Source organism: Phocoena sinus, chromosome 13 (genome assembly GCF_008692025.1).
Source record: "Phocoena sinus isolate mPhoSin1 chromosome 13, mPhoSin1.pri, whole genome shotgun sequence".
NCBI lineage: Eukaryota > Metazoa > Chordata > Mammalia > Artiodactyla > Phocoenidae > Phocoena > Phocoena sinus.
The window spans coordinates 77,443,271-77,514,978 of record NC_045775.1 but is presented as its reverse complement, the minus strand read 5'-3'; the positions used below and the strand labels follow the sequence as shown (position 1 = coordinate 77,514,978).

Genomic DNA, 71,708 nt, shown 5'->3' with positions numbered 1-71,708 from the left:
TAGGTGGAACAGAAGTGGGCTTCTTTCTACCCATTCACGCCATGCAGAAAGTTGAGTGATACAGAGCGTGTGGCTCCCTTCTCCCGCGCCTGGTACTGCCAACCTGAGTTCCAACTCTCCGGTTCTTGATTCCAGCGTAAACCAGGGTGTTTACACTCCTTGCCACTAGATGGCAGTATTCGGTCAAGAGGACTGGCTACCGTGGCTTATTGCTGTCAGCCCCAGTTCGGATTTTGGTTGATGCGGGGAAGGGGGTCAAGGGGAGGGGTCCTGGGAATGGCAATAGGGTTTTCCATTTTTTTTACTTTAATTCATAAAATTGTATATGACATATATATCCATGCGCCTAAAGGATTGAAAAATCAAGCAAATACTAGAATATTGGTGTCCATGGTAGACTGGAAATTACTGCCTGATGTTTTCCTAGAAAATTGGCAAAACTAGAATTTTTCCATGAGAATTACTTTTTCTTACTGTGTCTCCCCTACCTCCTGGCCAGGTACCCGGTGTACAGATTGGTGATGTTATACTTAAATTATTTTCATGATCTCCAGCTGGGACCACCTTCTATCACTTTTGAGTGTCCCGCCCACGCACCACCCAGTGAGGAGAAAAAATTTTCTAAATGCGGAGGATACTGTGATTTTCTGCTCACATCCTCCTTCAGGGAGAAAAAGCTTCTTCCCCAGCGACTGGACTTTCTGTGGCAGGTGATATTGGGCACGTCTGGGGCATTCCCTGACAGCAAGACAACACAGGTGTGCCCAGCTGTGCACTTGAAAACCACCACATAAGCCTCATGATCCTAATCTTCCATGATAATGAGTCATTGATAATATCTAAAGCTAAAAAAGGAATGAGAGGGGGACCTTCAAGGTGGCGGAAGAGTAAGACGCAGAGATCACCTTCCTCCCCACAAATACATCTACATGTGGAACAGCTCCTACAGAACACCTACTGAATGTTGGCAGAAGACCTCAGACTTCCCAAAAGGCAAGAAATTCCCCGCGTACATGGCCATGTGGCTGACAGGGTCCTGGTGCTCCGGCTGGGTGTCATGACTGAGCCTCTGAGCTGGGAGAGCCAAGTTCAGGACATTGGTCCATTGGAGACCTCCCGGCCCCATGTAGTATCAATCGGCAAGAGCTCTACCAGAGATCTCCATCTCAGTGCTAAGACCCAGCTCCACTCCACAACCAGCAAGCTCCAGTGCTGGACACCCCATGCCAAACAACTAGTAAGACAGGAACACAGCCCCACCCGTTAGCAGAGAGGCTGCCTAAAATCATAATAAGTTCACAGACACCCAAAAACACACCACTGGACATGGTCCTGCCCACCAGAAAGACAAGATCCAGCCTCATCCACCAAAACACAGGCACAAGTCCCCTCCACCAGGAAGCCTACACAACCCACTGAATCAACCTTAGCCACTGGGGGCAGACACCAAAAACAACGGGAACTACGAACCTGCAGCCTGCGTAAAGGAGACCCCAAACACAAAATGAGACGACAAAGAAATACACAGCAGATGAAGGAACAAGCAAAAACCCACCAGACCAAATAAATACAGAGGAGATAGTCAGTCTACCTGAAAAAGAATTCAGAGTAATGATAGTAAAGATGATCCAAAATCTTGGAATTAGAACGGAGAAAATACAATAAACGTTTAACAAGGACCTAGAAGAACTAAAGAGCAAACAAACAATGATGAACAACACAATAAATGAAATTTAAAATTCTCTAGAAGGAATCAATAGCAGGATAACTGAGACAGAAGAACGGATAAGTGACCGGGAAGATAAAATAGTGGAAATAACTACTGCAGAGCAGAATAAAGAAAAAAGAATGAAAAGAACTGAGGACAGTCTCAGAGACCTCTGGGACAACATTAAACATACCAACATTCTAATTATAGGGGTCCCAGAAGAAGAAGAGAAAAAGAAAGGGACTGAGAAAATATTTGAAGAGACTATAGTTGAAAACTTCCCTAATATGGGAAAGGAAATAGTTAATCAAGTCCACGAAGCACAGAGAGTCCCATACAGGATAAATCCAAGGAGAAACATGCCAAGACACATATGAATCAAACTATTAAAAATTAAAATCAAAGAAAAAATATTAAAAGCAACAAGGGTAAAGCAACAAATAACATACAAGGGAATCCCCATAAGGTTAACAACTGATCTCTCAGCAGAAACTCTGCAAGCCAGAAGGGAGTGGCAGGACATATTTAAAGTGATGAAAGGGAAAAGCCTGCAACCAAGATTACTCTCCCCAGCAAGGATCTCATTCAGATTTGATGGAGAAATCAAAAGCTTTACAGACAAGCAAAAGCTAAGAGAATTCAGCACCACCAAACCAGCTTTACAACAAATGCTAAAGGAATTTCTCTAGGAAGGAAACATAAGAGAAGGGGAAGACCTACAATAACAAAGCCAAAACAATTAAGAAAATGGTAATAGGAACATACGTATCGATAATTACCTTAAATGTAAATGGATTAAATGCTCCCACCAAAAGACATAGACTGGCTGAATGGATACAAAAACAAGACCTGTACATATGCTGTCTACAGGAGACCCACTTCAGACCTAGGGACACATACAGACTGAAAGCGAGGGAATGGAAAAATATGTTCCATGCAAACAGAAATCAAAAGAAAGCTGGAGTAGCAATTCTCATATCAGACAAAATAGACTTAAAATAAAGACTATTACAAGACACAAAGAAGGACACTACATAACGATCGAGGAATCAATCCAAGAAGAAGATATAACAACTGTAAATATTTATGCACCCAACATAGGAGCACCTCAATACATAAGGCAAATGCTAACAGCCATAAAAGGGGAAATTGACAGTAACACAATCATAATAGGGGACTTTAACACCCCACTTTCACCAGTGGACAGATCATCCAAAATGAAAATAAATAAGGAAACACAAGCTTTAAATGATACATTATACGAGATGGACTTAATTGATATTTATAGGACATTCCATCCAAAAACAACAGAATACACTTTCTTCTCATGTGCTCATGGAACACTCTCCAGGATACATCATATCTTGGGTCACAAATCAAGTCTTGGTAAATTTAAGAAAATTGAAATCGTATCAAGTATCTTTTCTGACCACAATGCTATGAGACTAGATATCAATTACAGGACAAAGTCTATAAAAAATACAAACAAATGGAGGCTAAACAATATACTAAAAAATAACCAAGTGATCACTGAAGATAACAAAGAGGAAATCAAAAACTACCTAGAGACAATTGACAATGAAAACAAAATGACCCAAAACCTATACAATGCAGCAAAAGCAGTTCTAAGATGGAAGTTTATAGCAATACAAGCCCACCTCAAGAAACAAGAAAAATCTCACATAAACAACAAACTTACACCTAACGCAATTAAAGAAAGAAGAACAAAAAAAACCCCAAAGTTGGCAAAAGGATAGAAATCATAAAGATCAGATGAGAAATAAATGAAAAAGAAATGAAGGAAACGATAGCAAAAATCTATAAAACTAAAATCTGGTCCTTTGAGAAGATAAACAAAATTGATAAACCATTAGCCAGACTCATCAAGAAAAAAAGGGAGAAGACTCAAATCAATAGAATTAGAAATGTAAAAGAAGTAACAACTGACACTGCAGAAATACAAAGTATCATGAGAGATTATTACAAGCAACTATGCCAATAACATGGACAACCTGGAAGAAATGGACAAATTCTTAGAAAAGCACAACCTTCTGAGACTGAACCACAAAGAAATAGAAAATATAAATAGACAAATCACAAGCACTGAAATTGAAACTGTGATTAAAAATCAAACAAACAAAAGCCAAGGACCAGATGGCTTCACAGGCAAATTCTATCAAACATTTAGAGAAGAGCTAACACCTATCCTTCTCAAACTCTTCCAAAATATAGCAGAGGGAGGAACACTCCCAAACTCATTCTACGAGGCCACCATCACCCTGATACCGAAACCACACAACAATGTCACAAAAAAAGAAAACAACAGGCCAATATCACTGATGAACATAGATGCAAAAATCCTCAACAAAATACTAGCAGACAGAATCCAACAGCACATTAAAAGGATCATACACCATGATCAAGTGGGATTTATCCAGGGAATGCAAGGATTCTTCAATACATGCAAATCAATCAATGTGATATACCATATTAAAAAATTGAAGGAGAAAAACCATATGATCATCTCAGCAGATGCAAAAAAAGTTTTTGACAAAATTCAACACCCATTTATGTTAAAAATCCTCCAGAAAGTAGGCATAGAGGGAACTTACCTCAACATAATAAAGACCATATATGGCAAACCCACAGCCAACATCTTTCTCAATGGTGAAAAACTGAAACCATTTCCACTAAGATCAGGAACAAGACAAGGTTGCCCACTCTCACCACTATTATTCAACATAGTTTTGGAAGTTTTAGCCACAACAATCGGAGAAGAAAAAGAAATAAAAGGAATCCAAATAGGGAAAGAAGAAGTAAAGCTGTCATTGTTTGCAGATGACATGATACTATACATAGAGAATCCTAAAGATGCTACCAGAAAACTACTAGAGTTAATCAGTGAATTTGGTGAAGTAGCAGGATACAAAATTAATGCACAGAAATCTCCTGCATTCCTATACACTAATGATGAAAAATCTGAAAGAGAAATTAAGGAAACACTCCCATTTACCACTGCAACAAAAAGAATAAAATACCTAGGAATAAACCTGCCTAAGAGACAAAAAACCTGTATGCAGAAAACTATAAGACACTGATGAAAGAAATTCAAGATGATACAAACAGATGGAGAGATATACCATGTTCTTGGATTGGAAGAATCAACACTGTGAAAATGACTATATACCCAAAGCACTCTACAGATTCAGTGAAAACCCTATCAAACTGCCAATAGCGTTTTTCTCAGAACTAGAACAAAAAATTGCAAAATTTGTATGGAAACACAAAAGACCTCGAATAGCCAAAACAATCTTTTTTTTTTTTTTTTTTTTTTTTTTGCGGTATGCAGGCCTCTCACTGTTGTGGCCTCTCCTGTTGAGGAGCACAGGCTCCGGATGCGCAGGCTCAGTGGCCATGGCTCACGGGCCCAGCCGCTCTGCCGCATGTGGGATCTTCCCAGACCGGGGCATGGACCCGTGTCCCCTGCATCGGCAGGCGGACTCTCAACCACTGCGCCACCAGCAAAGCCCAGCCAAAACAATCTTGAGAAAGAAAAACGGAGCTGGAAGAATCAGGCTCCTCGACTTCAGACTGTACTACAGAGCTACAGTAATCAAGACAATATGGTACTGGCACAAAAACAGAAACATAGATCAATGGAACAGGATAGAAAGCCCGAGATAAACCCATGCACATATGGTCACCTTATCTTTGATAAAGGAGGCAAGAATATATAATGGAGAAAAGACAGCCTCTTCAATAAGTAGTGCTGGGAAAGCTGGACAGCTACATGTAAAAGAATGAAATTAGAACACTCCCTAACACCATACACAAAAATAAACTCAAAATGGATTAAAGACCTAAATGTAAGACTGAACACTATAAAACTCTTAGAGGAAAACATAGGCAGAACACTCTATGACATAAATCACAGCAAGATCCTTTTTGACCCACCTCCTAGATAAATGGAAATAAAAACAAAAATAAACAAATGGAACCTAATGAAACTTAAAAACTTTTGCACAGCAAAGGAAACCATAAACAAGATGAAAAGACAACCCTCAGAATGGGATAAAATATGTGCAAATGAAGCAACTGACAAAGGATTAATCTCCAAAATTTATAAGCAGCTCATGCAGCTCAATAACAAAAAAACAAACAACCCAATCCAAAAATGGGCAGACCTAAATAGACATTTCTCCAAACAAGATATACAGACTGCCAACAAACACATGAAAGAATGCTCAACATCATTAATCATTCGAGAAATGCAAATCAAAACTACAATGAGATATCATCTCACACCAGTCAGAATGGCCATCATCAAAAAGTCTAGAAACAATAAATGCTGGAGAGGGTGTGGAGAAAAGGGGACACTCTTGCAGTGCTAGTGGGAATGTGAATTGGTACAGCCACTATGGAGAACAGTATGGAGGTTCCTTAAAAAACTACAAATAGAACTACCATATGACCCAGCCATCCCGCTACTGGGCACATACCCTGAGAAAACCATAATTCAAAAAGGGTCATGTACCAAAATGTTCATTGCAGCTCTATTTACAATAGCCTGGGCATGGAAGCAACCTAAGTGTCCATCACTGGATGAATGGATAAAGAAGATGTGGCACATATATGCAATGGAATATTACTCAGCCATAAAAAGAAATGAAATTGAGCTATTTGTAATGAGGTGGATAGACCTAGAGTCTGTCATACAGAGTGAAGTAAGTCAGAAAGAGAAAGACAAATACCGTATGCTAACACATATATATGGAATTTAAGGGAAAAAAATGTCATGAAGAACCTAGGGATAAGACGGGAATAAAGACACAGACCTACTAGAGAATGGACTTGAGGATATGGGGAGGGGGAAGGGTAAGCTGTGACAAAGCGAGAGAAAGGCATGGACATATATACACTACCAAATGTAAGGTAGATAGCTAGTGGGAAGCAGCCGCATAGCACAGGGAGATCAGCTCAGTGCTTTGTGACCACCTGGAGGGGTGGGATAGGGAGGGTGGGAGGGAGGGAGTCACAAGAGGGAAGAGATATGGGAACATATGTATACGTATAGATGATTCACTTTGTTATAGAGCAGAAACTAACACACCATTGTGGAAAATTATACTCCAATAAAGATGTAAAAAAAAAAAAAAAACCTAGGGAAGGTTGTAAGATAGAGTGGTACAAACAGTAAGAGAGGCATAGTGACTAGAGTTCAGAGTGAGGAGGAAATACTTCCAGCTAGGAGGAGGGGAAAGGGAAGGGGCAAGGATGACTGTCTTCTCCCTACATCTCCCACCTGTGTGGATGGCGTTAACATCATCATGGTAACCCAAACTGGGGCTTCCAGGAGCATCTTCAACTCCTCCCATTCCCTCTCACCCACCTTTAATGGATCCCCAAATGTTCTCAGTTACAATCACAGAATAGCTCTCTAATTCATACACTCTCACCTCCTCCCAAGTTCAGCTCCTCTCCTCTCCTGCCAGAATTTTTGCAGGAGTTTCCTAACCAATTTCTCCACCTCCAGCTCTCTCTCCATCCAGCCCATCTTTCACGCTACCTAGAGAGTAATATTCCAAAATCACAAATCTGATTAGCATTCCTCTGTTTAAGAACTTTGGTTGACTTCCCATCACCTAGCATAGCAATATCTAAAGTTTTGTCACTAGCATATCAGCTTCCCTACTTTACTGCTGTCACATCTCCTTATGTCCTGTGCCCAGATTTTTTTTTTTTTTTTTTTTTGCCTGTGTCTCTTGGCCCCTTCCCCCCACTTCACCACTCGGCTCTGTGTTTTGGGGGTTGGAGTCTACAAATAATATTTTCTGAACTCCTTTGCCAGCTGCCTTTCTGTTAGGACGTAGGGTATGGCAATCACCCAACCAGAGGGCAACTGGAAATCAGCAGGAGGAGACACTTCCTTCTGCAGCAGTTACTTGAAGTTTTCGTGGTGGCTGCTGTGACAGCAGGAGTGCAGTGGCTCTAGATTCCAGCAGCCTGGTCAAGGTGGATCCAGAACAGAAGGTACCAGCAACCTCCAACCTTGTAGAACCAGGTGTAGACCCCTGGGTTCCAGCCCGGAGGCATCAGCAGCTTCGAATTCCCTTTTGCTCTTCCAGCTCTTCCATCACCTTGGTAACCAATCTCCCATATTCAATTCCTACATTTGAAATACCTAGGGTAATATCTGTTCTCCACCCTGGACTCCTGTACTGTTAGTTATGTACTATTTTTCTCTAAATGACTCCTTAAAAAAAACAACCTGACCTTATCCAAGGCAATAATATTCATGAGGTCATAAGTTGATGTATATTTTTCTAATACATGTTCGACTAAGTGCAAAACTATTAATATGTAAATTGTCCATCTATATCCCATCTAAAATCATCTCTTGTACTGATATATATCCCATTTGGGGAAACTATAGGCTAGGGAATACAGTCCAGCCTCCCCATCACCATCTGGTTGTGGCCTCCCTCTCCAGCTCCCATCTCCGGTTCCCCTACACAGACTCTTCCATCCTCCTCTCTATCCTTCCTCCCCAAATGACATGTCTTTCTTCAACAACAGTATATTTTTTTGTTCTCTGTTCATGAAACTATCCTGATTCTTTCCCTGACCAGAAAATCCCTTCTTGGGACTTCTCTGCTGACGTAGTGGTTAAGACGCCGTGCTCCCAATACAGGGGGCCTGGGTTTGATCCCATGAATTATCTGATGTCTGTGGCCTCGGTGGGATCTGAGGCTGGGGAAAGTCTACCCTGGAGGAGGGAACAGAATGATGCATGCAATCACCATGAAGCACCAGGTGAGTGCTTACAGAGCGGCCCAAATTGGATATTCCAGTAAATCCAATACAGGAAGAACAGCAGATACTAGCTTTAAAGAATTAGAATTCAATAAAATATGCTTTGCATGACACCTCTACTGGACAAGGGCTCAGCAGCCACTTCAGGACCTTTCATTTCTTCGAGATCAGTCTTCACGCACATGGACTGTCCAGTTATTTGACCTAGAGTAACAGGACATTTCTAAACCAACAGTAACCCAACCATCAATGACTCAAGAGGTCAAGAGCACCTGGACTATGGTCTTGTCAACATTTTCTAGACCCGTGCTCCATGGAGAGTGTAATGTTAAGCTCTGCTTTAGAAGAATTTTTATCAGAATAACCAAGATATACCTTTAAAAATTATAATGTGGAAAAAACAAAAGTCAAAACCATAAGCTTTGGGCTTCCCTGGTGGCGCAGTGGTTGAGAGTCCGCCCGCCGATGCAGGGGACACGGGTTCGTGCCCCGGTCCGGGAAGATCCCACGTGCCGCGGAGCGGTGGGGCCCGTGAGCCATGGTCCCTGAGCCTGCGCGTCCGGAGCCTGTGCTCCGCAACGGGAGAGGCCACAACAGTGAGAGGCCCGCGTACCGCAAAAAAAAAAAAAAAGCTCATAAGATTTGTGTTCAGCAGACGGGGTTCAAGCTCCTATTTGGCAACTTCCTATTTGGGTAGCCAGGTAGCCATTACTAACCTCTTCTTACCTTACTTTTCTCTCCTGAAAAATGGGGATAATAATGCTTACCTTAGAGTATTGCTTTGAGAATTCAGGAAGAATTTTCAGAGAAAGCACCTACTTAGTAGCCAATTAATGGAAGCCGCATTTTATCACTCTTAATGTAATAGAATTCATGGAATCAAATAGAGGTGACGATTGGGGATGTCAATCTAGAGGAACAGAACCCCCAGGAGGGCTATATGGAGAGGGACTGTGGAGCTGAGCCTTGAGGGGTGTCAGTGGAGTGACCATTCTGGCTCTAAAGGGCTGATGATTCTCGACTCTAAGGCAGAGAGAATGCAGGGCTGCAGGGTCGGGGTGGCTAGTTGGCCAAGGGTTGCTGGAGAGAGATTTCACTTTGAAGTGCCAGGCTGACTTTGAAGCCAACTGGAAGCCTCCAACCCTCAGAGGGCAAGGGACATAAGGACACAGGGACACAGGACAAGCAAACATGATTAGCTTTTACAGCCAACACAGGAGACTTATGAACCAGCCTTGCAGATAAGTTTTGAGTTCTTCCTTGATTATATCAGCCCTCAAGTTAGTGCCACTCCCTGCCACGTAATCCACAGGATTTTCTACTCTACCGTGTCACAGGAAAGGAGAACTCACTGGGGGGCCCAAAGGAAATCACAGGAAAGTCTCACTTTACACAATAGGGATATTCTTAAAAGTTATGCTGTAAAGGGAAATTCTGTTGAATACATTTTCCAGTATAGTCTGTGTAAGTGTGATTCCCTTTACAGGGCAAACCACAACCGACAATTCTTGTTTGGCATATTTGTCTTTTTGCCCCACTGTGGCTTCTTCAAGGAGGCAGACCTCTAAAAGGCCAAGGACATTGAGTGGTTTCGAGGCAGATCCCATTCTAGGTACTGGACAGTTTTTATAGGGGGGATTCTTGAAGGAATTTACAATGATTGAAGAGACAGGATAAGCATATGAAAAGCAAGGCTTAAGAATGTCTTTTAAAAGTTTTCGTCAAAGGATGTACATCCTGAAATTCCAACGAAAAGATTTTTTTAAATATTTATTTATTTATTTGGTTGCACCAGGTCTTAGTTGCAGCAAGTGGGCTCCTTAGTTACAGCTCACAGGCTCCTTAGTTGCAGCATGTGGGCTCCTTAGTTGTGGCACGTGAACTCTTAGTTGCAGCATACATGTGGGATCTAGTTCCCTGTCCAGGGATTGAACCCAGGATCCCTGCATTGGGAGCGTGGAGTCTTATCCACTGTGCCACTAGGGAAGTCCCCCCACCGAAAAGATTTGAAACAGCGAATGATAAAAACACAGGACTTGCAGGACTGATGACACGGCCCACGAAGCTGATACAAATCCTTCCCTCAGGACGCATCAAATGTGCAGCTTGAACCATACCGCCTTTTCCGATGTACAACTGAGGTGTCAGGAAAGAAAGAAAAACCCCCAGATGCCAGGAGCACCGTAGGAATTGTAAGTCAGAGAAGTAAGCAGTGAGCTGAGGCTGGGGCACCTGGAGACATTACCACTGGCCCAGGGAGATGGGAAGGAAGCTAGTCCCCAAGTCAGGAGATAAACATAAAGGTTGGCGCTGGGCTGGAGATACCTCTGGACACCTGGCACAAGCAGACGCAAAGTGCTCTGATCCCCTCTGACTTCACTTTCCTGAAGGACTTGGGTTGACACGGCTTTCACAAGGCAGAGAATGTCAGGACCATTTAATAGATAAGGAAGTGGAGGCCCAGTGAGGTTGAATGATTTGTCCAGGGTCACACGTCTGTTAGCCAGAAGAGCTGGACCCAAACTCAAGTCCTTCCCCTCTTGCAGCCCTGCCTCTAGTGAAGTACATGGCATCTCCCGAAACACCCAGGAAGTGGGGAAACTGACACTGCAGACATCCTGGGATCAGATCCAAGTGCAGAGGTGCCTGGCCTCAAATAAATGGCAGTCATATCCTGGCTACCAAGAGGCTGTCACCCCTCCCACGCCTCCACGTTGCTCATCTGAGTAGGGAAAGTGAGGAGAGGGGATGTCTGGTGGGGCTTGGAGGGGGGCTGGAGTCTGCGAGTGGACAAAAATCAGAAGCTGGGCCCATGAAGTGGGATTCTTTCTTTCTTGAAAGCCACTTGAACTTTGTCATTGCAATTAGGCTTATCTCTTCTTGTGTTTACTTAGCTTGTGGGTGGGAAATGTCATTACCCTTTTTTAATTTTATGGAAAAATACAAGTGGTAAATTTTGAAATGGCCACTAATTTCTGTGACTTCAAGACTCTCTCTCTCTCTCTCTCTCTCTCTCTCTCTCACACACACACACACACACACACACACCACACACCACACACAATCTAGCCAAGAGGAGGCTGTCCCTTTGCCATGGGAGCTGTCACGTCTCCAATGGCTGTGCTAGCCCCTTGACCAGCCTCTGAGCTGGTCATACCAGGCACTGCCTGGATGGAGAGGCAGGAAGGGCAGGGCAGGCAGAAGGGTCTGCAGGGAGTCAGTTCACAGGCACTGCTCTTCCTCGGACACCAGAAAAGGGTCCAGGGTTCCTGAGAGGCCTCTGGGATTGGTGCCATCCTGCCCTATGGAGAACCTTTTATGATGCTCTGTCCCCCTAGCCACCTTAGAGCCCAATGAGCAGTACTGTGGGTTGTGTCATTTGACATCCATGGTCAAGGGGAGAGGGTCTGGATGTGGAATTCATATACCAGGCATCCCTGTACCCGAGGAGAGGTGTTGGGCAGGCAGTGGCTGCCTGAGAGAGCGTGCTGTGTCCAGGGCACTGCTAGTAGATCCTCCCAGATAGAGCACTTGATAGCGGAGAGGGATTGGGGGGTGTCTCAGGTATAACTTGAATTTAGCCCAGGGGTCAACCAGCGCACAGTCATTAGGCAGACACACGTCAGCTATTAGCCAGTGCGTTACCCTACGTAACCCAGATGCCAGCAGGGATTAGACGGTACTCTGGGATTTGGACAAAATTAGTTTGAATTCCTCTAAAGCCCAACCTAGGATTTAGGGGGATCCCTGGGGAAAATGCACCCCATGGCCACTCGGCTTCCTGGCACAGTTTTCAGTGTGCTGTCTTGGCTGCATTACATCAACCCAGAAATGAAACTCAGCCCATCATTTTCCTCTTGCGCATCTATTGATTCATGGGTTATGCTTTACTGAAGCATGGAAGTAGCTGGGGAGAGAACTGAAGAAAGGTGGATGGGGATTCACTTGGCAGTTTCAAATTCAACACCAGCCTTCCTAGAAGCCTGCCTGCCTCCCTGCCACTGGGGATGCCTTAGTGACTCGGTCACCCCACACCCTCTTGCTGGCCCCTCTCCTTTCTGCCTGCTGCACTGTTCTGTCTCCTCCCCCATCATCCAGGAGGGAGAAAGATGCAACTGATGTGTCTCTCTCAGTCTCCTGCCCAGAACAGCCCCACTGCCTCATCAACTCAGCCTCACTGAACACAGACCCCGGGCTCCCTCACCCTCTCTCCCTTATCCTGTCATGTTGTCTCTCTCTCTCACACACACACACACACACACACACACACACACACTAATCTCCTGGCTGCCCAGCCCTGCCCAATCTGACTACTCTGTATCTCTCGTTTTTGTTTAATGAGAAACACCGTGGCCTCATTATCTGCTGACCGTTTTTATTTGCTGACTCATCATTAATTGGACATCTACTACGTGCCAGTATTGGGAATACCAAGGAAGAAGTACAGTGGAAAAAAAGGCAGAGAGAAATAATCCCAGTAGGAATGACAATATAGGTACTTGCAAAGTGTTCTCTGAGCCCAGAGGATTCATAGAGGAGGCTACCAGGGGGAGAAGGACAGAAGGGCAGGGGGAGCCCCGTGAAAGCCAACATAGAGGTATGAGCACCCCGACAGGTTCAGGGGGTCCAACAGGTCCTACCTTCTTCCTTCCCCCATCTTGTCCCTGCCCAATTAAATGCATCTCAATCTCCACACACCTGGTGTAAAGGTACCCTTTCACACTTCCAAAAGGAGATTTTTTTTTTTTGGCTGTGTTGGGTCTTCCTTGCTGCACACGGGCTTTCTCTAGTTGCAGCGAGCAGGCTTCTCATTGCAGTGGCTTCCCTTGTATCGGAACACAGGCTCTAGACACGCAGACTTCAGTAGTTGTGGCTCGCAGGCTCAGTAGTTGTGGCTCACGGGCCCTAGAGCGCAGGTTCAGTAGTTGTGGCGCCCGGGTTTAGTTGCTCTGCGGCATATGGGATCTTCCCGGACCAGGGCTCGAACCCGTGTCCCCTGCATTGGCAGGTGGATTCTTAACCACTGCATCACCAGGAAAGTCGCCAAAAGGAGATTGATTTGGACTGTGGAGGAGCCTGTGAGGAATTCCCAGAATACAAAGCAGCTCTAGGGACTGATGACAACTTGGTAAAAATTAACTTAGTGTGATGATAAAAATGAGAAGAGATCACAAGGTAACTAAGGTGAGGTTTTGAGATTAAAGGGATTCTTTGGTATTTTTCTGAGCGTCTAAATCTAGATCCACACGTACACATACACATCTCCACGTATATACGTATACATACATATACACACACACACACACACATATATGCGTGTGTAGGTACGTATGCATACACATACGCGCACACACACATTTCATGGGATAGCAGCACCTTAAAGTCTGCAGAGCCATAGGGCTTTGCACCTGATTGGCACTCATCAAGGTTTGCTGAATTGGAGCAAATCACTGCTGTGCACAAACTAGTTTTTTTTAAGCGTTGACCATTGCTCTCAGGAGTTAATGTTTGAACCTGGCCATAAAGGAGTCGACAGCGGCTGACCTATGGCCTACATTTGAAGGGGAAGGAGCCCCCTATAAACCAGCCCACGCTGGCAGCCCTGCCAGCAGAGCTGTTGACTCAGCTCTGAAGGGATCTTCGCCGCCACCATGAACTTCTCCGGCAAGTACCAAATGCAGAGCCAGGAAAACTTCGAGACCTTCATGAAGGCAGTCGGTGAGTGCTGGGCCAAGGCTGGGGGCCATGGCCATGACGGTCTGGTCCTACACGTGGTGGCCCTTTGGGGTCCTGAGGTCTGGATGCGAGGACCGGTCCAAGCTTTACACAGACCAGGGGTCCTGTTCTGTTACTTTCAAAGCACATGCTAGTCCTCCCTGCGCAAGGCTACGCCTTAGGCAAGTGGAAATAGCACTGAGCTAGGGTCTGATCTGGATTGAAGCCACCTCTACTGGTACCTCATTGTGTGACCCTGTTCATTCACTCGTTCATTCATTTATTCATTCTTTTTTAAAAAATATTTATTTAGTTATTTTTGGCTGTGTTGGGTCTTCGTTTCTGTGCGAGGGCTTTCTCCAGTTGCGGCGAGTGGGGGCCACTCTTCATCGCGGTGCGCGGGCCTCTCACTATCGCGGCCTCTCCCGTTGCGGAGCACAGGCTCCAGACGCGCGGGCTCAGTAGTTGTGGCTCACGGGCCTAGTTGCTCCGCGGCATGTGGGATCCTCCCAGACCAGGGCTCGAACCCGTGTCCCCTGCACTGGCAGGCAGATTCTTAACCACTACGCCACCAGGGAAGCCCCATTTATTCATTCTTCTAACAAACTTTGATTCAAGGCCAACCGCACGCTGAGATGAGTGCTGTGCTGGGCAGATACCACGGAGATGGATAACAATGAGCCACGTTTCCAAGGTCACAATTTAGAGAAAAAGAGAAGAAATAAATGCGATCAAGCATGCTCTAACGTGTCCTGAGGCTGAGCCCTGAACAGGCAGCGTCCTGTTAATGCCTCACCAAAAGACTCTGAGTTGGATACTATTATTTTTCCCACTTTGTAATTGAGGCAATTGAGGCCTTGAAAGGTGAAGTAATCCCAACCGGGGTCACACAGGTAGTAATCCCAAACTGAGCTGGGATTTGAAGCCGGCTCTAGTTCCCGGAGACACATTTAAAATCCCTTCGCCCCACCCCACCGGGTCACTTCCAGGAGGATGTGGTGGTCCTGGGAGGGCATCAAGGGAAGCCTTGGGAGGAGCGAAGGCGAGCCTTGGCTGAGTCTTGGGAGATGGCAGGTGTCCCCTGTGGGGCTGGGGGAGGGGAGTGTCCTCCAGGGGGAGGGAGCAAAGGGGCAGGGGGACAAGGAAGGATGCTGAGAGGAGAGGGTGGGGAAGACAGCAGAGGCAAAGAGAGGAGGAGATTCGGGGAAGCTGAGAGCTAGGACCTTCTCCTGTAGGGCACGTCATAACACCTCTCTGTGTCCTGCATCCCTCGCTTGGGCAACAGGACCCTCCCCACCGCTGTCAATGCACCTGGTTTTCATGAAGCTCAATTCATGTAACAACATAGACATGCTCTGAAATTCGTAAAGCTCTGTCCCCGGGCAAGGGACACCTTGTCCATCTTCCTCAGGAGCCTCGATGGCAGAGGTGGAGGTAAGGATAAGGGGACATAGGTTTGCCAGGCACAGGCCGGGTGTGTGCCTGCTGTTCTGGCATAATTATTCAGAGCTCCCCTTCCACTCTCGGGGGGGACCTGGCTTGGGAGACAAGCTGGATGGTCCCCTGAATGTGGAGGACAAAATCCTTTACACTCAAAAGAGCAAAGTCTGAAGGCTTTAAAGTAGGAGGAACGAAGAGGGAGAGCAAGTAAGAAGCAGGTGCTCAGCCGAGAAAAGCTTCCCCTGGGCAGAGGGGTGTGTTTTTCTTATAAACCAACTGGCAAGATAGCAGGTGCATGAGATCAGGCCAGGTCAGGCCACTGACCTTCCCTTTCAGAGGTCAAAACCCACACTGCTCACAGGACTCCAGAAAGTGCTGGGGCCTCCGGGAAAACACGGCATCTCCCCTCCCCCTCTACATCACGGGGTTTCTCTTGTGACCTTGCAGCTCCCACCTCTGCCCACCTCTGAACTTCCAGTGCTTTCCACCAGGTATGCCTGATGACTTCATCCAGAAGGGGAAGGACATCAAGGGGATGTCAGAAGTCGTGCATGATGGGAACCACTTCAAGTTCACCGTCACCACTGGCTCCAAAGTGATCCAGAACGAGTTCAACTTGGGGGAGGAGTGTGAGATAGAATTCCTGACTGGGGAGAAGGTCAAGGTAGGAGGTGCCCCCTCGAGCCACCCTCTGCTTCCAGAACTTTCCCTGGAGCCTGGTCCCAGGCTTCCTCCCTCAACGCTCCCACCTCACAATTCCCACTGCTGATACCCTATCTCTGAACCCACTGCCAGGGTGAGAGGCAGAGAGACAAAGACAGCTCTTAAGGAAGAAGCTCTTAGGGAAGCTCCCAGTTTCCTGCGACCCTCTGGAGGAGCTCTGGCCCAAGGGTCCGAGCTCTCCCATATAGAGGGTATGGGGAACCAGGCCCAGAGCGGGCGTCTTAGACTCAGAATCTCCCAGGCCCAGCAACGGGCAAGTGACAGTCTGTGCAAAACCCCTAACAGAGCCCTGAGGTCATCCGTGAGCCAAAGGAAATGGCTTTGCTGAGCCTAGAGCTGGTGGTCATGGGGACAGACTTCCTGAAGGAGGTGCCTGCGACACCAAAGAACCAAAGCAGGCCTTCAGACCAAGCCTTGTGGGCTGGTCAATGAGCCCCTAGACTTTGCTACCTCGTCTGTGAAATGGGCACAGTCGCCCTTCCCAGAACAAAGGCAGCGGGCAGGGTGGTGTCACCTCTGCTGGGCTGTGGCTAAGGTGTGTGATGAGAGCTGGGTGTGGGATGTGTGAGTGGTGGGCAGGCGGTGGCAGGGAGATCCAGGCAGGGGGGCGCCCCCCACAAAGGGCCTCTGTTCCTCCGTCCGAAACCCCACACACCCCAGCACCCCCAGTACCACTGAGTGGCCATCTTCACTCCTCTCCCCCAACATCCCCTGACCCCAGACAGCTTTGTACATCTGTCTCCACACAACTGTTGATCTTTTTTTTTACCTCTTCTGATGGCTCTTGATTTCTGCTTCTCTAGATACAACATTACAGGTCAGGAAATGTGTGATAAATTTTAGATGGGAAATTCTCTTATACGGCCCACGGTAAGGGGCAGACTGTCATGGGTTTTACCACAGGCCTTTCACAATTGTCCGTTTTGGAGGCACATTTTAACGTTGGCCAGTGTCTTCTGCTCCATGCTGGGTTTCTGTTACCTCTTCCTGGATGCGTGGAAAGGAGACCGCCAGAGGAAAGATAAAGGTGCTAGAAGGAATAGTATAAAATAATACAAAGCAAAAATATGTGTTCTTCCAACTGGCCAGGATTTTGAATTTTGCTACCCCCTCCCTCCATTGGCTTGGAGGATTGCGACTTGAATCAATTTTATTTGTGTTTGATTTGAGACAGCTTAGGGGTCTTACGCTGACTCCTAGATCACATCCCATAGATGAAAAGTCTGGCAAAAGAAGCCCTGCCATTTTCTTCAGTTCTTACATGCACCCCACTTCCGTTCAGAGCCAGAGAACAGGGTTTGGTTGTTGCAAGCAGAGACCTATGCAGGGTAGCCAACCTCATTAGCGAGAGGTTTACTCCCTCGCAGACCCTTCCTCCCAGGCCGTTCCTTCTGTCCCATGCAGGCGGTGGTCCAGCTGGAAGGTGAGAATAAACTGGTGACAACTCTCAAAGGCGTCAAGTCCGTGACTGAATTCAACGGTGACACAGCCATCAGCGTAAGTGGACACTCTGACTCGTGGCTCCTCGTGCTTGGGGCCAGGGGTCAATCTCTGCTACCACTTACTGAGCATCCACTGTGCCCAGGAAGCTTTCACACATTATCTCAAATCTTCCCACCAACACTGAATTTTCTTAATGGGGAAACTGAGGCAATCATACCACCAGGAAATGGCAGAGCTAGGGTTCCTCTGAGCTGGATCTGTCTCACAGGGCAGCAGTCCACGGTGATACACTGCACGCCCCTAGGAGAAGCCAGCTCCTATTGTAGACGGGGGAGCTTTGTACATTTCTTACTGGCTTGCGATGGATGCTAGTAAGTCATTTTGTTCTAATAAAACCAGTGCAGTGTGTTAAGGCAGTTTTCCAATAGAGAAGTATGGTGTCTTAAGGAAGGGGCACACTTTTCTAATTCACCAAAAGCCCCCCATGTGCTGGTGGCGGCCCCAGCTGGTGCTTCCCTGCCTCTCCCTGTTCCTTCAGGCTGTCCTTCCACCACCACTTTCCTGGTCAGGGTCGACCACTCCTACCTCCCCCACTTCCTTCCTTCCTCACTGCCATCCCCTGCCTCCTCTCCCCTTCCTCCCGCAACACCCAAATAGGATGGGGTAGGAGAGGAGCCTGGTAGGAGACACAGCGTCGTGCAAAGCCACCAGCACAGGTCACACTTCTTAGACTCTGCTGGGATGTGGACACAAGTCTCGCTCACGGGCTGGAGGACAGAAATCCATTCGTTCCCACCTGTGGTCCTCTGATTCACGGAGCAACCTTCCCATGCACGCAGCACCCACGCTCAAGGAAGGCTTGGTCTGGCAGAAAGTTGGGCTGTTTCATTGCTTTTTCTATTTTATGACGTTGCAGTAATTGTCAGCCATAACCCTTCCCTTCTGCGTCACTAACCAATGAACACAGAGGCCTCCATCTGCCTTGCAAGCCCAGGGAACTCAATAAATGCCTTTGCCCTTTGGGCATTTATAAGGAGAATCGTATTCTCGGCAATTTCATGGCAGCTTATGGATCTGACACTCCGGTTTGTGTGTGCCACGTCACCCTTGGCGTCCGGCTGTCGGCCACGTCCTCTCCCCCATATGGGGGTGAATAACACAGTGTCTCTCCTGCAGTGATAGTCCCCCCGGCTCTTCCTTGCCCCCAGGTTGTATTTTGGGGAGTAACAGAGGCAGAACGCTGCTCAAGGGGAGAAATCCCTCAACGAGAGAGAGAGGGTCAACCATGAAATTTGCGGTCCCCAGCACATTCACAGCAGAGAGAGGCACCTGCAGGGCAGTGGTAGATAAGCTGTCCTGGACTCAGTCCTGGCCAATGTCTTTGCTATGTTCCATTGCCCCTATTCCTCTCATCTCCTGTGAGGGAGGCAGGATGGGGGACTTAACAGACAGGTTGAACTGTCCAAGGTCATCCAGCTAATGAGTTGTAGAACTAGGGTTCAAACCTAGATCTTTCCGTTCCATTTCATTGCTGTTGAAAGCAAAGGGCTGCCTTTTCACCCTGATGACATCACCCCACATCATTTCCATAGTCTTGTTCAAGAGAATCAGCAGGAGGGAAGGGCTGGGGGAGAAAGGAGCAACCCTCAAAAACTCAAACACTTATGGATCCAATGAATCTAGTGTTTTTATAGGCTCTACAGCTTTGGGAGGGAAATTATGCACTACCTACTAAGTTCCAGGCTGGATGCCCAGGTGTTTCCCCATACACTTGTCCTCAGTGCTCAACACATGTTTGGTCCATAGTAGGTGCTCAATGAAACTTTGAGAAATTGGATCAGATTGGACTGGTTTGGATGGTCTTGCTATAACAGTCATTGATATAGGAAGGAATCCAGTAAAAGGCGGGACAACTCTGCACGTGAGGAAGTAAAGTGGCCAATGGGATTTTAGAAAAGATTGCCAACCCTTCCTCTGGTCCTATAGCAAACAGAGGAGTCTTTGAATTACTACATATGTTAGCATACTGGGGGCTTAACTATCATTTACAATTCAACATCAGGTGAGCGTTTCATGATGTCTTTTCTGGCTTTCAGACCATGACACTGGGTGACATCGTCTTCAAGAGAATCAGCAAGAAAATTTAGACAAGTCTGCATTTCATATCCTTTCAGTATATACAATTAATGTAATAAAGTGAACTTTGTTTTGAAAAAGTGTGTTTTCCTCTTTTCATTGATGTGGTTATTGAACGCCGATCACCTCTATTTTTGTAAATCTTGATCATCTTCACATTCCATCCTACGGAGTCAGGTCTGATTCTCAGCCTGAAAGCAGACCCCGGACTGCCCACTCAGGTGACCCTGTAAGGGACACATGATTTGGCTGGATCTGTAGAGCAGCCCTGGAATGAGCTGTCCCAGTCAGCCACATGGCAAGGAGCTGGAACTAGAGGGGCTGTGTGCTGGGTCACCCCCATGGGGACAGAGGCAGCAGAAACACTGGGCAGGCAAAGGGATGCTATGCTCACAGCAGCCTCACCCACCAGGGGACATGAACAAAAAGATCGGGCACTGGCCCACCCAGGGACAATTCTCCCTCCTAGAGGATGGCTGAGTGAGAAGCTTCCAGAAGCAGACAGAGGAATCTCAGGTAGAAATTCCCTCCATGCTGCGGGCAGAAGCAGAATATGGGAGAAGAGGGATTTCTCCAAACGGCACCTTGTACCAGGCTCTGGTAGCTGTGATGGGTTGAGTTGCATCTCTCCAAAACTCACATGTCGAAGTCCCAGCCCTCACTACCCAGACTGTGACCTTATTCAGACATAGTCATTGCAGATGTAATCAGTTAAGTTAAAATGAGCTCATACTGGAGTAGGGTGGGTCCCTAATCCAATATGGCTGGTGTCCTTATAAAAAGGAGAAATTTTTGAACACATACACCCACAGGGAGTCTGCCATGTGGAGACGAGTTATGCAACCACAAGCCGAGGAACTAGCAGAAGCTAAGAGAGAGACCTGGACCAGATCCTTCCCTACCTCTTGCAGAAGGAGCGTAGCTTTGGTCACCTTGATCTTACACTTCTGGCCTCCAAAACTCTGAGATAATAAATGTCTGTTGTTTGAGCCGCCCAGTCGGTAGTACTTGGTTACAGCATCCTTAGCAAATGAACACAGAGCTCATTTCCCATACCCAAAGAGCTACCAAGCTCGGGCATTTCTACCTTATATCTTTCAGCTCTCAGAATGGTGCCCAGACCACAGAAAGCTCTCAACAGAGATGCTTTAATGAATGAATGAGTCTGTCACCTTTCCTACCTTCCCTCTTTTGGGGTTGAAACCCCGTTACTTGTTACTTGCATTGTTTCACGGGCCACTGTGGCATCTCCCTGCCTCTCTCTCTCACCTGCGAATCTGTACCCCACAAATTGTCATCTTCCCTGAAAACAGCACTGATCATAATGCACCCTAGTTCGTTGCCTTATACATAAAGAGTCAAACTCCTCAACCTGCATTCAAGGCTCTGTAACAGGGATCAGTAAACTTCTTCTGTAAAAAGCCAGAAAGAAAATATTTTCAGTTTTGTGGACCACCCAGGCTCTGCCACAGCTCCCCAATTCTGCTGTTGTAGCACTGAAGCAGCCACAGAACAATACCCAAACAGGTGGGCATGGCTGTGTTCCCATGAAACTTTATTTATGAACACTGAAATTTAAATTTCGTATCATTTGCCTATGTCATAAAATATTGTTCTTCTTTTGATTTTTTTCAACCATTTAAACGTGGAAAACCATTCTTAGCTCGCACACCATATAGAAACAGGTGGGGACTTCCCTGGAGGTCCAGTGGTTAAGACTCCGTGCTTTCACCGCAGGGGCGTGGGTTCAATCCCTGGTCAGGGAACTAAGATTCTTGCATGCTGTGCAGTGCAGCCAAAGAAAAAAATGTGGCAGCTGGATCTGACTCATGGACCATAGGTTGCCGAACTTTGCTCCATTATGTCCTGTCCCACCTTACCTAGCTTTACACCCTTCCTATAATATACACTCCAATCGAGTTAAACAACCTCTCATTCCTCTGATAATTTAAGTGCCACCTCCTCCAAGAAGGCTTCCTAAACCGCACAGCTGAAAGTACTCTTTCCCTCTCTCTGGCTTTTTATCTGCACCAGTCTATTGGATGAAGTTCTTCCTTCCTTGCTCTACAGTTTTCCCCATATGTTAGCCCTCCTTCTTCCATATGGAGCAGGATCTTGGGGGGAAAAATGGGAGACAATTATTTCAGGAACTAGGGCAGACTTAAGGAAAGTGCTTCAGAGCTTCAGTAAGAACTCAGAGTTGGAAGATACAGGGGAAAATACAACTAATAGGAGACTACAATATGCCATTCACAAAATAAATTCCAGATGAACTAAAGAGCTAAATGAATAAATGTGAAATATTAGAAATAGATGTGATGGTAGATAAATAACTTGAAGTATAGAAGACCATCTTAAACAAGGTGCAACATCCACGAAGGGTAAGATTAATTCATTTTACCACCTTACAAATTGTAAATTTGATATGAAAGAAAGACACTGTAAACACAGTTTCCAAAAAGAAGCAATAATGTGGGAGAATGCATTTGTGGCTTACATAACAGAGGTTAATAGACAGAATATAAAAACCTCCCCCAAATCAATAAGACCAACAAGTCAATGGAAAAGTGGGTTGAGGACATATACAGGGAATTCATAATATGAAATATGCTTAGTCTCACTGTCAATCACAGAGGAGGGATGTAAGATGAGATATCATTTTACAAATCAAACTAGTAAAACGTGAAAAGATTGACCACATCCAGTGTTTGCAAGGATGTGATGAATGGCTCTCCCATCAGTTGGTGGAGACGTAAACTGGTACAGCCCATTTGGAGCACCACTTAGCAGTATCCGTTAATATTTTCAATGTGAATTTCCTAGCACCTAGCAATGCCACTGTCGTACATCGCCCTAGAGTTGTGTTTAAACACATGCACAAAAAAGCATATAAAAAATGCAACAGCCAAAAACTGGAAACAAATGTCCATCAGTAAAAAATGGATTAGATAAACTGTGCTATGGCCACACTCTGAAATAACCTTCGGTAGATTAAATGGACGAGTAGATCTATATGTACTGTTATAGGACTATCTCTAAGACCAAGCGTTAAAAAAAAAAAGGTAAGTTTCAGAACAATATCAACAGTACAATATCATGTAAATTTTATTCAAATACGAAACAAAATTATCTATTTATATAGATATACAGATATGTCTATGACCATGGATGGCTGGAACACCAGATAATAGCCATGACTTCTGTGGCAGGAACAGGAATTGGGTGGGAGGTCAAGAGAGCTTTTTGCATTATTTTTATTGTTTGAATCTTTTACAAGGAACTAATTTTGTGGAACTACTTTTTTTAAATGAGCAATGACTTTTTAAAAAGCAGATGATTTCAAGTAAAAATAGTGGGCTTGAAGGCACGGTTCTAGTTAACTAATCCATGATTTTGGACCTCAGTTTTCTCATCTGTAAAATGGGCAATACAACACCTTCTCTCATAGCTTTTGTAAGGATCCCGTGAAATGATGCCAGTACCATGCAAATAAAACATGTCATCATTGCCACTTGGATTCCTAGGGAACTGCGGTTGGGTTTGACATTTAGACTTTTAGTAGCAGAAGCTCTGTTACTGCCCAGAGAAATTAACCTCTGTGAGCAGATGAAGCACAGGGAGGAAACAGGGTTTGCTTAGGACCACCCAGCTGATAAATGGTGCACCTGAGGTTCTTTGACTCTTAAGACACAGGAGGCAGAAAGTAGTAGAAATAAGGTCTTCTCCTCAGCAAAGCCTCTAGGGATCTGACAAACTTCCTAAAGTCTCCTCCTAACTGGGAACAGCTCTGGATTTAGGAGGGTGCTGTTTGTATGTTTTTGCCTGAAAAGGAGAATTCACTTTAAATGCTGAATTTGGATATCGTACAGGTGCCTAGAGAAATCTGGGCCCGAAGCCTGCTTTAAATAAATTGAATAAACGGCTGTTGACGGTATCAGCTATTTTTAATTGGACCCCTAGTCTCTTCTGACCCTCCCTCTTCCCTCCGCCTGTCCTGTGGGCGTCCCACTACCAGAGACGGCTCTTCCCCTGTGACAGCGGATTGACTTGTAAAGAGTCACTTTTGGTGTCTATATCCACACAAAAGTAGACATTTCTGTTGTAGTATTTCTTACCAGTAAAACACAGAGATGTGGAATTACATGTATCTTCTCTACAACCTAGACTCATTCAGCCAGATCAGGGCTGGGCAATGCTAAGCTCTGAGGAGACAGTAATTCCTGGGAGACTTGATGTCTAGCAGGGAGACCAACCCATAATCCACATGGCGACAGTATGATCCGTGCCGTGATCCTGATATGTACAATCACCAGAGCCTGTCTGCCTCAGAAAATGTCTCAGTGGAAGTGACGTTTCAGCCGACTCTCAAAGCATCTGAGTGTGTTTGCTTGGCAGGGAGGTGTGGTATAAATGGAGGCTTGGCAAGAGATGAGGCTGAGAAGGACACAGAGTCTCTGTCGTGAATATTCTGGTGAGGAGTTTAGACTTGACCCTGGAGACCACAGGGAATCATTGAAGAGTTTTCAGCTGCAAGAGGAACATGGTACTAAATGCACTGTAGAAAACTTATTCTGGCCGTGGCGTCAGGGATCAGAGAGAGGGCCATAACTGAATACAGACAGACCATGAAGACCCAGCGGCGATAGTCCAGGCAAGAGATGTTGGGGACCCGAACCAAGGCAGTGCCTGTGAGGATGGAGCAGAGTGGAAAGGTTCACGAACATTTAGGAATTAGAGTCAATGGGATCTAGTGACTAGGTGTGAGAAGTAAATTGGAAAGGTATATGTCAGGGAAATACTGTATGACATCACTTCTATGTGGAACCTACAAAACACAACAAGCTAGTGAGTATAACAGAAAAGAAGCAGACTCACAGAGAGAACAAACTCGTGATTACCAGTGGGGACGAGGCAGAGGGGAGGAACAATACAGGAGCGGGGAAGTAAAAGGTACAGACTATTATATATAAAATAGGCTACTGGGATATACCGCACAACATGGAGAATACAGTCAGTATTTGCAATGACTATAAATGGAGTATAACTTTTAAAAATTACTCCCTATATAGTGAACCCCTATATTGTACACCTGTACTTATATAATATTGTACATCAACTATACTTGAATTTTTTTAAAAAAAGAAAGATACATGTCAGGGATGTATCAGCAGGAAATAAGCCTCACTCAAAAGGGTTTTCTTGATGAGAATTTAATGAAAGCACCATATACAAAGGTGTGGTTTGAATAAGGGGAGCTTATGGGGTAGGTGAGGCACCCAGGGACCCGCAACCACAGAAAACCATTACCACCCATGGGCCTGAAGCGGCAACCTGGAGGACAGCATTACTGGAGCTCAGTGAGAGCTGGGACCCTTCGAGAACCACCCAACAGGCGCTGGTTAGGCAGGGAGGGGCCAGGGAAGAGGAAACGTGGTGGGGAATAGCACCCACCTCTCTCTCCTTCTACCATCCCATCTCCTGCCGGTGCCTCCCACTGGCTGAACAAGAAAGCAGAAGTCAGCCCTCCTGGGCGCAGAGCCGGGCAGAGAAGGGTGGAGAAGGAACGTAGGGAAGGGAAGACGGAGACAAACTAGTACAATGGGAATTCCTTTAGCTGCGAATCAAAGGAGCCCACTTAGGACTTCCCTGGTGGCGCAGTGGTTAAGAATCCGCCTGCCAAGGCAGGGGACACAGGTTCAAGCCCTGGTCCAGGAAGATCCCACATGCCATGGAGCAACTAAGCCCGTGAGCCACAACTAGTAAGCCTGCGCTCTAAAGCCTGTTGAGCCACAACTACTGAGCCCACGTGCCACAACTACTGAAGCCCGCGCACCTAGAGGCCGAGCTCCGCAACAAGAGAAGCCACCAAAATGTGAAGCCCGCGCACCGCAACGAAGAGTAGCTCCCTCTCGCCGCAAGTAGAGAAAGCCTGTGCGCAGCAGTGAAGACCCAACGCAGCCAATAAATAAATTAATTAAAAGTTAAAAAAGAAAAAGAAACCCACATAAACTGGCTTAGGCCAAAATTAAAGGTGGGATGGGGTAGTTCACTGACTCATGTAACTGTCAAGCAGGAGTGGATCCGAAGCCTTACAAGAACGTCATCAATACTTCTCTCTCTCCTTGTCAACTCCTTTTTCTCCCTCGATGCCAGCTGTGGTCTCCCAGAACTTTCCAGGCAGCAGAGAGTCTGACTACCAGCATCTCTAGGGTCACAGACCGAGAGCTTTTATTCCCAGAGAAGGGCAGGGACTCCTTCTCCAGTTCAGAAGGGCCCCAGCAAGGGGCCGACCGCCTGGCCTGGGTCGCATGGGGTACTGGAGGCAGCTAGGACCAGCTCCTGACTCAACATACAGCTTGGGAGCTTGGCACTGGCCATGGTGAGAATAGTTACACTGAGAAAAATCAACAAACGTTACCAATCAGGGTTCTTCTTAACTTAGTTGCTGAATGTTTACCAGCAAACCACTGTGGGTCGGGAAATGCTGCACCATCATAGGTTCAAGCTGGGTGAATGAGGAAGGGAAAGAAGGTAAGTTGGACATGGCTGTCAATGTGATGGATGGGAAGGAAGGTTCATTCTCCTGGTGCCTGGAGATCGGGATGTGAGTCCCAAGCCTTCTGCTTGCTGCTTGCTGCTGTGTCTGCATGACTGGTCTGAGGGCTTGATAACAAGACTGCTGTGCTAGGCAGAATGATGGCCTCCAAAGATGACCCCATGCTGCCCCCCAGACCAGTGACACATGGCAAAAGGGATTTTGCGGATGTGATTAAGGCGAAGACCTTGAAAAGGGAACATTATCCTGGATTATCCCAGTGGACCCAATGGAATCACAAGTATTCTTGTCAGTAAATAGGAAGGCAGGAGGGTCAGAGAAGGAGTGGTGTGTTGTTGACTGGGGGCCACAAACCAAGGAGTGTAGGCATTCTAGAAGAAGCTTTTAGAATCTGAAAAAGACGAGAAACAGATTCTTCCCCAAGGGCCTCCATACAGATTCCCTTCTGCATCCTTGAGAAGTAAGCCCTGAGCAATCTTCCCAACCAGTGGTTATATCTGGCCTTTAATACATGTGTCTGTCAATACACTGGTGGGGCAGTGAACAAGTGGCTTAGTCTGAGGGGTAGTAATCAGGGTCTTAGACTTGTTTGTGAGGCCCTGCGGGATAGAGGTTTCAGAATGCAGAGTTCACCCCAGCTGAAGTAAAGATTTCTTTAATGGTCTTTCTAAGTATCTGCTCTGCTAGAGTTATGTAGCAAACCCCATATTTATAGATTGACAACACTACAAATTAATGTGTTCTTCTAGAGTTAAACCGATTACCATGATGTAAATATTCCCACTGTGGCTAATGGCGGGCTATCACCATGATGTTGATAGATGCAGAGGTGGGAAGAAGTGTATGTGGTTGGCTGTCTCGAGCTGGTCCAGCATACCACTGCTTGTCTCTACCCTTCACCTCCACTTTCTTAGTAGGAGAAGGGACACCCTGATAGAAGCATGGTTGGAATGCTCATGGACCACTTACGATGGGCCAGGCACTGTTCTAAGAGCCTTACATGTAAAAAATGTCATTCTTTTCTAAAAATTAATTTATTTTTTATTGTTGGCTGCGTTGGGTTTTTGTTGCTGCGCGTGGGCTTTCTCTAGTTGCGGCAAACAGGGGCTACTCTTCATTGTGGTGCGCGGGTTTCTCACTGCAGTGGCTTCTCTCGTTGCGGAGCACGGGCTCTAGGCGCGCGGGCTTCAGTAATTGTGGCACGTGGGCTCAGTAGTTGTGGCTCTAGAGCACAGGCTCAGTAGCTGTGGCATACGGGCTTAGCTGCTCCACGGCATGTGGGATCTTCCTGGACAAGGGCTTAAACCTGTGTTGCCTGAACTGGCAGGTGGATTCTTAACCACTGTACCACCAGGGAAGCCCAAAAATGTAATTCTTATAGCAACACTATGTGATAAGTAGAAATAAGGACACTGAGGCATGGATGAGATAACCAGTCCACGGTCATCTAGCTAATATCAGGAGAGCTGATATGAACTTAATTTGTGTCAGTGTCCATAATCTTGAGAACTGCACTGAAGGATTCTCTAAAACTGCACTGTCTAATACAGTAACCACTAACCACATTAGCTATTATAATTGAAATGAAATAATTAAAAGTTCAGTTTTTCACTAACATTAGGAATATTTCAAGTTCTCCATTGTCACATGTTGCTAGTGGCTACTGTATTGGCCACAGATAGAACACATTTCCATCATGACAGAGGGTTCTATGAATAGACTGTCAGAAAGAAAGAAGCCACACACATTTGCTTGGAAATACAGAAAATTTAATGGCCTCCGTGGACTGCAATAACATAAAAACTCGAGATACACAGTTTCATGTCTCTTCTGCTCTGATCTAAGCGAATTCATTCACTTATTCATTCATTCATTCAATACACATTAACTGACCACCTACTATGTCCCAGGACCTGTGCTAGGTTCTGGGGATAGAAAGATGAATAAAGGAACGAAGCTCCCGTCCTCCAGAGCCTCACGATCTGAAGCTGGAGGCAGACAAGTGAAAAGGCAATTATAGGGCCATGAGGGGAGTGTGATGATGGGAGACTCAAGGATACTAGGACAGACTCCGACAGGCAGCCAGCTGACTCTGAGGCTTTCAGGGAAGACTTCACAGAAGGGGTGATTTCCAAAGTGGGTGTTGAACGATGAATACGAGTTGGCAGGTTTCGGGTATTTTAGAGAGAATGTTTCAAAACTCAGAGAGGCACAGAAGAACATGGGCCACCCGGGGACCCGTGACTGAAGGGACCTGACTAACGTCTCCGATGCGGTAGATACTCAGGAAGTGACTAGAAGTCAGATGTTCTTCTCAGGGGTGGAAGGAGGGCAGTGCTGAGCAGGAACAGGTGTCGGGGTGGAGAGAAGGGAAAGAGAAAGAGCTTCCTTTTGGACACGCCAAGTTTGATGGGCCTGCAGAACGTTCAAGAGGGTATGCGGGTCTGAGGGTATGCGGAGCAAGGTCAAGGGATACAGATTTAAGGACATCAGCCTCACGGCAGCGATTAAACGAAGGGCCTGGCCGAGCTCATGGGGGAGGGTGTGCAGAGAGAGATGAGGACAAACTAAGAGTGACCCGAATGGACAAAACCAGCTCCAGGAAATGCCAGGGGCAGGAGGGAAACGGGGCCAGGGGAGAAACCTCATTGGAGGGTCATCACAAAGGATGTGGTGCCCGGAAGTCAAGGGCTGTGATGCCAACTGAGGCAGAGAAGCCAAATAACACGAGGGCTGAAAAGTCCCCCCAAGAGTCAACCGTGGGAAGAGCCACATTCATGGACTCAGGAAGCCAGGCTGCAGTGGGTTCAGGAAGAAATGGAAAGTAAAGGAAGGCAGATAATAACTGCGGGGGACAAAGCCTTTTGTAAAAGTACTCAGCCTTGGGCTTCCCTGGTGGCACAGTGGTTGAGAGTCCGCCTGCCGAGGCAGGGGATGCGGGTTTGTGCCCCGGTCCGGGAAGATCCCACATGCCACGGAGCGGCTGGGCCCGTGAGCCATGGCCGCTGAGCCTGCGCGTCCAGAGCCTGTGCTCCTCCACAGGAGAGGCCACAACGGTGAGACGCCCGCGTACCGCGAAAAAAAAAAACAAAAAAAAAACTCAGCCTTGAAGATTATGATCAGAGTTTCCCCAGCACATCTATTAACTGCTTTGAAGAAGCCAGTAGACAGAGAAATGTGAAGAATCCAGGGTGAGAAGGAATAAACGGGAAGCAAGGCCCCAAGGACCTAGGAAGGGATGGGGTCCAAAGCACAGGTGGAGTGTTTGGCTTTGGAAGAGAGGGGCTCTCATTCCACTGGTGCGAGACGGAAGCGGGAAGGATGAACACAGACGCATGTGTGAACGCGGGAAGAGGAAATGGAGGAATCCCATCTCCTGGCCTCCGGGTGAAGCAGGAGATGAGGTTCCGCTGAAAGCAGAGGACTCGCTCGAGGACAGGAGTGAGGACCCGAAGTAACCACTGGGCAAAGGGAGAAGCACAGGGAGCACGCCTGGGCTGCACCCCAAGGCCAGCTGAGGTTGGAGAAGAGGCCGTGGGTGCACCTGAGCTGAGAGGTGCCATTTTCCCGGCTGTGCTCAGACCTCCAGGTGCAACAGAGGAACAACAAGACAGCTGAACTCATCCAGGCCTGGACTCTGCCCAGTAGGAAGGGGGGATGGGCAAAAAGAAAAAGAGGCTGATGCCCTGGTTATCTGGAAGGATGCGAAGACAGGAGGAGGGGGGACACCCTGGAGAAAATACGATGCCATCTAGGAATCAGGGGTGGAGGAAAAAGAGAAGTGAACAGATGGGAAGCAATGACCAGAGAGTCAGACATCAAAAATGAAGAAATTCGGAATTCCCTGGCGGTCCGGTGGTTAAGACTCCGCCCTTCCACTGCGCGGGGGCACAGGTTCGATCCCCGGTCGGGGAGCTAGGATTCCGCGTGCCACAGAGGGCAGCCAAAAAATGGAGGAATTATGGGGAATGACAGTGTCCAGGGTGTAACTAAGAGAGGGTTTTAATGGGGGAAATGGAAAGACACCTGGAATTGAGTAAATGAAGAATCTGTAAAACAAGTGGTTTAGATGGTTTGTGAAAGTGGACTTCGAAGACACCAAATCTGAGGAAGAGGGGACGGAAAAGAAGACCTTGAATGTGGGGGAATGACCAGCGGTGTGGCAGGTGACAGTGACAAAGAAGGGAAGAGGTTTGGGGGAAGGTTTCATATGAGGATAGAAGAGAGACCATTTGAACTGGCACAGTTAGGTCCCTGGCAGAGGGCTGGTGCCATCCTTACATGAGCTTAGAAGAACTGTCAGTCTCCCTGTGAAAATTCTGAAGCAGCAGGTGTCCTCAATGAACAGCCAAGTGCCAGGTGCCAGTATTCCGCAAAGAGGTGGCACCTTTGCAGAGTTTTTGGACAAAGTTTTTGGCACATTGGCAGAGCTGTTGGTCAGGTTACAAGGGAGGCAGTGGATCATTCTGAGGACGAAAGGGTGGGGATGGAGGAACTGACGCTTTAGGCACAGATGACAAATATGGAGCCTGATGGGATCACCTGACCTCAAGATGTTAGCTAGAGCTCTGGGGTCAAGGGTGGCCTCAGAGAGTAGAGAAGACTTGGTGACACTCTCAAATGGGGGGGCTTTTGTCCAGGATCCCCCAAAACATTCGTGAGAAGTTTGGGATCCCAGAAGATAACAGGCCAATGGGACAACTAGATTGGTTGATTCCCAAGACCCACACTCTTGGGTGGAAACCAGAGCAGCCTCCCAGGAGATGAGGGCAAGTTGGTCACACTCCCAGAGAGGTCCTCACCTAGGTGTGCAGAGTCCAGACTAGACATTCCTTCTGGTAAGGAAAGCAGAGGACCCAGGGAATGGACAATGAAAGAAATCAAGCAAGGGAAGTCATAATTATTCATTACTAAAAAATAGAGATTTACTGGGGGCCAGTGATGAACTCTAAGCTGGTAAAGGCCACCCAGGCACACGTGACAAAATAAAAGACGCAAAGGCCAATTCCGCTGGACCCATGATCATCAGGTATGTGGGTTTCCAAGTTTCTCCCTCAACTTCACCCTGAAGAGACTTCTCCAATCCTAGGAGGCCAATGGCCAGAAAAATCTCAGCTATTATCCAAGTAGCCCCACATCACGGGAATCACAAGGCTTGGCAGGGAGAGTGTGGAAAGGAAACACTCCCTCTCTGTGTTCTAGAAGTAGTTTCAGAATAATGCTGGGAACCCAGACTTTAAACCGAGGCCTCAAGTGGTTTGGGCAAAGCCCTCCTTCTGCATACGTGCCCTTCTGAAGAAGTTTCAGTTCTCTGAGTAGGACCTGAAAGGCCCAAAGACAGTCTCTTCTTCATAACTCCACACTCGCCTGAGGAAACTGAACATCACCAATCCCAGTCAGCAAATCCTGAATATTCCAGAGACACCTGCACAGATAGGTGAGCGGCCACCTGAGACTCCAGGTACCTGCCACCCTTAGCTCAGATGTCATCTCCTCCATGACACCCTCACCACTACACACACACACACACACACACCAGACACATGCCCTCCACTGTACCCCCTCTCTCCATAGAGTTTACCATTGCATTTATTATCACACTGTGCTTTAATTGTTTACATTTTGCCTCTCCGGCTACATTTGGAGCTTCTTTATCCCTATAAATATTTATCCCAATAAATATTTGTAGGAGGAGTTGGACTGGTCTGGGATAGGGTTAAATTGAATTGAACTGAGTTGAAATGAACCGAAATGACACTGGGAAAAAAGAGTAGGACATTCCCGCGGCAACAAGGCTGAGCGTTACGCTGATTTCCTCATCAAGGGTCTCCCCAGAAACCCACCACCTCCAGAATGTCTCCCCAGTTCCCCAGCCACGGCAGCCCTCTCCCACCAGGCAGGTCCTCATTGTTTCTTGTGGAACAAAGCCGGCGCCGGCTCATTGCTGGGTTCAGCCATGACCTGCATGGGCTGGTTGTTCAGGGCGGCCTCGCGCATCTTGTGGTACATGAACTCGTTCTGTCGGAACATGCGCAGCTCCATCTCCGTCTGCACCCGCATGGCCTGTGGGACACGGATACACCGAAAACAGTGATGACAAGCCCCCAGGATGTGTTGGTTTCTGACCTACCTTGGCCCTTTTGGAAATGACAGACTATGGGGTAAGTGGCTCCCAGCCACTGAGATTCAACTGTACCTCCTCGGAGGACACACACACACACACACACACACACTCATACACTGCGAGTCTAACGTCCTGGCAGTGGACTCCATTTGTTAGGAAGAGGGAGTCAGACCCCTGAGAGAGTAGCTTGAGGGAATGCTCTCAGCAGAGAATGTTTGTTCTTAGGAACTGCTAGGTGGGGACCTGGATTTGAACCCTGGTTCCTGAACTTAAGTCCCATCAACACTGTGGGACATCAGGCAAGTGACTTAATCCCTTCAGCCCTCAGTTTCCTCATACACGAAATGGGTGAGATTCCCTTGTACTTTACAACGGCCGGCAAGATTACAGCATGTGACACATAGAAAAACCCTCATTCTCCCATATGGTAATTCAAGAAATATTTATCAAGGGCCAGGCTTCGTTGAGGGGCTGAGGTTAGAGCAGTGAATACAATGAAAAACACTTGTATTTGACAAGCTTAATGTACTGACATACATTCTATGACACCGAAGTCTGCCCTATTTCCCTGTACCACTGCCTGAGGACAGTCCTCTGAACCCCGTCACTTTCAAATAAATCAGCCCTCGAAGCACAAAGCCAGCCAGCAGCTATGAAGAGCGTGCCACTCACCAGACACTGCTCTGAGTGCTTTTCACACATCAATTCATTGAACCTTTGCCACAACCTTAACCCTTTTTTCTCCATTTTTCTGACGAGAAGACTGAGGCCCACACACTCAATATTTGTAGCCACAGAGCTGGAAAGTGGTCAAACTGGAATTGGATCCCAGCAGTCTGGTCCCAGAGCCTGTGCTCCCTGACTCTACTCCACGTGGCACGTTTTCTAACGTACGTGCTACACACACATGCACACCATCAGGTTTTCTCAGTCCAGGCTTGGAGCCTCCCAGCGCTCAAGCCTCGATTTTGCCATCCACTCGCTTTGTGACCAAGGACAGGTTACTCCCCTTCTCTGGGCCTCAGTTTGCTCAGATGTAAAACAAGGGGAGCGGTCTAAGCGTTTCTGAATTCCCTTCTGGTCTAGCAGGCAATCTAGGGTCTTTCCAAAAGCAGAGTCTAGCACTCAGCTTTCATCTTCAGAGAGCCCAGACTTGCCCCAAGAAGCCACTTGCCTCTAAGTCCTTGGTGATGGGGTGGGAGGGTCCGTGTGTCACCAGGAGAATGGCGTAGGCTTTGCAGATCATGCTGTGCCCCACCTCAATGTTGCCAGCATGCCAGTTGGTCAGCCCTGCCCGCATGATGGCCATGCCCAGCTGGGCATTGTTGGGGTGATACAGCTTCCTGCAGGGGCAGAGCAAGTAATGATAACACATATTCCCAAGCTACCTTTTATCTGCACAACATCTGACAACTTATAAAGTGACCTCACTGATGAAGTCCATATACTCTCCCACCAGCGCTGTGAGGCATCAACCATCAAGGGAGACTAAGGAACTCAGAGATGCACTGAGATGCCAAACACCCCAGGCGGTGAGGCTGTAAGAGCTGAGACTCCGACCTAGGCTACTGAGCCAGGTCCTAATGGGGAAACGGGGTCAGGATTGTACTTGGAACTTGAGTACAAGGAGCCGGGAGCCTTCAGCCCTCCTTTGAACGGGCTAGGAGGTTCAGGGGGAAAAAAATAGTTTGAATGTCCTTCTCGGGACAGAGTTGTATCTTCACCTCCTTGGCACTCTCTTAACAGGACTTCCTTTCGCATGGTGTACAGGTTTCCCAGATTTTGTTTATGAGTAACATCCACTCAAAAAAATGCAACTTTCTCATGCCAACATATTCATTTGGCCAGAAATACAAATTCACATGCCAATGTGGGCACATAAGGCAAGAGAGGACATTAGCAGAGGGAAGGCAAAGGAGTTGCCTTTTACAATTTATAAGCAAGAATGGCTGACACCTCTTTTTTTTTTTTTTTTTGCACCTTGCTGTGCAGCATGTGGGATCTTAGTTCCCAAACCAGGGATGGAACCCACGCCCCCTGCAGTGGAAGCGAGGAGTCTCAACCACTGGACCACCAGGGAAGTCCCTCTTTTTTTTTTTTTTTAAATAAAATCTAAAGCTGACAAGATTGCCTCTGTTGATTGTTAGCGGGGGGGAAAAACTTTTCTAAGCACTTAACATCAAGCCAGATTTAGCCTTAAGGAAACCACAAGCAGAAGATGCCTCCCAAAGGATAGACAAGCTGGAGGATTTGGGGAAGACCAGGGATGACAAATAGATTTCATCTCAGGTATCAAATCTGATTATGTGGACATTATTGCTCAGAACGCCACGATACAAAGACTCAGTTATAAAGAGGACAGTTATCAATTACTGAAGCCTGCTGTGGGCGCAGGAGGGAGAGGTAGTGACATGCATGCCATCTCTTTGCCATCCCTGGAATAGACACATTTCCAGGAGACTACCCGAGACCCAGGACCGTCACCTACATATAGCCATCCACCATCCTCCTGGCGTAGTGTGAGGCCTCCTCAAAGGCCTGCAGGTAGGAGAGGACCTCGGAAACGGTGCTCAGCATCCGCAGTGTGTAGATGTTGGTGTCGGCCAACACTGGCTCCTGCTTCTGTAGGCACTCCCGGCATAATTTCACAACCTAGGAGACACAGGCCCTGTCTGTTATCCCTGCACCAGAGCACATGCTTGACTCACACATGGCAGCACCACGATGGCATGGGACACTCACTCTTCGAAGCTTGAGGAAACTACCGGCAGAGAAGGGAAAGCACCAGTCTGTGATCCGAATAGCAAAATGGCCCTGTTTGGCTAAGATGTAGGGATGGCAAGGGTGACAGTGGGAGACACAGCTGACATGGCAGAATGAGGAGTTATCATAGAAGTCAGTAGGGAGCTATGGAAGCCATGTTCATACATATATATGTACTCCTTCTCACAACAACGCGATGAGATAGGCACAACTAATATTCCCATTCTCCCAGACGAGGAAACGGAAGCACAGAGCGGCAAGTGCTTTGCCAAAGTTACACAGAAAGTGAGCAATGGAGCAAGTATTCAAAGCAAGCAGTGGAGCTTTATCTTAACCATCATTCCCATGATTCTGCATCCTGGCTGTGCTTTGGAGTCATCTGGAGAGCTTTTATAAATCCCGACGTCTGAGTCCTATCCCAGACCAATTGAAACTGAATACCCGGGGGAGGGACCCTGGCATCCTTCACATCTGCCCCTGGGTGGCCCTTACGCGCAATGAGGTTGGACAGTCATGCCCTGCTCGAAGTGTACGGGAGGGATTGGCAGAGAGAGAGGCCAGGCGACCCATCAGGAGGAGGCCACATGGGTCCTGGTGAGGAAGAAGGTGGGCCTGACCACAAGCGGCTTTATAGTCAGGCTTTTCCAACTGATTCATGTGTAGATGTATCTTCAGTTACACCCTACAGAGTCAGATGGTCTCTAGATTTTAGTGGTTCACAGTTCTCCCCTCCTTCCCTTGCCACTCTCACGGGAGAAATGTCACACAACTCTTTCCACTTCAAATGCGCGGAAACCAGTTTTCTCTGAGACTCTCCCAGAGGCCCATGAGGCAGCTGGGTAGGGGCATGGCAAACTGTGAGCTGGCAAACAATCCATCCTGAAGACAATCCTTATAAGCCCATGAGTAGTGTCCAGCCCTACACCCAAACCTACCAAGCTTGAGCAGAGAAGAGGACGAACGAAGAAGACGACAGAGGGATGGAATCCGGAGCTCCAGCTCCTACCGCGAGCCTCTGCCATAGATTTTCCGTACTGTACAGCAACACTTTGTTCATGGGACTCTCTCCCCGCAACCTGACAGAACTCCCGGGAGGCAAGGAGCATGTCGTGTGTGGGTCACCCCAGTAAGGGCTCAAAAGTGGGCAAAGAATGAGTGAGGAGAGGAGGCGAATGAAGATCAGAGAAAAGCAGATAGAAACGAACAGAAATTAATCTCCCACCTTGCCATGCGCTAGTGCCATCCGAACCTAGCTACCAAATTGTCTAAAGAGCTTGGGGGAAAAAATACTGATTCGTGGTCCCTGTGTTCTGTTGCAGACTAGACGAATCACACCTTAGGGGGTGAGACACGGGAATCTGTACTTCCAACAAGCTGCCTTTGTGAATTCAGTGCAGGCACGGGCTCTGCAGGTCAGTGTTGGCCGTGGGTCTCAACTCTAGGTGCCTGTTGAAATCACTCGGGAGCTTTACAAATCTTGATGTCTGGGTCCCACTCCTAGAGATTCTGGAGGAATTGTCCTGAGCAACAGGATTTTTTCAATGATCCTTGTATACAGCCAGTTGAGAACGCCTGGTGTTTCTAGAGCCAGGGTTGAATGCACAGTTAGTAGATCTGGAAACTGTAGCCAGGACACGAGAAAGCAAGACACCCACTGCCATTTCCATTCCTCCATCCCCGATATCACAGACACCTCCAGCCCCAGGACATTTGTCAGGCTGCCTGTGCTCTCCTCAAACCCAGTTTCAGTGAGTTGCCGATGCAGGGGACACGGGTTCGTGTCCCGGTCCGGGAAGATCCCGCATGCCGCGGAGCGGCTGGGCCCGTGAGCCATGGCCGCTGAGCCTGCGCGTCCGGAGCCTGTGCTCCGCAACGCGAGAGGCCACAACAGTGAGAGGCCCGCGTACCGCAAAAAAAAAAAAAAATGAATTCTTACCTCGTGGTACAAACCCTCAGAGCGAGCCTTGTCAATTTTTTCCAGCGTATCCTTGGAGAACTGTATCATCTCCTTCACCACCTCCTGAGAGGGCTGGGAAAGGGAGGGACATTCAGTTGGAGACCCCTTTGTGAGGCAACCCACTGCATCTTTGAACAGCTGCCACCTTTGACATTCACTGTAGTACAAGATTAATGCCTTCTTCATTGAATGCTTCAGTTCTGTAAATGCCACTCAAGGTCCCTATAGCTCAGGACTTCCCTGGTGGTCCAGTGGTTGAGGACAGAGGCCAGGGACTTGACCAAAAAATATCATACTCCAGTTTGCCATTGGAACTCATTAAAGAGGGCCCTGTGGCTATGGGCTGTCAACCCTTCCAAGTGTCTCTGCATCCAGTCCCTGTTTCCTTGTCTAGACCAAAAGGATATCCATGAGAGAACTTGTCAGCTGTGAAATCTAGACCTACCAGGCTCCCTATGTTTGCCTAAGTAGTCTAGTGATCTTGTAAAAAAAAAAAAAATGAGGTTTTGATATTTGAGGTACCATAATTAAGAAGCCAGTTCCCATGAAGGCACGATAATTTTGAAGAAAAAGTGACAAATTTCTCAAAGACCAAAGGAAAAGTTTGCTTGCTATGTTTATCCATATCAGAAGCTCTTTTCTGGGGGGACTTCCCTGGCGGCTCAGTGGTTAAGACTCCTCGTTTCCACTGCAGGGGGCACAGGTTCGATCCCTGGTCAGGGAACTAAGATCCTGCGTACCACGTGGCAAAAAAAAAACCCAAAAAACTCAACAGCAAAAAAAAACTAAAGAAAGAGAAGTTCTTTTCTGAAAAAAAAAGATTTTTTTTTTTGCTTAGGCAAATCTAATATAACTTTTTTCCAAAATAAAAATACCTTCATTATTTATTCTGACTGTAAAATTAACATACGCAAACTGTAAAAAATTAAAGCATTATAAAAAAGTATGGAGAAAACAGTAGAAATCCCCAGAACCCACACGAAGATGGACACAGCACATTGAGGAGTATTTTCCAATGAGTATACAGAGGAAAAATATTTAAACTATGTAACAACTGGTACAGGAAAGGCACCGACCTATCAAAGGCACAGACACATCAACAAAGAGTATGTCTGTATGACTGTATCAGTGTGTTCTGGCTGAATTGCAGTCCTGCATGTACACACATGCATGAGTGTGTATATGTCAATAGCATCAATCTTTTTCTAACTGGAATAATAACATATTTCTGTCTATTGCCTGCTTTTTTTTTTCACTCAGTAGATTGTGGATATTTTCCCATATAAATATAAAAATACCTATACTGCCTTTTTAGTAACTAGAGTTTTCCACTGTACAAAACTAGAATAATTTAATCAGTTCTCTGGTCGTCCAATTTTTTCACCACAAAGAATCGGGATCAACAGCTGTGTTTATATCTGCTGCTCACATTATTTTGTGAGGTCATCGTCACTAAACTACCAAAAAGTTACAGGAGAATGGGCATCTGTTCCCTTAAAAATACAGCCCCCTAATACATGGCGATCAAGGGTCTTCCCTCAGGCTCCCAGCTGTCTTGAGCCAGTTCCACAGTGTCCATCTTGTAATAGGAGAACCCGAACCCAGGACAGCTTGCTTCATGGTCGAGATCACTTAAGGAAGTGGGATTATATTTATGCTTCTCCCCACCTCACCTACTTTGGCTTCTGCGGAGTTCTTCATTATCCCTAAGATTCTGACTACCTTCATTTCCATATCCTTCTGCATCTGGGCCTCCCTGCAATTCTTCTGTATTTGTTTCTGTACTTGTCTCACAGCCTGACTCCAGCATTTAATGCATCCATCAATGCTCTGAGTTCTTCTGGCAGGTCTCACTCCTGACTTGACTTTCACCTTGACCTTTGATTTGGCTGAGATTCCTGGCTTCTGGCTGCCTTCCTGCCTGACGACCCGAACGTTGGCTTCCCGCCCGAGGGCTACTCAGCACTCTGCTGGTTAGCAGACCATGCCTTGGTCCCAAGACCAGTCATTTCAGCGTGCGTCTGCTTTCCTTAGCCTGTTTGAATCAAGCACATTAGTGAGAGGAGTCCATATCTTGCCTGGTTGTGTAGAGTTCTGTGACTGGTGGTTCGGAGATGTGTCACCCATCCATCAAACGTACATCTTTAGTTTCACCTATAGTTTGTTGCCCAAGTGTTGGCTCATAAAATCACACTAGTCTCCAACCCACTGTACGTTCCGTTGTCTTTAAAACTCAAAATTCTTAGTGAATCTTCTGGGGTAATCAATATCTTGTAGGGTATAATTCAGGGAATACCAAGCTGTTAGGTGTTAATAAAAGCCTTGCTCGGTTTGATGTTGTAAGGAAGAGTGTTACTTTAAGCTCTTGAAGGGAATTAAATTTTTTCAAGGAGGCAACTGCCAAGGTTCTCAAAACAACCTGACTGAAAGGTTGTTAACTGACACACGCAACATGGGATAAAGATATTCTGAGAAGGGAAATGGGCTATTCCACTTGGCTCCCTTTTTGGAGTAAAGGCAGGAAAACCTGATCTGCAGATAGGATGTAAGGAAGCCCACAGAGAGAGGCTCCCCTCTCGAGGAGCACACCACAATTAATAGAAAACAGGGAGGAAGAGAAAGGAACCGGAGGAGAAGGGGTAGAAGCCAGAGGAGGAATCAAAAGAGGAGGAGGGGAAGGAAAGAGGGACATTAGCTCCCCAACCTTGAGAAACTGGAACATTCCTATTGTGAAAACCATAGCTGAAGGCCGGAGAGAGAGAGGAGAGAGAGAGAGAGAGAGAACCAAACAGCCTAAACAAGGAGGGTCCAAAGCTACAATCGGGGAAATTGGTGTTATGTTCTCATTTTTAAAAGATTTCGTTTTTATTTTTATCCAGGTCTATATGTGTATGTTTTCATTATATTTATTTAGTTATTTATAATATATACATAGGAGTCAGAAACAATTTTGATGCCAATTTAAGGTTTGAAGATGAGTCACAAAGGCTGGTGTATAGAAAGGAGCTTGTCAGGATGGGATAAAGCATTATTTAAATAAAGAAAGAAAAGCAACCGTGATGACATCGTAGATAGAAAAGCTTGAAGGAACTGTTAATAAGTTAGTCCAATGCTCCACTTTACAGATGAGGAAACTGAGACCTACAAGGAAGACACGTGCCCAAGCTCAGACATTCAGGGTCACAGCCAGAACTAGAACACAGGCCTCCTAATTCTCCAGTATTCTTTCCACTACAACATAATGGCTTTTTATTATGCCTTCAGATGCACTTGCTTTTAAAAAGTTATACTCAATTTTTTTTTCTGCTTACTTGTTTTGGTTGAGTCATTTTTATTTTGAGTTATTTCTTTATTTTAACAGAGAAACCCAATGTGATATAAAAATAATAGACAGTTTTCGCTTTGAATCAAGGTCGGTTCAAGCAGAAATCATCGATGTTTTTATATCAAGAGAGATGTCAGCTCTGCTAATTCAGACTGAAAGACGTGGGCATACAGTCACCAGCTGGTAAGCGTATCCAAAGTGAAGGGACAGGAGCTAACAGCCACACATCACCTATCTAACTATTAGAGTTCCCAGGTAAACATTGAAAAATTTAGAGAAATGACTACAGAGTTGTTTCACTTAATTTCTGAAGGGAGAAAAGAGGGTCTGGCCTCTTTGAAAAATTAGGTAGTGGTGGAAGCAAGTTATGAAAAAAATACTCAGGGCCAGGCACCAGGAGGGAAGGCTGGCTGGCTTGCTGATAAGACACATATTATCCTGCAGGTTCTGGAAGGTCAGGGTGAGGGTGGACACAGTAGCTTATTCTTTTCTGTAGCTCCTGTGGTACTGTGTTCAGTGCCCCACACATAAGTGTCAATACACATTTCCTGGAAAACAGAACCTTTGATTCTGTGAAAATGGGGTTGTTCCTATAAGGAACACATTCCTGCTTTGTATCCTGCCTGGGAGGGATGACTCTCAACTTCTCCACACTAAGCATTGTTGATCCACTGGTTACAGATTCCTCCTCCTACTTCTGTCTGTTTGGAGACTGACTCTGCTTGCACACCCATGTGGGGTGAGTGAATCTGTGTGAGGGCATGTGTCCCTTTTAATTTAAATAATTTAATAATTTTAATTTTCAGAAATGGTAGCATACACAGTGTTATGGGTTGAATTTCATCCCCCCAAAATTAAATTCCTATGTTGCAGTCTTAACCCCCAGTACCTCAGAATCTGACCTTATTTAGAAATGGGGTCATTGCAGATGCAATTTGTTAAGATGAGGTCATACTCAAGTAGGGTGGGCCCTTAATCCAACAGCACTGGTGTTCTTTAAAAAACAATGCCAGGTGAACAGAAAAAGACACATGAGGAGAAGACCATGTGAAAAGGCTCAGGGCCAGCTACAAGCCAAAGAAAGAGGCCTAGAACAGATCCTTCTTTCACAGCCCTCAAAAGGAACCAGCCCTGCCAAGACCTTGATTTCAGATTTTAGCCTCCAGACCTGAGAAACAATACATTTCTATTGTAAGCCACCCAGTTTGGGGTACTGTGTTATGGCAGCCCTAGGAAACGAATTCATATGTCAATGTTCAGCCCCTTAACTCTTTTCCCTTAAGAAATAGAGCTCAACTATTTACAATTACCAAGACATGGAAACAACCTAAATGTCCATCGACAGATGAATGGATAAAGAAGATGTGGCACATATATATACAATGGAATATTACTCAGCCATAAAAAGGAGCGAAACTGAGTTTTTTGTAGTTAGGTGGATGGAGCTAGAGTCTGTCATACAGAGTGAAGTAAGTCAGAAAGAGAAAAACAAATACCATGTGATACCACTTATATGTGGAATCTAAAATGTGACACAAATGAACTTATCTATCAAACAGAAACAGACTCACAGACATAGAGACTTGTGGTTGCCAAGGGGGAGGGGGATGGGGGAGGGAAGTATTGGGAGTTTGAGACTAGCAGATGCAAATTATTACATGTAGAATGATAAACAACAAGGTCCTACTGTATAGCACAGGGAACTATATTCAAAATCCTGTAATAAATCATCATGGAGAAGAATATGAAGAAGAATATATATATGTATGTATAACTGAGTCACTTTGCTGTACACCAGAAACTAACACAACACTGTAAATCAGCTATACTTCAATTTTTTTTTTTTTTTTTTTTTTTTTTTTTTTTTTTTTTGGGTTACGCGGGCCTCTCACTGTTGTGGCCTCTCCCGTTGCGGAGGACAGGCTCCGGACGCGCAGGCTCAGCGGCCATGGCTCACGGGCCCAGCCGCTCCGCGGCATGTGGGATCTTCCCAGACCGGGGCACGAACCCGTGTCCCCTACATCGGCAGGCGGACTCTCAACCACTGCGCCACCAGGGAAGCCCTATACTTCAATTTTTAAAAATAATAAATAAAAAAAAAGAAAGAGAGCTCATTCCATGTCTGTACACAAAGATCTACCTCATTAGTTTATTTTCTTAACTTAAATATTTCCCTATTGGTGGTTATTTAGCTTTTTTCCAATATTTTGTGGTTCCCAACAATGCCATAATGTACTATCTCTTTACACATATATTCCTGTGCACATACGCAAGTATATCTGCAGGGTAAATCCTTAGAACTGCTTGGCCAAAGGGTAAAAAATATTGTATATTGAGAGTAAAAATAAGTTAGTGGCAAAAGAAGCCTCGAATAGCCCGAAAATGAAAGAGAGGTGAATCAAGCATATCTGGACAGTAGCACTGACACCACTGGGTAATGAAGTCATTGAGAGGGGTCCCTCCATCTGAACCTAGAAGTCAGTTTTGCTTGTAGCCTTTGCTCTAACCAGAGACAAGTTTCTGCCCACACTTAGGATGCAGAAGTTAATTCAGAAGTATATTTGTATCTTAAATGCTCTGGTGAACTGTGAATTATATAGAAGTGCTGGGTTAGCCTCCCCGAGGAGAATGGCTCCCAGTTAAAAGCCTACGTGTGATTTTTCAGACCTGACCATAGGCAATTCCAAAGGCTCTCCCTGGCAGGCCTCATGGGTGGGGGGAAAGCTGCCCCCCCCCCCCACAGGGGATTTGGTGCAGGGCCAGAGCACCGCAGTCTGTGAAGGGAGATGCAGCCAAGGACTCAGGTCCCCCGGCAGGTCATGCTCTTCGCATATTTGCATTCCTGGACCAGGTGCCTTCGTTCCTAAGTCTCTCTCTCTCTCTCTCTCTCTCTCTCTTTTTTTTTTTATTGAAGTATAGTTGATTATCTGAGGTCTTGAGGTCTTCTTCAGGAGCCTCTATGAAGGCCTGCCTATTGTGAAGGGGGCGCTGGGGGACATCCCCCTTGGTAAGACTTCCAGTGCTCAGTGGTCCCACCGTCAATTAGGCAACAGTTACTCAGGAATTAAGCATATTAAGCGATGTGAACATTGCCCGATCTCCCCATTGCCCATTTCCATGGGACTAGGAATATCTTTGTGATAACCCGACAACAAATCTCTTTGCCCATCTGGTCTCTCTATATGGAATTCTCAGCATCACTTAACCTGCAAAGGGGCAAGAAGAGGAACTTAAATTCTACTAAATTTAGAAGAGAACTAAAATCTACTCTCTATGCCACTCCTTTTACATATATCATCTTGCTTAATCCTCATAACAACCCCTGTAGTAGGTGCCATCATTCCTATTTTACAAATGAGAAAACAGCGTAACTTCCCCAAACTCAAACACCTGGCAAGCAGTGGTACCAGGACGCTAGCTGGGACCCACCTGCGTGCTCTGTCCACCACCCACTCTGTCCACCAGGGCAGTGGCGCCTTGGTTAGCTGTGGAATCTGCCCTCGCCTGGCTCCTGGGGAAGATGCCCAGAAGCACCCCGGTGGTGGGGCTGCCTGTACCTTCGGGTCGTCTTTCACACCCAGGAAGAGGTCGTCCTTCAGCCCTTTCTGGCAGTGCTCACACGTGCAGTCAAAGTAGTACTGCTTCTTCAGCTGCTTCTTGCGTTCTTCGCTGACGTTAAGGAAGTCGATATAGGACACGGTCAGCTCCTCTCCTTCTGAGATCTTGCCCAGGGCCCGGAGTTCAATTCTGGAGCAGGGTAAAGGAGAAGAGTCCATCAAATCCGGGGTGGGATGTATGCTCTTCAAGGTGTCAAGAAGTTGAGTCTCAAAGACAACGACCTCCACTAACACTGAGAAAACTCCATTCCCCCCCACAAAGGGGGAGGTGTGGTGTAAAGGACAGTTTTCTGGAGAGTTCTACTACTCATTACAACAATCAAATCTGCTCCATTCAGCTAACTGCTCTGGAATCAGCTCAAATAGACTCCCAGTAAAGGTCTGGGCTCCATCATAAAAGCATACAAAGCTTCCACGCCTGCAGGTCTCCCAGTGCATTTAGCTACTGATTGTCTGTAACAAAGGAATGGAGAAATAATAAGGCAAAAACTCCAAACAAGAGAAGCCTTGATAGTCATTTCTGGTTAGTTTGGAGACTGCTTCTCTCAGAAACACACACATTCAGTTACCCAGAAGCTTGGCCCGTTCTGTGTCTAATTATAAGCCCCCTCTTACCTTAACCTTTGGTCCAATGGCTCAGACTTAATTTATGTGAGGAGACTATGCCTGGGGATCTCTGAGGCAAATAAAGGCTAGCTCTTTATTAGCCCACTGCATTGTTCACTTTTGTGCTTATTGGGGGACATGGCTTTGGGGTTGAAGGTGGTTGGCAAGAGCAGATGACATTGAAACCCCCTTCCAGCCTAGACCTGACCCTCCAGTTACCTACAGCACTACACACCTCATCATGTGACAGATACAGAATGTACTGAAGACAAAATCCCACTGCACAACTGACACCCAGCTAAGCCAAACTAGCTGAGACCAGCCTGTGGGCCTCTCAGCCATGCATCTTCCACCCAGGAGGCCAGAAACTACAGAAAGAGTGGTGAGCCCGGCAAGCTGGATCCTAAGCTATGCTCCTGTATCCCCCCAACATCAGGGGGCCTCCCTGCCCAGAGGGAACCCATCACCCAGAGAGTGAGGGGCAGGATGCAGAGGGCTGGGAAAGCATCTACAGAGAAGTCCATGGTCATTTCCTTTACCTCCCAGAGAGGCTGATTCAGATGCCACGTGAAAGGCAGGAGAAGATTCCAGCACCAGAGAAAGGTCCCAGTCAGAGGGAGCCCCTTCCATGTGCTCGGAGGTGACAGCCAAGCAAGGAATAGCAGTGACTTGCATGTCCAGGCCCCTGAGGTGACCACTTAAGGTTAAAGAACCTTCTCTCAAAGTGGGGTACGCCGCCTTGCCCAATATATGTGATAATATAGGATAAGTAAGCAATTCTGCTCCCACTAGCCCTTTCACAGAGGCAGCTCACTATATTGACATGGCCTCGTTCAAGAGCGAATCAGCGGCCAGTAGCTTTGCTTCGCACCAAGGTTAATCCAGTTCTCACAAGGTCTCAGAGTATCTCAAATTATTTCAATAATATTAGAGAGTTTTCAAAACCAAATTAATGTAAAGTCACTTAGGTAGAAGAAATGCACATTTATATGCCCCATGTTACCTAACTTGGCGCTGGGAATCTGGGGAGGAATAGTGACCACTATTCTGTTTTGGATCCCAGACCTCTTCCACCTCTAATGCTCTGTAGTTCTACAGTTCAGCCAATTGAGCCACAAGTAGGCAACTTAAGTATTTCTTGTAGAGAGGTCAGGAGCAGAGTCCAGGGCCACAGAGACTTAGAGTTAGGAAGGTCCCTAGACACGCTCTCATCTTGACCTTTGCTCTACAAATGTAGAGCCAAACACCCAGGAGATGATGTGAATTGTCCAAAGTCCCTCGCAACGCACATCAACACAGACTCAGATGCACCGACCACTCCTACCCCTGCCCTCCCAAAGCCCAAACTTCCACACAGCATTTTGTTGTTAATCCAAAGATCATTTCAAGTACTTTCAAGCCCACCTTGAGAAAAAGGCCCACTGGGGCTGTGGAGTTGTCATTAAGAAAAGTCCGAAGTAAAATCTAACCTAAACCACTAATTCATAGTTGGCCAGAAGCAATAAAGAGAATACCATGAATAAACATTTATCAAAAACATCACAGTTATGGGTACCATTTTCAGAACCAGTCTGAGTGAGAAGTTAGAGGTTACAAACAAACACAGAGTCCTTGGGCTTCCCTGGTGGCGCAGTGGTTGAGAGTCTGCCTGCCGATGCAGGGGATACGGGTTCGTGTCCCGATCCGGGAAGATCCCACATGCCGCGGAGCGGCTGGGCCCGTGAGCCATGGCCGCTGAGCCTGCGCGTCCGGAGCCTGTGCTCCGCAACGGGAGAGGCCGCAACAGTGAGAGGCCCGCGTACCGCAAAAAAAAACAAACAAACACAGAGTCCTTTAGTAGGTCAGTAATATCAACAGTGCTCATTTCACGATAAGCAGGGTTTAAAGGGAGAGTGTGGGTTTTTGCTAAGATGATGTGGACTGGAAAAGACCTTCACGCTTTGAGGTTGGAGGAGAGAGAGAAATGAGGAGTAAGAGAGGGAAGCATAGGCACAGCAGGTAGTGGGTGGGTGAGGAAAAAAATGATTAATATAAATGCATTAAACACGCAGCATCCAGCAAAGATGAGATTCTGGGGAGCAGAAGGACATTACGGACAGACAGCCAAGGAGTCTCGTGAAGGGGCAGCCCCAGCAAACCAGGCAAGTGAGGGAGATGGGTCAGAGCAGCAGGGATGTTTCCAAAGACTGACCCACCTCATCTGGGTGTGAAACATGGATTTCACTGCCTCATGACTGAAAAACAAAACAGACACCCAAATGGAAATCATTACCATTGGCTTATCCCGTATGGCTAGCAAGGACGCACAGCACTCCAGGTTATGCCATCAAAGCTTTGGTCATCACAACCATCTCTATCCCAGCCCCTCCTAGCTGGGCTCCCTTAACAAGAGGCAGCCTGCTATAGTGGAAAGTGCACTGGATTTGGAATGAGAAGTTCTGGGTTCAAAGGGATTCAGCCCTGGCCATGTTGCTTCACTTCCCTGGGCCTCAGTATTCTCATCTGTAACCTGGTAATGAGACCGTCACGAGACAATGCATTTAAAAGTAGAAATGCTACAGTATTTTTCAATGGCAGGGCACAAAAAGTATGTGAACCGTTCATGAAAGATGCTCCAGGTTGCCCAGTCCTGTTTGAGCGCCAAATCGTGGGCAAATTGGGCTTGGAGTACCCCTTCAGAGCCTTGGGGTTTTCTGAGTGGTACACCAATAAGGGATTCAACTTAGAGTCCCCAGCTGTGTGCCCACCAAGAAGCGGCATCAAGCGATCTTTGGATGATTCAAACGCTGGCTCAGCTTTCTCTTCTACTGAAATAAACCTTCCTTCAGGCATTCTTTTCCAAAAAAATAAAATAAAAGTAGAGTGCTAAGAAAACACATGGGAGGCTATTATTATCCCACTAACAAGCGTCTTGGACAAATAAGGGTGGCCTCTTTGAATGTCTATTTGGGGAACAGTTTGAACTGTGTCTGGAGACCCATCACCCAGGAAGTATGCAGAAATTACTGGGGTTAGAATTGGGCTCCTAACACCGCGTCCAGTGTTCTTTCCACTATGGCAGGCAGCTAGACAGTGACTGCAGTCACCTCTTGCACAACAACCAAGAAGCTCAGGTACAATGTGGCTGCTCGAAATTAGTGGATGCAGGGAAGCCAGAGTGGGCACTGGTGATGATCTGAAGAAAGGGCCCCCAGGTTCTTGTGGCTGCTACATGTGGTGACAAGAAGAGCTCTGGGTCACCACCACTTAGGGGAGTGGTGTCCAGAAAGACCAGCCCCACATGTGAATCTGATCTTCTCTGCCAACCAGGGTAACTCCAGACACCAGCTCCTCTGGGGAGGATTCCATGACGTCCAGGCCGGTGACCCCAAGAGGCTTACAAAGGGAAATACAAATGCTGGGGAAAGATAATCATCTGGGTGCAAAATGAACTGTCCTATCTTGAGTGACTTTCTCAAGGGCTACTGGCATGCACGCCCTTGCTTCCAGAAATAGGAAGGAAAAGGGAAATCAGAGCCCTTGCTCTATTGGAACTTAAGCTTGACTCTTGGCTGAGAACCAGAAACATTATCTTTGGGGGAAGCCTGCTCACTGTTGATGGCTTAGAGTCAACTGGCACCTGTCATAAGAGCTCGTCTCTAAGAGCAAAAGAAATATTGTTTAGGCCTCATTCCCCCAAAGCCCCCCAGCCTAAGCCATGGACAAGGAGGGGCTCATCCTGTTTGCTGACTCTCCTCCATTTGCGACCCACCCCAAACTCCATTCTCTGCCCTTCTGTCCCCTGACCTGTGCCTTCCAGGGGGGCAGGGCTGACCTCTGAGGGCTTCATCACCCAGGTTCCTTGGCCCTCTGGCTTCTGGTTGGGGTTTGGCCCATGGGAGGAGATCAGAAGATGGGAGGAGAAAGAGGTTGGGGTATTTAGTCTCTCGGCTCTCCCTCTGCCTCACCACGGTTCTAGCAGTGGCTGGTTTCTCTACAGGTACAGCCAAGCTGTTGGAGTGGCGAGGGTGGGCAGGGAGAAAGGGCCCCCTCCCATAGCTACAGCTCTCACCAGCTGCAAGAACAATACTTCCTCCATTGCCCCTCCAGGTCAAAAGCTGGTAATGGTTTCATTCTGTCACTAGACCCTGGACATTTCACCATTCTTTGTCAATTTCTTCGACTCTACCCACACTTCTGTCAATTGTCCTTTTACTAACTTCTCTTAGGGTAACCCCTGCGTGTGCCTTCTGATTTCTGCTGGGAACTAGACTGTTCCTGCCAAGCGCCTTCTCAGTTGATGATGTTCTCCAATGACCTCTAGACAGAAAATCTCAGGCTTCAAGCTCTAAATTATGTAGCAGTTATCTAATTATGTAGCAGTTTATCTAACATATCTAGGCAACCTCAAGAAACATACAGAGACTCCAAAATTACTCATGTGGAATTCTTTGCCATCTTCCTCATTATGTTTCTCCTATTCACAATTATTCTAGAATAAAATTTCTATTTTCTGTCCATTTGGAATCCATGCTAGCTCAGGTTCAACAGGTTCCTTTTGGTTTAAATCAAGGGTAGAGACAATACCATAAGGCCTCCCCATCCCCAACATACCAACCCAAGTTGAAGACATACTCACTTGCCGTTGTTAAATATGACCGTGCAGTTGGGCCAACAGTCATGGTTCACCAGGCCCAGGTTGGGGAAGATGCCCACACCCACTGCCTGCAGGCCTCTCTGGTCACTGAGCGTGAAACCATTGCAGTTAATCTACCCAGGGGAAAAGATGAGAGTCAGCTAACATAGACTTGGCACAGAACACCCTCCAGCTGTTGAAAGTTTTTTAAAAAATAGAAAACCTGGTCTCATCCTGGAAATGCTTAGAGAGTCTGGAAAGTTTTGGGTAGCTGTATTCTAAAAAGGCCCCAAGTGGGAATTCCCTGGTGGTCCAGTGGTTAGGACTCGGTGCTCTCACTGCCGGGGCCCCAGGTTCAATCCCTGGTCGGGCAATTAAGGTCCCACAAGCTGTGTGGCACAGTCAAAAAATAAAATAAAATAAAAAAATAAAAATAAAAATGCCCAAGATGGAAATTTGGTTCTGAGAAGTTTCTCCTTTTTCCTGTATCTGGGTCTCACGAGTCTTCCCCAGCGTCTATCTTGATTTCTCTCTCTGTGCCCTTCTCTGCTTTGTGTGTGTGTGTCTCCTCTCCTACCTTTGACTACTCTCAACTCCTATAACTATTCATAAAATAAAATTAACATCTGTTTTTGATTATTTTGTGTCTGGTGGATACCTTGTACTCCCTGTCCACAATTTTAAAATCTGATGAGTGCTACATTTATCTCTGAATGGCAGGCAAATCAAATTGGTTACTGCTTATATGGCACCTGATTTCTTTCTTCTTCCTTAAAAAAAGTTATTTTTTATAGACATAGATTCCAAATGTCTGCTCTCAGGGTATAAAAAATGTATAAGAATAAATATTACCTAGGATACATTAATATCTGCACACAAGTTTCTGCCAAATGTAAAAATCATATATATAAATACATGCTATCCATAATATTTATAACACAATATACATTTATAGATATATACTGATCTGTATAGCACATAGCTATTTGTTATTGATACTAGAGGACAGTCACTTTCTCCATCAATCTCATTGGTCATTCAGCAAGTACATGAAGTTAAGCCCGTCAGTACCACTAATAAGCTGTGTGACCTTGGGCAAATTTCTTTCTTCTCTGAGCTCTTATTTTCCCATCTGTAGGTTGAATAAGTTAGACTAGATGATCTTTATGGGTCCTTTCAGCTCTACACCTTGGTGATTACAGCATCCTTGGCTGTAGTCCCCAGACCACCTTAGAGATACTCAGGATAGTCTATGACACCCATTCACACCAAGGCTGTGGAGCATAGAAACTCCACATGTGAGAGTAGAAACTCTGGCATCAGACAGACTGCTTCTAGACCTTCCTTGGACACCAGCTCACTGTGTGACCTTTGGCAGTCCTGTAACCTCTCTGGCCCTAGGCTGTCTGTTCTATAAAATAGGAATGTTAAAACCACGGACTTCATCTTGTTTTGTAAAGACTGCACAAAATAATATCTGGAAGGCTATGATGGTTATCTTTCTGTCAACTTGGCTGGGCTGTGGTGACCAGATATTTGGTTGAACATTATTCTGTATGTTTCTGTGAAGGTGTTTTTAGGATGAGATAAACATTTGAATTGGTAGACTTTGAGTAAAGCAGACTACCCTGCACAATGGAGATGGGCCTCATACAATCAGTTGAAGGCCTTCATAGAACAGAGACTGACTGCCCCTGAGCAAGAAGGAATCCTGCCAGTGGACTGCCTTTGAACTTGAACCGCAATTCTCCTTTGGGTCTTCAGCCTGATGGCCTACCAGCAGCTCCCACCATCACAAGAGCCAGTTCATTAAAATAAATCTTCCCTCTCTCTCTCTCTCTCTCCATATATAATATATATATGCTATCCATAATATAATGCATAGAGTATAATATACTATGTATATATATATATGCACATACATGCACACACACAGTACATCCTTGTGGTTCTATTTCTCTGGGGAACTCTCACTATTACAGAAGCACTGGCATATGGTGAGAGATGCTGGGTGTGATCACGCTGTTACCACAATAACCCCTTCCTCAGCCCACTCACCAGCACCCCACAAAGGGCCGGGCCTGCCAGATGGGAGACATGCCCCCATAGCCCACGGCCTGAGACTGCTGATCCCCTGGGCTCCCACCCCGTCCTCCCGGACCCTCATGGCTTCAAGAGGTCTGGATAGGTTGCTCAAGGCAGTGCCCTCCAGAAAGCCCCTACTCTCCTCTCCCTGGTTCCCCACGATCAGCACATCAGATGTGGGAAAAGGAAGAGTCTTACTTCCAAAGTGACTGGTGGGCAGGAAGGGATAGTGACTGGGTCTTCGTTTTCAATGTGGAGAAGAGAAAAATATAGGAAGTGCAGATGAACGAGAAGGTAAATCACCATCAAAATCTACCGCTCAGAGCTAATGAGTAGTTTACGCTTGGGGTGCTGACTTCAGCCACGGCAGGCGTGACCTCAGAGTAAAGGAAGACCAGAAAGAGAACTGGGTAAAAGTTCGTCACGTGAGGTCTCTTTCCCCCGTCCAGCACTTCACTTGGCCTCCCCTTCCACACGGACCTGGCAGCATCTGGAAGGTCCTTCGTCGGACAATCCCAGGCGCCAGCCCAGCCCCAAGGCCACTTTGGGAGAAATCTTACCACGCCGAAGATCCGCGAGATGTACTGCATGCTGAACTGCTGGCTCTGGGGCGGCCAGTACTGCAGGAAAGTGTCCACGTCCCCCCGCAGCTCTTTCAGCGCCTCCTCCCCGAAGTGTTCCACGTGGCTCTGCAGGTCGTCCACGGGGACCAGGCAGCCCTCCGTGAGCCCGCCGCCCTCTCTCTCCACCCGCCACATGACGCGCGCCGCCAGCCTGCGCAGAGGGGCGGGGTTAGAGAGGCCTCGCTGCGCTCAGTCGTTCGACAAACGCTTGCTGAGAGTCTAGTACACGCCCGGCACAGGGTCGGGCCCAAGACACCGTTTTGAACTAGACGAATGGAATTTCTTGTAGCATGAAGCTTCTTAGAGTGGGGGAGACCTAAGTTGAAAAGATAATCTAAACTACTGTTAAGTGCTATGCCCCAAATCAAACAGGGTGACCTGATAGGGAGCGGAAACCAAGGTGATGTGGGGAGGCTTGACAAGGCACCCCCTGGCTGCCAGCGGAGTGAACAAGCGCCCGCCCTGTGCAGATGGGGAAAGAGCAGCGAGTACAAAGGAACAGGGAAAGAGCTTGGCACGATTAGAAACAGCAAGGTGCTGGAGCTAGGGAGCAAGGAGAGGAAATCACATAAAGGTGGAGAGGTGGGCAGAAGCCAGGTCACGTGGGTCTGGGCAATCATGGAAGGGGCCTGGGGACACAGTGAGGTGCGGCAGCCTGGGTCTCTCCTGACTGTGCGGCTAAGATGAGCACTGGAGAAGGAGTCTGACGACTCCACTTCTTACTGTGTGACCCTGGGCAAGTCACTTGACCTCCCTGAACCTCTCCAGTGGCAAGTAAAGTGAGGATAATATGTATCCCCTGCCGTGCTAACCCGCAGAGTGTTGGTTCACAAACTGGCCCCCATCCACAGAGGGCAGGAAGAGAGGCTGACCACTCCAGATTGGTGGGTGGCAGTTTGAATCAGCAGGGGACTTACTTAGGAGGCTTGTCTTGGGTGGCCACAGATAAAAAGATCTTGGGTGCTTCCCTGGTGGCGCAGTGGTTGAGAGTCCGCCTGACGATGCAGGGGACGCGGGTTCGTGCCCCGGTCCGGGAAGATCCCACGTGCCGCGGAGTGGCTGGGCCCGTGAGCCGTGGCCGCTGAGCCTGCGCATCCGGAGCCTGTGCTCCGCAACAGGAGAGGCCACAACAGTGAGAGGCCCGCGTACCACAAAAAAAATAAATTTAAAAAAAAAAAGATCTTGTCCCCTGCCAGCCGAATTTTAGAGTTTATAAAGAGGCCTTCACTGGGTTCAGTCATTCCTCCCAGATGATTTCAACACCACATTACAATCTCAATGCCACATTCTTGGGCAGCTTCTGGGAGGTGGGGAAGGCAAGCGAGCACATTCCAAGGACAGGGGAGGGGATGAAGACCTGGGTCCAGCTTGCAGGTCAACCGGAAGTCGTGTCCTCTCAATGACCTCCTCCAACGCAGAGGTGTTTAGGAGACAAAGTGAGGTAGTGGATGTCGACATCATGTGTGAACTTATTCACATTCTTAATGATTAGATAGAGAGAAGGCAGAGAAGACAATCTAAGAGGGGAAACAGTATAAGCAAAGGCCCTGAGGCAGCCCCAAACGTGCATATGCAGGGAGCAGGGGCAAGGAAGGCCTGGTCTGGAAGAAGCAAAGGGCTCTGGAGGAGAAGCGGGGGTTAACGTGGGACAAGAGGGAGGGCCCTAGAAAGCACAGAACTTTATTTTTTGTTTTTTGGGGAGGTTTTTTGTTTTTTTTTACATCTTTGTTAGATTATAATTGCTTTACAATGTTGTGCTAGTTTCTGCTGTACAACAAAGTGAATAAGCTATATGTATACCTATATCCCCTCCCTTTTGGGCTTCTCTCCCACCCTCCCCATTCCACCCCTCTAGGTCGTCACAAAGCTGATCTCCCCGTGCTATATAGCACAGAAAGTACAGAACTTTGAGTATGAGACAGAGGGCCTTACTTCACTCTGAGGACAGAGAAGGCCCACTTGTTAACCATTAGGCAGCCCATGCCCACAAGATAAAGCCTGTGACCAAGGGACACTTTGGTGACTCTCTGCCACTCATTAATTTTTTGACACAGGCAGATCAATTTTTAAAAAGTAAACGTTGGGGGGCTTCCCTGGTGGTGCAGTGGTTAAGAATCTGCCTGCCAATGCAGGGGACACGGGTTCGAGCCCTGGTCTGGGAAGATCCCACATGCCGCGGAGCAACTAGGCCCGTGCGCCACAACTACTGAGCCTGCGCTCTAGAGCCCATGAGCCACAACTTCTGAGCCCATGAGCCACAACTACTGAAGCCCGTGAGCCTAGAGCCTGTTCTCTGCAATGAGAGAAGCCACTGCAATGAGAAGCCCGCGCACCGCAGCCAAGAGTAGCCCCCGCTCGCCACAACTAGAGAAAGCCCGCACATAGCAACGAAGACCCAACACGGCCAAAAATAAATAAACAAATAAAATAAAATAAAAAATTAAACGCTGGGGAGCTGCACGGGACAAGTCTGCAACCAGCTCCACCAGTGGAGATCCCCTCATAGATGGGCTTCCCAGACCAAGGGAGAGCACGGAAGAATTGACCATATTCTGTCTCTTTGAGACTGTTTCCTGATTTGCACTCATCCCAGCTTGCTTGGACCTGGGCATGCTGTCCCTGCCGCCATCCCCCGCCTGACATTTGGGAATCCCAGTCTCCACCCCGGGGCCCAGCTCTGACCTGATGTTCTCATTGGGCACCTTCCCATGTCTCTTGATGGCCGAACACTCGTTCTTGTGGTTCAGCCAAGCATCCTTCTGGCAGGTGCGGTCACAGTAATGGGCAAACTTGCACTGCCCGCAGCGGTGGAGCTTCTCCTGCCTCTTGAAGCAAGTGTGGCACACAACATTCACAAGGCTGGAAATGGAGGGAGAAAACCTGTGATTGGGGGACACCACACTGGCTTTTGGGGGACTGGGGTTCGGGTACTGGCTATCCTTGTCTTTCTAAGCTTCAGATTCTCATTTTTCAAAATGAGGGGCTTGGGTTTCCAAAGATCCCCTCTAGCTGTAGCTATGCTTCTGACAGATATTTTTCAGTGAAACCAGTATAGGGAACTTTACTGTGCTCTTCATATGAGCCCTTCGATTTAATTCAGCAAGAGGTCGTAGAGTTACAACCTTCATGCGTTAGCCACCGGGAATACCACAAGTTGCTGGATGAACACTTGAACTTGGGATCACCATGCAACATGAGCACCTACTATAATAGGGGGGCCACAGGGTATTCCTGGATCACAACGGAGGAACCAAGGAAGTCTCCTAAGCCAAAGGAGTGGCTGGAAATTCCTCCCAATCCTCTTGCCAAAAGTCACTTGTCATTGGCACCGTGGCCCGGGAGAGGGCATACTGTGCGACATATTCTTCTCATTGTTGAAATGGAATGTCCCCTTCCCCAAAGAATAAAAACATCGTAACCACTTACGATATGATGGGACATGAGACATGACATGTTTTACACAAAATGAAGTCTACACGTTATGATGTATGTCATAGCTCGGCGTGTTTTGCAGGAGTAAAGATTGACGAGGTTACTGATGTCACAGATGTTATCTGATGTATTCTCCTGACTCAGAGAGAGAGTGGAAGTGATGGGCGGCCAACTCCACAAACTGCTGTGCCCCCATCTGCTGTGAGGTGTGATGTTAGTAATTCGTTACTAGTCATAAAGTACTCAAGGGCATGAAAGGTTAGTGCTTATTTATAACTTACAGTAGATGCAAGGTTATTCCCATAATAATGTCTTCCTCTCTCCCTTACATTCCCTTAAGCTTTCCCAACGAGAGAGGAAGAGTAGAATTACCCTGGCATATTTACAGCTGCACAGAATCCTCAGCGCATCATAACTATGCCGCTACTGCTACTTTGACCAGGAGAAGGCAGGGGACAGAGCCCCAAGATGCTACAGTATAGATTTCACCCCAGTCTGGGTGATGGAGAGACCTTTACAGTCATGCATATAATCCCTTATCAGGCCTTGACTCAATGCAACTATCGGTTCAATAATATTTCACCTTCATATTGTCTCATGAGAGTCTTTACAATCACTTTGCTATAACAAACGTTTAATTCCTCTTCATGGAAAGAAAACGTGATCAATCTGAAATGATTTTTCTCCTAGTGAACACATAGTGGATTCCAAATGTTAACCACCAAATTATTTTCTACAGGCTCACACACCTGTTTAAATCTCATTCCACAATTTTTTTAGGACTTAGAGTCAATTTTTAAAAGCTGGTGAAATCCAGGAAGTATTATGAGCTATCTCCTAATTTAGATCTCCTTGAGATGAGGCTGACCTTTCTCTCCATCACCCCACCTACCATTAAGGCTTAGCCACGAGGCTGGAACTAGGAAGAAGGAAGAGGGTGGGTCTGATGCAGAGAGGGGTTCCTCAAACTTTAGTGTGCGTGCACGTCATCAGAGATCATGCGGTTCTAATGCAGCAGGTCTGGGGTGGGGCCTGAGATTCTGCATTTCTAACAAGCTCCCAGGTGATACTGATGCTGCAGCTTTAAGTAGCATGAATGTAGATATGGGAGATAACCTAAATTCTACCCTTTCTTGGGGGGCGGGAGGGGGGCAGTATGTATGGAAGTATCAGGTAGGCAGGAAGGGGAAGTTTAAAAAAAAAAAAAAGCTTGTCTTTCTGGTCTCCATCTCTTTTTGTTGGTGGTGGGATGGGTATTACAGAAAGTCAGACCTGGAGTAGGTCAGAGTTGAGTTCAGCCCCTGATTCCAGTATCTACTGACTGTGTGACCTCAAGCAAGTACCCTAACCTCTCTGAGCCTTCGTTTCCTTATGTGAAAATGAGAATAGCAACACTTAGATCTTGATATCATTTAGACAAATGACTATTACCTTTTTTAAATTTTTTATTTATTTTTGGCTGCATTGGATCTTCGTTGCTGCACCCAGGCTTTCTCTTGTTGCGGCGAGCGGGGGCTACTCTGTTGCCGTGTGTGGGCTTCTCGCTGCGGTGGTTTCTCTTGTTGTGGAGCATGGGCTCTAAGCACGCGAGCTCAGTAGTTGCAGCTCATGGGCTCTAGAGCACAGGCTCAGTAGTTGTGGCGCACGGGCTTAGTTGCTCTGCCGCATGTGGGATCTTCCCGGACCGGGGATCGAACCCACGTCTCCTGCACTGGCAGGTCGACTCTTAACCCCTGCACCACCAGGGAAGTCCAGCTATTATTATTATTATTTTTTTTTTATTTTTTTTTTTTTTGTGGTACGCGGGCCTCTCACCGTTGTGGCCTCTCCCATTGCAGAGCACAGGCTCCGGACGCGCAGGCTCAGCGGCCATGGCTCACGGGCCCAGCCGCTCCGCGGCACGCGGGATCCTCCCGGACCGGGGCACGAACCCGCGTCCCCTGCACCGGCAGGCGGACTCCCAACCACTGCGCCACCAGGGAAGCCCCAACTATTATTTTTTAATGAAACGTACTTGGTATCTTAAAAAACTCAAGCAAGAAGAAAATTACAAAGAAGTTCCAAAATTCTCCCACTCTCAGAGTGATTCGAGGATTAAATGAAACAACGTGTAAAGTAGCAGCTAAGAGCCTGGCACGGAACAAGTCCTCAGTAGGTGTCAGAGGTTGGGCCAGGTGATCTCTGAGCACCTGCTCTCCTCCAGCACCCACAAATTCCCAGGCAGCCGCCACAGAGGACGACTTCCCAACTGGAAGAGAACCTATAGGTAGGGGCCCAAGGGTACTTCCGTGATAGAAATACCACCCCTTCTTTACTTCCCCACCATGAGAGCATCTAAAAGATGTGATGTCTTAGAGGGAAGTGATAAGTGAAATAAGACAGAGAAAGGCAAATACTATATGATATCACTTATGTGTGGAATCTAAAAAAACACAACCGGGCTTCCCTGGTGGCGCAGTGGTTGAGAGTCCGTCTGCCGACACGGGAGATGCGGGTTCGTGCCCCGATCCGCGAGGATCCCACGTGCCGCGGAGCGGCTGGGCCCGTGAGCCATGGCCGCTGAGCCTGCGCGTCCGGAGCCTGTGCTCCGCAACGGGAGAGGCCACAACAGTGAGAGGCCCACGTACCGCAGTAAATAAATAAATAAATAAATAAATAAATAATTTAAAAACACAACCAACTAGTGAATATAACAAAAAAGAAGCAGATTCACAGATATAGAGGACAAACTAGTGGTTGCCAGTGTGGAGAGGGAAGGGGGAAGGGGCAGTATAAGGGTAGGGGAGTAAGAGATACAAACTATTAGGTATAAAATAAGCTACAAGGGTATATTGTACAACCCAGGGAATATAGCCAATATTTTATCATAACTAAAAATGGAGTATAAACTTAAAAAATTGTGACTCATTATACTGTACACCTGTAACATATAATATCATACATCAACTATACCTCAATTAAAGTTCGAAGACCACTTTTTAATTTATTTATTTTATTGAAGTATAGTTGACTTACAACGTTTCAGGTATAGAGCAAAGTGATTCAGTTATACATACATATATATAATATATATTCTTTTTCAGATTCCTTACCATTATAGGTTATTACAAGACATTGAATACAGTTCCCTGTGCTATAAGAGTAGGTCCTTGTTGTTCATCTGTTTTATATATAGTAGTGTGTGTCTGTTAATCCTAAATTCTCAATTTATCCCTCTCCCACTTAAAACCACTTTTTAGATTACAGGAGAAAGAGTGCTTCTTCCAGCCAGCTTAGCTAGTGACCTTCACCAAGCCTCATTTCTCCTCCTTAGTCTCATTTTCCCAGTCCCCACAAGAGTCCCATTCACACAATGCTTTGCAATTGAAAGAGATGTTTTTTAGCAGTTCTCTTGTGTTAAACCTTCACAACAACCCTTTAGAGTACAGGTCATCACTATCCTCACTATCCCTGAGGGCTGACACTGCTCTCAGCACAGAAGGCAGAGGAAGCCACCAAGCCTACCTGCTTTGCCTGCAGCCCTGAGTGTGCCCTGCCCCAGCCAGCGGTCCCCCGCTCACTTTTTGCTCTGCAGCCCTGGGCTATGTCATCTGTCAGAGTCAAGTGGGATGGAAAGGCAGCTGTTGCTCAGCTCCTTGTATGGAAATAACCAGTTACTGGACAGATAAGTGCAAATAGAAGGTGCCTGCAAGGTGGATGAGTCCTCCAAGAGCACAACCAGAGAGAACTGGACCAGCAGTGCTGGCTTCCTGGGCTGCTTAAAAACTCTCATCCTGCAAAGTGGTCTCCCCTCAAAAATCGAGGGGGAGGGCACACGTCTTAAAGAACATCACATCCCTCAAGTACCCAGAGAACTTTACAATATTTTAAATTCTGTCTTTCTTCCTTGTTCCTTCCCCTCTTTCTTCTTTTACAAGTATTTATCGGGCATCATTTGCAACAATGTGGATGGACCTAGAGGGTATTGTGCTTAGTGAAGTAAGTCAGAGAGAGAAAGACAAATACTGTTTGTTATCACTTATACGTGGAATCTAAAAAATAAAATAGATGGATGAGTATAACAATACAGAAACAAATTCATAGATATAGAGAACAAGCTAGTGGTTACCAGTGGGGAGAGGGAAAGTAGGAGGGGCAGGATAGGGGTATGGGATTAAGAGGTACACACTACTATGTATAAAATAAATAAGCTATAAAGAAATAAGTCATAAGGGTACAACACAGGGAAATGTAGACTATTTTGTAATAACTTTAAATGGAGTACAATCTATAAAAATATTGAATCAATATGTTGTACACCTGAAACTAATATAATATAGTAAATCAACTATACTTCAATTTTTTAAATTTTTTGTTTTTATTTATATTCTTTTTAAACTATACTTCAATTTTTTAAATTTTTTGTTTTTATTTATATTCTTTTTAAACTATACTTCAATTTTTAAAAGTAAATTAAAAATGTTTAAGTTTATTAAAAAATATTTATTGAGCTTCTATTATGTGCTGTGCATTGAGCTAGGTGACAGAGGGCCTTAAAGACAAAGAAGATACAAATTTTGCCTTCAGGCAGTCCCAAGGCTGGGCTGGGGCATAAACACATATAAGCAAGGTGAGGCATGCCATCCAGGAGTGCTGGGAACCTGCTGCAGGGTTCAAGGTGAGGGAGGGAGGAATCTGGAAGGGTGATCACCGAGGAGGGGGGTACGCACTGTTCTGACCCTCTAAAGATGAGTTGACTTGTACTCAGAAGGTCAAATTCTTCCACCACAGAGAGGCACTGGCATGAATCAAAGGCTTCCTTGGGGGGAGGAGTCGGGGCAGGCACATATAGGAGAGAGGAGAAGATGTTTGACCAGATCACAGGATGCACCGTATGGGGAAAAGATGTTGGAAAAATGACCGGACTGTGGAGGACCTGGAATGCAACTCTCAGTAGCAAGTCCTTATTCTGCAGCAGAGGGAAGCCACTGGAGGCTTCTGCAGAGAGGAGAAACACGGCCAGAGTTGGTACACTAACTTTCTTTTCCCTATGGCATCTACCTAATGTCCTTTTTAAATGGCCCGTGTCAACACTTAAGGGGTATCACTGGATTCACATTTGCATGATTATTTACCTTAGCAGAAGAAGTTAGGTGGTACTGCATCCCTAGGTCAGACCTAGGGATTACCTATTTATTTTTAACATCTCTTTCATTAAAATAGCACCTCTCAAGATTTTCTCTGCCGCGACTCCCAGGACGAGGTTCACACGCCCCACTCAGACCTGGATGCATCTCCCACATTCTACCTGAGACCAAACCCCTCTTGCCAGGCTCAGAACACATCTTTAGAGGCAAATGAGTGAAGGTGACATTGTTATGGGGACAACATGGCATTTGACCTAATCTATGTTTAAAAGGCTATTATCCCCAAACTTCTGCATTTAAGGATTAGTTAACAAAATTTAGCAACACAGCTCACAACGGGTCATATGACATTTCAACACATCTGACCTCCACAGCTAAATTAAAGCACCAAATTAAAAGCATATTTCTAAATCTACTGTGGTTACCCTTAAAATCAAGTGCCAATGTTTAAGGCTGTAACCTGAATACTTTCACAGTTACTCATTTTCTGAACTATCTGTTCAGGAATTTCTCTAATCCCTTTATTAAATGATTTCCATTTATAGCATCGTTTATCCCCCACCACCTACCCACCAGCTGTTACCAGATTAAAGGCTACACTTGTGTTTGTGCATATGCCATGGTTAATTCTGGTGTTCCCATGGGCCCACATAGAATTACATGGGCTGAAAGCCCAACTCTCTCCACGAGACCTGGAGAAGCTCATAGTCGGTTTGATTTTCAAACAGGCCCAGCTGACAGTAATTTCTTTTGAAATACCTTTCTTTTTCTCATGTTCTCATCTTTATTTTTCCCTACTCAGATAGATAGATAGATAGATATTCTCATATTCTCTTGGGCACTTTCAACTCTTTAAAAAGAATCATTTAGGAGCTAGTCAAGAACTTAAAAAACAAAATCCACTATCCTTGCCACTTCTTAACATCTTTTGTGATAAATTGGATTAATAGGAAATTCATATGATTGGTTGTGATAGGCTGGAAATTAGCCCCCCCCAAAATGTCAATGTCCTAATCCTGGAAACTGCGAATTACCTTACATGGCAAAAGGGACTTTGCAGATATAATTAAGATTAAGGACCTTGAGATGCGGAGGTAATCCTGAATCATCTGGGTGGCCTAACGTAATCACAAGCTCCTAATAAGGAGGCCGGAGGTCAGAGGAGGAGAAGATGCTACGTAGCTGCTTTGAAGATAAAACCCAGGGGTGCAGGCATTCTGTAGAAGCTAGAAAAGTCTAGGAAACATAGTCCTGTGGACCCATTTCAGATCTCTGACCTCCAGAATTGTACAATAATAAATTTGTGTTGTTTAAGCCACTAAATTTGTAGTAATTTTTACACCAACAGTAGGAAACTAATACATTGGTTTGTTATTATAAACACTTTTTTTTCCTGTATAATCACATGTATATTTCTATTTCTTACCTATGAGTTTTTGGATCTAACCATTCTCAAGCCCCAGAACCAGATGTTTATTCTTCTGAAATTGAAGGGTGTGTATTCTTTCTTTTATTAAGGTTAAATAATATTCATTGGCCTGACAAGAACAAAAGAAAATTAAGTAGGCAATGCTGGGCCCACTTGTGTGTCAGGGGATGGGAGGCAGTGAGAAATGATGACAGACAAGATCCTGGGAGATTCATACCTGCCCTATGACTCACTCCTGTGACCTGGGGAAAGCCTCAGTTTCCTCATCTGTAAGAGAGGATTGTATGAATTCAATGGGTCTCGACTTTCTTCTGGGTTGAGCATCATTTTGAAAGAGATAACTTTCTCTCAGAAATAAAAAGCATGCATGCACATCCACATAAACTTTGATCCTCCAATTATAGGTGTTTCCTTAGCTAAGGATCCGTGGACTCAGGTTAGGAACCAGTAGGCTAGATATACTCTAAATTCAAGACATCTGGGACTGTTAAAAAAAGAATAATCAAATCGTATTTTTGGCTTCTAGAGATGCCCACAAGCACATTTCCTATGTCATATCTTGTATTTGATGCTAAAATAAAATAATAATCAGAACAAGCTTTATTCCTATATTAGCTTAGCACCCTTCTCTTTCTGAACTGGAGTCCTTTGCATGTACTGAAGAAATGGTGCAACCCAGAAATCTCAGGCTGGAAGAGATCCTCAGGGTCACATGACTCAATTCCCCTCTATGGCCCGACTCTTCGTGTACATCATCTCTGCCGGGTTGTCACCAGGAAATATACAACCTTGAAAATAGCGCTTTCCATCTCCAGACTGTGCCAACAGACCTGTTCTACCTATCAGGCAATAGAAGCTCAGTGTCAAAGGCCTAAAAGCTTGCAGGTGCCCCAGGAAAAGGATTGGGACTGATAACACCTTTTAATAGTTCCAATTTTTTTAAAACAAAAACAAAAATGCAAACTGGAATTTAATAACAATTTCAAAAGCAGCATTATGAAAGTCCATTCAGAGTGGTAAGCAAAACTACACTTTGACATGTTGTGAGTTGGTGTCTCTAAAGGTAAGGATATCTAAGACCTTCTTAAATGGCTTGAGCTCTGGCTAGGACTTCTTATCTCTCCCATTTTGACCTGAAATATGACTCTGTATCTTCTGCTCGAGGTGCCCATTTCTTACTCTTCTGTCAATTAAAAAAGAAAAAGTTCAGAACCCTCTTTCTTGCAAATAACAGTTTGTTATTGGTAGATGGCTATTAGGAGAAGTTTTTCAATGTTACTGTAAAACATGCTTCAAATTCATGCCCCTGGTGAATTCTTTGGAATCTATTCCAGGCTGAGCATGTATCTTTTGGTTGTGGGTATTGTTTGAAGGTGATGGTGATGATGTGACTTTATTCATATTGTAATAAATTGTGCCCCATGGACCTTAGTCTGTGGGTCAACTGGGTTAACCAACTGATTGATTTTACAGTTTGGAAAAGATGGAGGTTGTACTTCAGAGGGCTGGAAGGGTCCTTCCAAGACCAAGCACAGAAGAGATAAGGATCCAATCTCCTTGCTGAGGCCTGAGTCACACTTAAGACTAAAACTATTTATCTTCTCATTCCATTTGGTGTAAAATGAACTAAATAAGCTAAAAAAGGAAAATGAAAGATGCAATGACAATAAGTAACTGGAATAAAAGTAAACTAAAAGAAAAAAAAGAAATTTAAAGCTTAGACATCATTTTAAAAGATACATGTAAAATGAGAAAAATGGATAGTTTAAAATATAAAAGACATGAAAAATTAAAGAAAGTCAAAACTAATTGAGGACTATAAAAGAATTGAAATCCAATGAGCTGGGGACTTCGCTAGTGGTGCAGTAGCTAAGATTGCACACTCCCAATGCAGGGGGCCTAGCATCAACCCCTGGTCAGGGAACTAGATCCCACATGACACAACTAAGAGTTTGAATGCCACAACTAAAGACACGCCTGCCACTACTAAGACCCAGTGCTGCCAAACAAATAAATAAATATTAAAAAAAAGAAAAGAAATCCAATGAGCTAAGAAACCAAAATGATGCAAAAGAATTCAGAAAATTTAGAAGTCTTGAACATTGAGAAGTAATAAACAAATGAGCTACACATAATTTTAAAATGAGGGCATCAATATAAAACAGACAAATCACAGAAGAAGAAATGTAACGACCAATAAAAAAAATTTTTTTTTTTTTTGCCACACTGTGCAGCTTGCAGGATCTTAGTTCCCCAACCGGGGATTGAACCTGAGCCCCCAGGAGTGGAAACTCGGAGTCCTAACCACTGGACCTCCAGGGAATTCCCCAATAAACATATTTTTAAGGACCTTTCATCTCCCTAATAATAATAAAAAATTTCAAAACAAAATAACGCTAAAATAAGTTTTAAAGGTTAAGGTGGAAAATACAAAAGTAAAAGATAGCTTTCCATGCTGGCCAGAGTTGGGAAGGAGAGGCAAATGCTCTACTACTCATGGAGAAAACTGGTTTGATCCCCTTTGGTGGGGTGAATTGAAGATCTATATTAAGAGCCTTAAAAATGTCTTTTGAATCCAAAATATATATTTCTAGTTCATTTTTAATAAATAATCAGAGACATAAGGAGGATCCACTAGGAAAAGTAGGAAAGAACCTTGATATCCAAAATATAACACTTGTCAAACTGATGAATAACAGTCAACAAAAGGAATATTATACAGTCATTAAAAATGCTTTGAAAGGATAATCAAGGTTTGGAAAGTTGCTCACAATATATCGTGAAGTAAAGAAGACAAGTTGCACAATACTTCCACTTTCGTGTAAAGAAAAAAATGTATATGTTAATTACATTGAATCTAAGATATTGTCAATTATTAAATGTACTACTTTTTTTTACCATTAAGAAACAACAGCATCAAAATGCTCCCAATTAAATCATAATGAGCCATAGATTTTAGGACACACCGTGACTTCAGAGATGTTAAAATGAAACATGTATTCTAGAATTGATAAAATACTATACTGTGTCACATTCCTTTCATTGTAAAATAACCTCCCCCAAATATTTTAATATCTTGAATTTAGGGAAGCATTTGACAGTGTTTCTCTCCCACCACCACCCTCCACCTACAAATCGCTGGGATCAAGAAAATATTTTATATGCATCATATTTGCATAAAAGAATTGTAAGAAGCCAATTATACCTCAATTTTTAAAGAAAAAAAAAGTTGTAATGATATATACCAGAAGGTTAACAGTAGTTTTCTGTAAATGCTAAGGTTGCAGAGAATTTTTATTTTCTTACTTTGGTTTTCCTATATTTTCTAAAATAAGTTTTTAAAAAATCTATACAAGAGAGCATAATGAATTTCCATATTAGCCCCACCTCATGCAGAAATAAGCAAGATCAGTCAGGCTAAGGAATCATGGAGCTTCTATTCTCTGTCCTCCCTGGAACTGGGAACCCTCAAAGTACAGAGCTAGAAGGACAGAGAGAAACCTTGAACAGCCCCTTCACTACCCCTGGGGTCTCATCCATTTTGAAAGACCAAATCCATGTAAAACAACTCCTTGGTAAATTGACCTTACCCACTTACTTCACCTTCATCCCTTTCCAGCACCCAACCCAAAATACCTAAAAGGGACGGCAAATAGGCTTTCCTTTAAATACCAGTTTTGGTTGATTAGCAGTGGCTCCCTGGAGTATCCTGCTAGAAAGAACTCTGAGGCCAAATTGGAGTTCAGAAGAAAGGAGTTGCCTGATTGATTAGCCATGTCTGCCAGGGATCATGGTAGCCCAAGTGCTACACATTTGCCAGGTCTGAATGGATTGTCTTTCTTTTATTCTTGCTCCTTTATGTTTAAGCAGACCAGCTGTTTTTCCAACAAGCAAAATTAAAGAGATCCTAACCAGACTAAGGACTGTATTATAAAGTCCTGGATTGTTGCTCTTAATGCTAAGCCCAGTCTATTCTAGCAAAGACGCATGACACAGTGCAGCATTATATTTTACTTTTATTTTTATTTTTATTTTTTGCGGTACGCGGGCCTCTCACTGTTGTGGCCTCTCCCGTTGCGGAGCACAGGCTCACGGACGCGCAGGCTCAGTGGCCATGGCTCACGGGCCCAGCCGCTCCGCGGTGGGATCCTCCCGGATCGGGGCACGAACCCGCGTCCCCTGCATTGGCAGGCGGACTCTCAACCACTGCGCCACCAGGGAAGCCCAGCAGCATTATATTTTAAAGCTGAATATCACGTATATTATGAACCAGTTATGCCCTCGCTCGCCACAACTAGAGAAAGACTGCACGCAGCAACGAAGACCCAAAGCAGCCAAAAATCAATAAAATTAAATCTTTAAAAAAAAGCTATATAGAAAAGATGAAAAATAAACTATAAAATCTAAAGTATACATTGTTTAGGACTATGTACATGTGTGATAAAACTAGTATTCAAAAGGCAGGGGAATAAATAACACAAAATTCAGGATACTGCTGTAGTTACCTTTGCAACAAGTATGAGACAGGATAGGGAAAGATAGGGAAGATGCATGTATTAGAATGTTCTAGTTAAGTAGGATGGTGGTTTCACAGGGGTTCATTTGTTGTAATGCTTCATAACATACATATATACATACATGTACATGTCACGTATCGTTTGCAAGAAGAGATTTTCATTTAATGCAGTACTCAACTAAAGATAAAATCTTTCTTCATGTTTGTGTTTGGAGGGTAAGGCAGAAATAACATGGCTTGCAGTAACATGGATTCGAAGGTGCCTCTTTTATAGAGTGACTTTTGTGGGTCACCTGGTCCTACCTCTCCAGTCAGTTTTCTCCTCTACAGTGGCTGAGTCTCAACAGAGCAAAGCTTTCCTCTGATGCCTCTCTGGGCTGTCTCAGGTGCACCCAAGCAGTTCCCTCATCTGTGCAGGGATGAGTTTGAGTATATCACTTTTTTTAAAATTGTGAAACAGTAATTTGAATATCTTTCTTTTTTATTGAAATATAGTTGATTAACAATGTTGTGTTAATTTCAGGTGTGCTGGGTAAATCACTTTTTAAAATAGTCTTTTAGATTGTTTTTAATCATTTTAAAGATTGTTTACTCCAATCATCCTAATTTTTATTAGTGTTGTAACAATAATATAAGATTTTATTAGAATCTTATCCACAACATAAAGTTTTTTATAGTTATTACTTCAAATGAACGATGAATTCTTTATAGTAAGAAAAAGAGGTAAACAACCTAAATGTCCAGTTATAAAGGAGTGGTCAAAAAGCATGCAGCCGTTAAATACTATGTTTATGAAGAGAGTATAGTAACGCAGAAGGTACTTAAGTCATTAAATGAAAAGCCATGATAGTTTATAAGATCCCAGCTAATAGTACAAATGAAACCTATGTTTTAAAATAAGCTGGAAGGAAATAGACAACAATGTTAATGCTAGCTTCGCGTGAAAATACATTTTTTTTCTTCCTAAGTTTTACTCTTGTAATGGAAAGAAAACCTGCTCAATTCCAAATGCTCTTGAAAACGAAACGTGATTGGCTATATTGGCTTTTAGGGAATTGGAGACACCCACAGAGGTGTTCCATAAAAGGCAAGGTGGCAACTCAGCAATGGTAACAAGATCATTGCTCAGCGTTCCTGTGTTTCTAGCTTTTTGTGTCTTAATTCTGAATCCAACTGACTCCTCAACTGCCCCCAACACACACACACAAGTAAATAAAGACACGCTCCCCTTGAAGAGGTATTACTGCCATCTCAGCCCCCCTAAATTCTTCAGCTGTAGCTAGCCATATACTCTGTTCACTGCCTTTTCCCTGAAGGTCTTGGTAAACTGGAAGAAATGAGAATTTGAATGCTACTCAAATTATCTCCGAAAAGCCGTGCCTATTCTCAGGATGGTCATACAGTGAGCCAACCACAAAGCCTAGATTATCAGAGGCCATCTTAATTCAGACCACTTCAACGTCAGGCAGGTCACCCCAGTTCTGGGGCTCAGAGGATACTGTCATGATTTTATCACAGTGCAGGGTTTTGTTTTGTTTTGTTAATAAAGAAAGATTTAGTACTACTTTAAAAGTTTGGTGGTCGAGTATGGACAGGATTGTGGGGAAATAAGGATGTAATTTAATAGAGCCACTTTGGAGATCCTATTAAAATGGAAAACAGCACACCCTATGGCACAGTGATTCCTCTTCTAGCCATTTATCCTAGAGAATAATCACACATGTATACAAGTGGACATGGTCAAGGATTTTGATCACAGAAATGTTTGTTTTTATGAAAAATTGGAAACCGCCAAATGTCTCTCAATAGGGGAATAGATTTTCAAAAGTTCATATATTTATAGGGTAGACAATCCACAGCAGTTAAAATCCACAGCAGTCCATACAGCATATGTATCAACATGGATAGATCTACGTGTGGGCAGGAAAAACACAGATCTTTGAGGATTTAAAAGAAGTGGCTATAGACTTATAATTCCCATAAGGATATATATCAAAACATGTTGTTGAGTGAAAACAGCAAGTTCCAGAATGAAATCCAAAGTATGATACAATTGGGAGTTCTCTGATGGCCTAGTGGTTAGCATTCCAGGCTTTCACTGCCATGGCCTGGGTTCAAGCCCAGGTCGGGGACCTGAGGTCCCCCAAGCTACATGGCGCAGTCAGAAAAAAAAAAGAAGTATGACACCGTTTCTGTTAAAAAGAAAAAACAGACAAACGACAGCCATACTTCTTGATAAGTACGGATATACATAGGCAGGCAGGTACATAGATAGATAGATAGATAGAGATAGAGATATATGTAATAGTACAAGAACATTCTAGAAGGAAACACATTAAAATCATAACAAGGGTTACCTCTGAGGAAAGACAGAGGGGACTGGGACATGGGGTGGGAAAGGTGAAAGGGGATTGCAGTTCATTGGAGATATTCTAATTTTTAAAGGTAAGTGGATTCCAGAGTTACTTGTGTATTTACAATTACTTTTTTAAAGTCTCATCAATGACTTAATCCTCTAATATATTCATTACACCTCAGAAGCTAAAAACATGGAGGCTTCCATACGAGAACATTTCCTAGGGCAACATACCCACCTCTCCACTCCCTGTCCCTCCACCCTCTCCACACACAGCACTCCCACTCAGCCAAGTTCACTGGTGTTCTGAGAGCGTGCCCCAAAGCCTTTGCTCACCTTTGCAACCCTCCCAGGCACCAGAGCGAATCCCATTGGCCATGACTGTTTGCAGAAACAGTCATGCCAGCAAACACTTAGCTGTCCGAGTGCCCTGCGTTATCAATGGTCACTTGGATTGTATCCCTTTCCCTGCTGATTTTGAGAGCAAAGTATTCGAGAATGTAGCACCGGCCAAACCAATGGGAGAAAAGAAGACAACCCACATTCCGTACCTGTCAAAGACCACTGCGGAATAAGCCCGCTCGGCAAAGATGACGTCAGCAGCCCAGAACTCCTTAGTGGCCTTCAGACCTCTGCCTTTGCCCTCAGAAGTGAAGACCTCCACGTTCTCCATTCCCCCTATTGTCATCTCAGAAGCTTCGGGCAGCTCGGCAGATATTTAACACTGAGCCAAGTCCCTTGTCCTCGCTGCTATTTCAGCACCTTCAACATCCCAACAGCAAGACTATAAATGGACAGGCACCTCCCCTTCCCTACCCCCTCTCAGCCACTGGGCCCTCACCCCCCCTCTGCCTCTTTTCCTGGAGACAGGGATGAGCCAGGCCAGAGGACAGTGACCTGGGAAGGGTCCCATTCACCGCCCAGCAAAACTGACAAAGTCGAAAATGACCATGGGCTGGTGTGCTTCTCAAATTGGGCCTGAAAACTTTGGAAAAGTTCCTTTGCAAGGAGTAGTTAAGTCCTGGATTGCAGTCATGCCCAGCTGTAGTTGGAATAGGCAGCCCTTGGTCAGTAGGGTATTTTTAGAAGCCAGATGCCTCTGTCAATCCCAAGCAGACAGCTGACATGGTCCAAGAGAAGAGGCGAGGTGATGCTTGCTGCTCTGGGACCCTTCAGCTGTCAGGCTTGGACTTTCTCAAGTGAGATGGGCCCCTTGTTTCCCTACTCCCTCCCCCACGGGTAGATTGTTGGCAGAAAGCAGCAGATGCTAAATTGACCCCTTTGCTGTGTGTATAACAGTACTAGTTAGGCTCCAAGGGACATCCCTCTTCTCCAGTGTTACCTGGGGCTCCCACAACATCCCCACCTGGGGCATGGAGGTCTGAGCGTTCCCTGATGATGTAGTACTCAGGCTGTATTATGAGAGGAGGTAGGCCTTGAAAATGAAAACCCTCGTGTCTTATCATTCTATCAAATCTCCCTTAAATGGGTGTCCGCTGCCAGAAAAGTACCAATGTTCTTTCCCAGGAATGAGGACATTGGAAGGATTATTCTAAAATCTCTATTGAACTAAATGCTACTCATCTTGATCTCCAGGCAGCTCTCACTGAAAAGAAAGACATTTGCAGATCTGGAGCTATGGCTCGCCTTCAAGGTAATATTTTTAGTTTCAGGGATACATCTGTGTACAGATTTCTGTGCTCCGGGTTTCTGTGAGTGTAGTCGTCTACAAGCACTGGCTTCTGAGCCAGATAGATCTGTGTTTGACTTTTGAGCCTACTAGGACAACTTTGAGATAGTACCTGTAAAACAAGAGTGATAATTTCTACCTCACTGGTAAATGAGATAATATATACAAAGGACGTAGCACAGCATTTGGTACTTAGTACAGAACTTATTAAATGATAGCAAATTTATTTTATTTATTCTTTCACGTTATCTTCCCCAAACCATCAAGATATGCTAGAAATTCTGATGTGTCTTTAACCAAATTGTATCTCCTGAGACTTCTTTGACTCTTGGAAGCAGGTGCAGAATCCTCTGTCAGACCATGTATCCCAATTTTTAGGTCATAACACATAGCCCCTGGAACCAGAGAATAACTCAGTGACTTCTGATGTATCCGAAAGACCAAAACACGTTAAGACCTTTAAAACTGGGCGCCCCCCAAAAGTAAACATCACATGCTCTCAGGGGGAAAAAATGATTAAAAAGGAGTCCTTTAGGTTAGTTTCAAAAGAATGCCTGCATCCACATTGCCTGGCAACAGCCAGAGTCCACCCTTGGGAGCTAGCAGCTCAGCCTGGCAGGGCTGGTGTCGTTCTTCTCTAGACACTTATACCCCTGGAACAGGTTCAGCCCCAGCCAAGGTCAAGGAGGAAATCTACCTGCCCCAAGTCAGAAGGAGAGAGGGAGCATCAAACCCAGTGCTTTAGCTTCAACTGAGTCTCAACCTTATCAGAAAAACAAGAATTATATTATTAAAGTGTGGTAGACAGAATAATGGTTCCCCAAAGATGTCCAGGTCCTACTCCCCAGACCTGTGAATATGTTACTTTACATAGCAAAAGGGACTTTGCAAATGTGATTAAATTAAGTAT

The 71,708-nt window shown here is 45.6% G+C and overlaps 2 protein-coding genes across 3 annotated transcripts; one reads left to right on the top strand and one right to left on the bottom strand.

Annotated features, from left to right (window-relative positions):
* Positions 1 to 14,107: 14,107 nt before the first annotated feature.
* Positions 14,108 to 20,061, top strand: FABP1 (fatty acid binding protein 1). Its single transcript, XM_032652966.1, has 4 exons — positions 14,108 to 14,239; positions 16,168 to 16,340; positions 17,804 to 17,896; positions 19,939 to 20,061. The coding sequence occupies exons 1-4, from the start codon at positions 14,173 to 14,175 to the stop codon at positions 19,987 to 19,989; spliced, it is 384 nt and encodes a 127-aa protein (XP_032508857.1). The 5' UTR covers positions 14,108 to 14,172; the 3' UTR covers positions 19,990 to 20,061.
* A 12,040-nt stretch (positions 20,062 to 32,101) lies between these two features.
* On the bottom strand, positions 32,102 to 69,834 carry SMYD1 (SET and MYND domain containing 1). Of its 2 annotated transcripts, XM_032653037.1 has the most exons (10): positions 69,660 to 69,834; positions 54,932 to 55,108; positions 52,187 to 52,400; positions 49,545 to 49,675; positions 47,122 to 47,160; positions 44,261 to 44,450; positions 37,358 to 37,450; positions 35,147 to 35,310; positions 33,833 to 34,001; positions 32,102 to 32,597 (listed from the first exon to the last, which is right to left on the bottom strand). In XM_032653037.1, exons 1-10 carry the CDS (start codon positions 69,794 to 69,796, stop codon positions 32,439 to 32,441), a joined length of 1,473 nt encoding a protein of 490 aa, XP_032508928.1. In that variant the 5' UTR covers positions 69,797 to 69,834; the 3' UTR covers positions 32,102 to 32,438. The 2 variants fall into 2 exon arrangements, with proteins under 2 accessions (XP_032508928.1, XP_032508929.1); XM_032653038.1 differs by lacking the exon at positions 47,122 to 47,160 and having other exon boundaries at positions 69,660 to 69,796.
* Positions 69,835 to 71,708: the final 1,874 nt, after the last annotated feature.

Excerpts from the sequence above, each read along its gene's own strand:
- FABP1 (XM_032652966.1), top strand. The coding sequence starts at position 14,173 with ATGAACTTCTCCGGCAAGTACCAAATGCAGAGCCAGGAAAACTTCGAG. Across the intron at positions 16,341-17,803 it reads TGACTGGGGAGAAGGTCAAG|GCGGTGGTCCAGCTGGAAGG; the intron begins GTAGGAGGTGCC and ends TGTCCCATGCAG. Across the intron at positions 17,897-19,938 it reads ACGGTGACACAGCCATCAGC|ACCATGACACTGGGTGACAT; the intron begins GTAAGTGGACAC and ends TCTGGCTTTCAG.
- SMYD1 (XM_032653037.1), bottom strand. The coding sequence starts at position 69,796 with ATGACAATAGGGGGAATGGAGAACGTGGAGGTCTTCACTTCTGAGGGC. Across the intron at positions 49,676-52,186 it reads TCTCGCGGATCTTCGGCGTG|ATTAACTGCAATGGTTTCAC; the intron begins GTAAGATTTCTC and ends TCCCCTGGGTAG. Across the intron at positions 47,161-49,544 it reads GTCATATTTAACAACGGCAA|TCATGAGGCAGTGAAATCCA; the intron begins GTGAGTATGTCT and ends TTTGTTTTTCAG.